The 69,231-nt window shown below is 39.2% G+C and overlaps 6 protein-coding genes across 6 annotated transcripts; all 6 read left to right on the plus strand.

Moving 5' to 3' along the window:
* The first annotated feature begins 49,730 nt into the window (after window positions 1-49,730).
* Window positions 49,731-50,489, plus strand: LOC135752551 (histone H1-like). The gene has a single exon (XM_065271051.2). The coding sequence runs from the start codon at window positions 49,866-49,868 to the stop codon at window positions 50,487-50,489; it is 624 nt and encodes a 207-aa protein (XP_065127123.2). The 5' UTR covers window positions 49,731-49,865.
* A 921-nt stretch (window positions 50,490-51,410) lies between these two features.
* LOC135752577 (histone H2A) lies at window positions 51,411-51,818 on the plus strand. Its single transcript, XM_065271075.2, has one exon. It carries the CDS (start codon window positions 51,432-51,434, stop codon window positions 51,816-51,818), a length of 387 nt encoding a protein of 128 aa, XP_065127147.2. The 5' UTR covers window positions 51,411-51,431.
* Window positions 51,819-52,602: 784 nt separating this feature from the next.
* LOC135752615 (histone H3) lies at window positions 52,603-53,248 on the plus strand. The gene has a single exon (XM_065271112.2). It carries the CDS (start codon window positions 52,624-52,626, stop codon window positions 53,032-53,034), a length of 411 nt encoding a protein of 136 aa, XP_065127184.1. The 5' UTR covers window positions 52,603-52,623; the 3' UTR covers window positions 53,035-53,248.
* Window positions 53,249-53,507: 259 nt separating this feature from the next.
* LOC135752600 (histone H4) lies at window positions 53,508-54,091 on the plus strand. The gene has a single exon (XM_065271096.2). It carries the CDS (start codon window positions 53,510-53,512, stop codon window positions 53,819-53,821), a length of 312 nt encoding a protein of 103 aa, XP_065127168.2. The 5' UTR covers window positions 53,508-53,509; the 3' UTR covers window positions 53,822-54,091.
* A 1,534-nt stretch (window positions 54,092-55,625) lies between these two features.
* On the plus strand, window positions 55,626-56,058 carry LOC135752496 (histone H2B-like). The gene has a single exon (XM_065270974.2). The coding sequence runs from the start codon at window positions 55,626-55,628 to the stop codon at window positions 55,983-55,985; it is 360 nt and encodes a 119-aa protein (XP_065127046.2). The 3' UTR covers window positions 55,986-56,058.
* An 8,768-nt stretch (window positions 56,059-64,826) lies between these two features.
* Window positions 64,827-68,039, plus strand: LOC135779266 (C-type mannose receptor 2-like). Its single transcript, XM_065290002.2, has 3 exons — window positions 64,827-65,186; window positions 66,970-67,314; window positions 67,443-68,039. Exons 1-3 carry the CDS (start codon window positions 64,868-64,870, stop codon window positions 67,805-67,807), a joined length of 1,029 nt encoding a protein of 342 aa, XP_065146074.1. The 5' UTR covers window positions 64,827-64,867; the 3' UTR covers window positions 67,808-68,039.
* Window positions 68,040-69,231: the final 1,192 nt, after the last annotated feature.

Raw genomic sequence — 69,231 nt, forward strand, 5'->3', positions numbered from 1 at the left:
ACCCCATATTGGCATCCAGTTTGGTGAATATCTTTGCTCCCGACAACATGCCTAGCGTCTGGTCCACAGATGGGAGGATCAACTTTTCTCTGCACACGGCTTCATTTAGGGGAGATAGATCTACACAGATACGGATCTCATCCTTCGATTTCTTTGGTGCGACCACCATGCCAGAGCACCACTCTGTCGGCTGTTCGATCCTGCTGATGACCCCTAGCTGCTCCATGCGCTGGAGTTCCTGCTTTACTTTTCCCATTAAGGGCAGTGGGACACGGCGAGGCACCTTTAAGGACACTGGCTTAGCATCTGGTCTGAGTTTAATTGTGTACTGATGCTGTACTAAACCCAACCCGCCACACAGCTTTGGATATTGTTGTTTAACAGAGTCCAAGTCAATGCTATCTACTCTGGCTACAAGTCTGAGGCTAACTGAGGCGGGTCTACTTAGTAGAGCTGTGTTCAGATGTTTCACAACATAAATGTCCTCGGTGGTGCGTTTATCACCACATTCCAGAATTTCTCTGGCTACGCCCACTACAGAGAGAGGTACACGGCCTGGCCCAAACAGTGTTTTGTTGCTTGGAGTGAGGCTGTATGCGGTGCCACTGCATATCCGTCTATACACCTGCTCTGGTATGACAGACACATCCGCTCCAGTATCAATTTTGAATCTCACTTTTGCGTTCCTTATGTGTAAGTCTACAGTCCATGCATGATCTCCAGCATCAACAGTTCCCAGAAATATATCATCGTCTTCAGAAACAGCACTCACACTTTTTGTGGACTTGCACACTTTACTGTAATGTCCTCTCTTACCACAATTGTGGCAGTCTGCATTCTTTGCTGGACACTGGAATTTAGCGTGTGACTTACCACATTTTGGGCATGACTAATGCTCTGCTCCTGAATGTGTTTCATGTTTGTCTTTGTGCTGTTTCACTGGATGTCTTTTATTTTTCCAGGCTGGCTGTTTTCCTTTCCTAGTGTGTACTGCATCCACTGTCATTTTAATAGCATGTGCTGCATCTCCTCTCAGATTCGTTTGTTGCCGTTTAATATCCTCCGCTTGTCTGACCATATTAATGGCTTTAGCCAGATCCAGCCTGCTCTCCATTTGCATTTTCTGTGAAAGCACCGTGTCTCTAATGCCGACTATGATCCTGTCTCTCAACAGTTCATCACGCAGTGCCCCATATTCGCAGTCTTCCGCCAGTGCATATAAAGCAGTTGTGAACGAGTCTGCAGATTCGGACGGCCCCTGAGCTCGCTGGTTAAACTTAGCTCTTTGGTATATCACATTTTTCTTCGGCACGAAAAAGTTTGTGAAGCCGTCTCGGACGGAACTATATATCAGTTTCTGTTCCGCGGTCAGTGTTAAGCCTTTAAGCACATCATCTGCCTCGTCCCCCATGCAGTAAATAAGCGTGTTCACCTGATTCGCGTCAGACGACTTATCCAGGTCGCTAGCCACTCTGAAGCGCTCAAACCTTCTTATCCACTTTTCCCAGTCTTGTGGCTTTGAAAAATCGAAGGATTCCGGCGGATTTATTGAGAACGTTGCAGATGCTTTAGCAGGAAGCAGTGGAGGATCGTTCTGTTCAGCTTGCTGTCCTCGTGGTGCTTGCGACATGCTTGCTAAGTTTACTTTACTGTCTCCCTCTTCTCATATAATATCCGCTATCCTTTCGCTCAATGAAGCACCACTTCTGACACCATGTCGTGTTTGGGTTCTTTGTATATCTTATAAAGAAGCAGCAGCGCACAACGACATGGCATACACACTTTTTTATTCACACTCCCTCTTCCCTATAGTCCTAGGAAGCTCCTCTACTGCCCCCTAGTGTACAGGCATACAACATTATTCTTGATCACACCACAAATGTAAGTGCAGCTTTTTTCAAAACAGCCAGCAGCTGTCCATTTTTTCCGCACTGTGGTCTAAAATATTCAACTCTGGATGAAAAGCTCAGCTTGTCAATGTAAGTTCTCACACAGCCGTCCAATCACAGTGGGTGAAAGGGCGGGACTAATATCACAACAACCAACCGGCCCACAGCTTAAGTATCACAGCAACCAAAGCGCTTGGCTGAAAAAACAGCTGGCATTTGGCGTCCTCCAGGCGTTTTCAGCCGCGTTTAAAAGCTTTGGTGCACGCTAAGCCAAGTTACCTTGATGCCATGCAGGCAGCACAATGTTTCAAGGGGAAATTTATAAAACAACTTAAATAACCAACCAGCTTGTCTACAGTATATGGGCAGGTGGGGCTGTGCCTGTTTTACAGTCTATGAGCAGTGCCCCACCAAATTATTAATCCACTTGAAAACACAGAACTCAATATAAACTGAATTAGTAACGGAATTAGTTTTTACGTTATTTACGTTGCGTGAACGTAGATCCGAACAATGTCATTCCTCCTCAGCAAAATGCATGACGTGAAAGCGTCATAGGCTACGACAGATTCAACAGGTAGTGATTTTACTAAAGAACTTGTTCGAAAGATTGTTATTTAATGAGACAATGGCCATCAAACAACATGGCGCAATACAAAATTGCATGTGTTGTCATTTAAGTGTAAATATTCCAACAACATTAAATCATACAGCCTATGACACGATCACAGTATGCCCCCCAAATAGTTGATTGGAGTAATTCTCTAAACTGTAAATAATAATGACACCACTATAAACATTAAGAAAATGTCTAAACTCACCATTACATGTCAGTCTGAGACGGGGCTTCTGGTTCATAATAACAAAGTCCAATATCTTTGATCATAATGTCCATTCACGCGAAGAAAAGCAGAAATACATTTCTCAGACGAGCATTTATCATCGATGAGCGTAACGTTATAGGTTTTTTATACAATATGTGGTGAAGAACAGTCTTTCAACACAGCATGAAGTCATTATCAAAGTAATAAGTGCTCGTTTTATTTTGTTGACGTTTTAAAAGATGTCCTCAGGAATCCAACTTTTCCATGAGTGATGTAATAGTCTCCGTCTCCAAAAGTAAACAGGTATAAGCAGATGTCATCGTGCAAAGGCTGTTAAACGCGATGATTTGCGACTCGCTGTTTTCAAATTCAGTTCAATCGCGCGTAGGCGGAACTAACAATGACTGACGAATCATATTCAACGTTTCATGTTGACAAGCGTGTGCACCAATAGGGTAAAAGAAAACTGCGAAACTGACTGAACATGCAAACTTGCACTTAAATTGTATATTTTAATTATATTTATAATTGTATTACATATATGAAATTATAGTGTGATAAGACGTATATTCGTAGTACTAGTATTTATTTTTGTTAAATTATTTACACATTTCTCTGGAAAATGGCCTTCTGATTGGGTGGGCCACAACTCAAAGTGGGCGGGCCCAGGCCCGGCCAGGCCCACCCGTAGCTTCGCCACTGGAACGATGAACTTGAAAATCAACCATTCTGATGACTGGCGTCCCCATCCGAGTCACCACCTCAGACAACAACAGTAATAAACTCACAACTCAGTAATGGGCTTAATAAAGAAAGACTTAACTATGATTTTATCTGTGTTAACCTATGATATCAGTTATTGATGTATTTTAAATATTTACGTATTACTAGGCTTATCATACATGCATTGAAGTTTTAAAATGTATCTAATATAATACTTGAATTAAATTGAATGTTTTGGATACCACCATTAAATTATTTTGTGCATGTAAAACACAAGTAGCAATGTTTTTATTGAATTCAATTTTGAATTAAATTGAATGTTTTGCATACCACCATTAAATTATTTTGTGAATGTTAAACACAAGTAAATGTTTAATTTATTGGAGATAAAATGGCTGTTTAATTAATATAATACAATACTTCTGTTTGTTAGGCACTAACAAGTGAAAATAGTTAGGTTTAAGTACATTTATTAAAACTCGATAGCTGTAATGCTTCTGTGCAGAAGGAAGCCCGTGAGCCACGAAGGTAAGTTTGCGAGCAGATTCATTTCCACTTATTAGAAAGCAGTCCGCTTATCGTGTTTTGTATTGCATCACTTATAGATCGTAAACCTTTAAAATCGAGTTTAGTAAGATGTATACTACAGTCAGCTTTGGTTAACTATTGAAGCATCGTCTTTAAGGCTCAATGTGACCGCAGTATTTGTTGAACACTGCTGGCAGCGGCGACGTCTGTGTCCGTACCATTTTTATCAATGAGAGCATAAGCTCGTATCTCTCTGCTCCCGAGTCATAAAGCTGGTCTTTAATGAAACAATGTTTAATAACTTAAAAAATACGGCGTTTTTTTAATTTCCTGAAAAATAATGGTTTTGGAGATACGGGGATTCCGCCCGGCGAAATTGTAGATGGGACATTTGTAAAAAAAAAAAAATTCCCCCTCTGTCTGGGCCCCATCCCGCCAATCGGGCCCTAGGCACGTGCCTAGTTTGCCTTTGCATTAATCCGGCTCTGCTCACAAGTATCGCACACCGCATGTGCATGTTAAATAGCATGAGCTTAGTCAGAGTCTATTTTAAGATACAGAATATGCGTTAGCAGCCTATGTTAAAGCAACACTAAAGACTTATTGCTCTTTGCTCCCCCTACAGGTTAGAAGCGTAATTGTTCATTTCCACTGTCGTAAATACTGCAGCATAGCTGGCTCTGATTGGATTGTAGGTCTGCCATAAAGCAAGTTTTTTGTAGTTTTCACTCAAACTACAGGACCACTACCCGACGGTTGGAAACTTCTTTAGTACGGTTTTAGCCGATAGAGGGCTGCAAAGCGAATGTGAAAGTGCCATTCACCCTGTTTTGAGTGGATGAACCACTGAAACTTTTTTGGAAACGTTATTTTAAGGTAAAAAAAAACTCTTTGGTGTTGCTTTAATCGTTAACGATTTGGGACAAATATGATGTTATTTAATGTTAAACTATGTGAGTGGCGCGGCAGGGATTTCAGCAGTGTCCTCCATGCTGCTCTTTGTTTTGATGGGTGTTTTTCCACTACACATTTAGGCTTGTTTACAGTGTGTTTTAGCCGGGTTTTCGCCTGGAAGACTCTATAGAAATCTGGCACCCTATTAAACGACGTTAAACTGAGAGAGCATGCCATTCACAAACACCAGAATGAACGAGTTCAGGCACAACACTGGATACCACTTGCGGTAAATCACTTAGAACCTCTGCATCCTGTTCAGAGATGGGGGGTTCCACAGGTCGTTACGCAGGCGCCATATTGTGCCCCTTCCCTGATAAAGAAGATTCTTACTCAGTGGAATCTTCCCGGGGGGGGGGGGGGGGGTGTCATGTCAATCAGCTGAACCAGGGGTGGAGTCAGCATGTCTGCTGCTACGTTGAGTGACCCTGGAATGTGAACAGCACAAAGGGACCTCAGATTCTTCTGACTCCAAAGAAAAGGGTGACAGGCGCGATGTGACAGGTGATGAGAACAGAACCCTCCTTGGTGGTTGATATACACAACAGTCACGGTGCTGTTGGTGTAAACTAATGTATCCTTGCCTTGAAGCTCATCGATAAGGTGATCGAGTGCAAGATATAGAACCCACAACTCGAGGCAGTTGATGTGCCAGTGCAGCTGGGGTGCCGTCCACACCCCTGAGACTGCAAGCCCATTATACGTGGCCCCGCACCACATGGGGGAGGCGTCTGTGCACACTATGGCATGCCTGAAGACCTGTTTCAGGGGTACACAAGCCCAGAGAAATGATGGGTCTTGACCACGGAGTGAAAATGCGACGACACGCTGGTGCAATGGTAACACGGTGCAGGAGCCTCTGAAATAGTTTCAGTGGGATCGCTGTCTTGAGCTTACTCTTCTTCCACACTCGCTTCTGTTAGACGTGCTGTTAGATAGATGTAACTAACAGTTACATACAGAGAAAATAGATTTTCTGAATGGGGCAGAGCTTACTCTTCTCCCAGTTGACCTGAAAACCCAAAATGAGCGAGGTGCCTGAGCAGTAAGTCGCTGTGTTTGCAAAGCATCTGCCGAGATAGAGCTATTATAAGCCAGTCATTAAGATACGCTAGGATGTGAACACCGCTCCCTCTCAGGGGTGCAAGAGCCCCCTCAGCAACTTTCGTGAAGACACATGGAGAGAGAGACAGCAAGAATCGTAAGACTTTTTAATATGCCCGCACCTCGAATGCAAAGTGGAGAAATGGCTTGTGTTGGGGGAGTATCGAGACATGAAAGTATGCATCTTTCTGGTCAATGGCTGGAAACCAATCCTGGGGACGGATGCATTGAAAAATGCTTTTGTTTGTCAACATCTTGAATGGCAACTTGTGAAGTGCATGGTTCACTTCCCAAACAAACAGTGCTCTGAGGAAGGTTGGACTAATAATGGTATGACATGTGGCCTTCACAGGTCATTCTGTGCCTAAACTTGGACTTCTCGCTGTCATACTGTTACTCTTGCTCTATACTGGACCTCCAAGTGTGGAATTGTAAGTTTATCTATAGCTCAAACAATCAGAACCATGAAGTTTGATATTATGACATAGTTTTATTATCTCTGTAAGAGTACAAGTACCTCTGTGTTGTATATGTAGATTGGCCTACGAACTCCTTGTTGAATGTTGAAGCTGACTTCTGCCGAGTAAACTGCAAAGATTTCTCTTCGATAAAATTTCTTCTATAAATTTGATCTCTGACTTCTGGTCTTCATTCATCATCACTGATCAAAGGGTTTTAACTTGTACGTATTTCTGAAGGAGGGACTTCATAGAACAAGGAAAGACATCAGCCCGTGTTAAGGACAGTGGTATAGGCCTGCGGTTGCGGTGTGGTTGGACCACACTTGATATTCATAAGCAAATAAACACGCAGCAAACTGCATCGGCCATGCAGCCTATATTCTTGTGCATGCCCTACACTTGTGGTATGAGTGGTATCAGAGTGGAACCGGAGCGAGACAGAGTGATCGATCCAGCCTTTGAATAAAAACCCGCTCTGACAATATTTCACGTTCCACTCCTCGTTTACTCCTCGCTAGACTCCACTCACATGCTCTGATGCACACACTCAACTTAAGTTCAAAAACTAAGAGAAAATAAAGAGGTGGAAATCCGCGAGCCTCCACAGCGTACTTCCGAGCAGAAAAGAGAGCTTCTCGATAGCAGTTGACTCCTGGCTTTCGAAGCGAAAAAGCTGATTTGGTATTGCATCAGCAGATGCAAATACCTGCATGCAGGGGTGGTTCTAGGGTCAGTGGATATCCAGGGCTTAGCTCAGAGACATCCACGCACATGTCAAAATTACACTTTTAATAAAACATAATAAAAAAATTCTAAGTGGTATAATTTTTGCTCATTTTTAATTGTGTTTATTAAAATAACAATGTTCAACTGAGTTAAACTGAGAACACTTTACACTGAAATTAATCTTAACCGGCACTGGACCCTAGGTGTTTCTGTACTTTGTTTAGCATCAAATATTTAATCAACAATCACAAACTTTGCATTATTTGAAAGCTAAAACACTCAAGATTTATGTTCTGAGCTTGTTTTTGCAATCAGTACGTTGGAGTGAAAATTATTAAATGAAATGCAGACACACCTCATATTAACTCTTTCCCCGCCATTGACGAGATTTCTCGTCAATTAAGAGAAAACGCTTCCCCGCCAATGACGAGATATTCCGTCTTTCCGCAATACCGCTATTATCCACCAGGTGGCGCCCTTCCGCAACTTTTTAAAACCGGAAGTATTTCCCTATGCCAAGCTGCTGCATGTCCGTGTCTGTTTTAAAGATCGCTCTGAATGGATGTCTATGAAAAGTCCGTCATAAAAATGGAATTATTTCTGCTTTTTGCTCAAAATATGGTGTTTTTGCAAAAACCTACCCATATTCAAAAGCTGATTGCAAAAGAACCACTAAAGGTAGGATGAAACGGTTTTTTTTTGTTTGAAAGCAGAGGGTCTGCTCTTTCATTTGGTATATTGTATGTTTATATATTTAAAGAAGAACATTTTCTGGAAGGCATTAAACTTTGGTGAAAATCATGAAAAACGCTGGCGCTGGCTGGCAACTTTTTTTAAAAACGCTGGCGGTGAAAGAGTTAATATGACTGTCGGTACTTAGGCTACAAGTCATATGGTTCTGAACATTTCAGATGAATCCAAGAAACTTCAGCATATTGTAATCCAAAACAACGAAATGTCACAGGAGTGACGATCTTTTAGGCGGAACCAAAAATTTGGAAAGTTTTGGTTCCGCCCGGATGTTTCCGCCCGGACCGGGAAGAGAAAACACCGGACATCCGGTAGCACCGCGAGGGCTGTAATCAGCCAAACTACGGACAGCTGTGAGTTATTAACAAGAGCGCCGGGTGATTGGACGAAGGCAACACCCAGGCACATACTTAAGAGCAGTTTAAACCACAGTTGTGGTTGTTGTTAGGACCAGTGTTGGTGTGTGCTGCAGCGCTGAGTTAAACTCACCGGGTACGCCAGTCGGATTGCTGGACTCGCTCTCTCTCTCTTTGTGCATCGTGGGATTTCGGCTGATGCAGATATTGAAGACCTTACGGGTTGGAAAGTAAACGGAGACCGACCTTGTAGGAATGAAGTGAAAGAAGACGGAACGTGCTATCGTGAGTACCCATCTGTGTAATGGTGGTATTGACGACTGGAGAAAACGTTATCTGTGTAGCTGGAATCATCATACGGAGGAGTTAACCTAAGGAAACGTGAGATAACCGAAGCACCACAGTTGTGAGTAAACGAATTCATTCATTGAGTGTACCTTGTATATACTTGACCTGGATATCTTTTAAGCGCTTTCCAGCAAGAGTGGGTGGCCCTGCCCCTGAGTCAGCGTGGTGGGTGAGCCACCGGATCTTTGTGTGAGACAGCCACAGTGACGGAAAACAACTGCTAGGCCGTGTTACCATCTCCACATTCTTGCCCAGAGCGAGGCGAAGGAAGACGGGCGTCTATTGTGTGCACTGAGCATGGTGGGTGAGTCTTGGATGTAGAAATTTCACTTTGAAGTGGTGCTGTGTATATTGCAGTGAGATTGCTGTGTCGTGTCTGACGTACCCCGCCTCCAGTCACTCGCTAGGGGCGCTGAAGAGGAAAACGGATCCTAGAATAAACCTGTGTACGATTATGCTGTGAGTGTGTTTCAGCCTTAGAAACCACGGAGTAGTTCCTGAAGTACTTTCGTAGCCAGACGCTTGGCGGACTTGTGTTAGGAGTGGCGGTGAAGACCTGTACGACAGGCGGTGTGAGTATTACCAGTTTCATTGCTACTTTACCCGTGTGCCGTTTATCATCACAGAGTCAGAGGCGAAGGAGATCCGCTGCCCCGAGGTCTCTACAAAGGGGCGCCCCGGTCCGGTGTTCGATTGCCAACGGGCGTCGAGGAAAGGGCAGCGCTCGACCCGGTGTGACGGCGTGACACTCCCGCCCCTCTGGGGAACCAACGAGTCAGCCGAGAGGGTTTGGTCCCCGGCGCTATCTTGGAAACCACTGCCGGTCGATGCAGTACGCCTAGCCGTTATCGTAAGTCCGCCACCCCGAGAAGTAGAGCATAACCTGTTCAGTCTGTCCATCAATAGGGAAGAAAGCTGTTGTCTGTGGAGGAAGAGAGAGAGAACCAGTGTGAGCTCCAAGGAGACCCGTTGTGAAGGAGAACCATACGTACCAGAAGCTGTAATCAGCGAAGAGGTGAGAGAACTAACTGAGAACGATTCACTGTATCTTTGTGTCCCAGCTGTTGTCTGTGGAGGAAGAGAGAGAGAACCAGTGTGAGCTCCAAGGAGACCCGTTGTGAAGGAGAACCATACGTACCAGAAGCTGTAATCAGCGAGGAGGTGAGAGAACTAACTGAGAACGATTCACTGTGCCTTTGTGTCCCAGCTGTTGTCTGTGGAGGAAGAGAGAGAGAACCAGCGTGAGCTCCAAGGAGACCCGTTGTGAAGGAGAACCATACGTACCAGAAGCTGTAATCAGCGAAGAGGTGAGAGAACTAACTGAGAACGATTCACTGTATCTTTGTGTCCCAGCTGTTGTCTGTGGAGGAAGAGAGAGAGAACCAGCGTGAGCTCCAAGGAGACCCGTTGTGAAGGAGAACCATACGTACCCGAAGAACCATACGTACCAGAAGCTGTAATCAGCGAAGAGGTGAGAGAACTAACTGAGAACGATTCACTGTATCTTTGTGTCCCAGCTGTTGTCTGTGGAGGAAGAGAGAGAGAACCAGCGTGAGCTCCAAGGAGACCCGTTGTGAAGGAGAACCATACGTACCAGAAGCTGTAATCAGCGACGAGCTGTCATCTGTGGGAGAAGAGAGAGTACAAGTGTGAGCACCAAAGTAACGAGTCGAGGAGGAAAATTCATACTTACCCAGCAGCTGTAGTCGGTAGAGAGGTGAGGAGACTCTCGGGAGAACGATCCACTGTGTCTTCGGGTCCCAGCGGTAGCCTGTGGAGAGAAAGAGGAACAGGAAAGGAGAGTGAGTCGACAACCAAGGAGCTGCGTGGGAAGACGGCGGAGTGCCGCGAACTACACGCAGGTACACGGACGGGAAACAGTACATGCCCATATTCATTGTGATTTTATTCTGCCTCCAGGAAGGAAGAGGAGCGCGCCACGGGCAGAGGGAACCAGAGGCGGGAGCCCGTTCCCCGACGCAACTTTCACCCCCCTGTCACTCACTTGCTCGTGGCCCCTCGGAGGACAGATCCAGACATTAGTTTTAATTTCCCTTTCCCCAAATCCCCAGAATCTTTTAAATATTTAAACAAATAAAGAATATTTTTTTATACTTACCTGTTCCTCGTTGTTGTTTGGTCATTGGGTTGGTTTTGGGGACCTCCTCGAGGTGGGAATTTAGAAGGGGCGTGGCTTAACCACTAGCAGCCAGCCCCTGGCTTGTGACAGATTTTGGCGTAGTCGGCAGGGCCCCACCTCGAGTTGAGTAACCAGACTAGCCCAATGACCGACAACGCGGGGCCCGCAGCCCAACCCCGTGCGGTGCCTGTCTTTATGGGTAGCCCTTGGGTCCAAAAGTATGGAGGGATAGAGTCGGGAATGCGACTAACGGAATGGAAGGCCCAGTTGGAGTATTTAGCCGACCTGCAAAGCCTTAGTGTAGCCCAGCGGCTCCAGTTCGTGTTAAACTCCTTAGAGGGGGAAGCGCGGCGAGAAGTACAGGCCGCCCCTGAAGCTGTCCGAGCCAGTGCCCAAACTATATTTCAGTTCCTTACCGAGCAATATGGTGACCACACCCCCGTAGCTGTCCTCCGTTCCCAATTCTTCAACAGTAAACAAGGCCCCCGACAACCCATTAGAGCTTTTGCCCTGAGACTGCGAGAACAGTTTACCCGGCTACAGGCCCGCCGCGACCATGGATTGGGAGATGGCGAGACTTTGCTGCGCGACCAATTCCTCCTGGGGATGAAAGAGGGCCCCGTGAGACAGAGTTTGAGGGTCCAGTTTCGCAGAGACCCCGACCTCACATTTGAAGATCTAAGGAAGGAGGCGTTAGCCTTAGAGGGCGACGAGGTCGAGGTGAGTGAGACCCCAGTATGTGCAGCGGTAAACGAGAGTGTGCCACCACCACCAGAACGCACGGATTGGAAGCAGGCTCTAAAAGTCGAACTGTTGAAGGATGTCCGGGAGCAGATGTCAGAATTATCCAAAACTCTTCTGGGAGAGCTGCGCCAAGGTAGGGCGCGGGAGGAGCCAAGGCCGGCACCCCGAGAGCGAGTATACTCGGAGAGGAGCCGAGAGCCGCCGGGACGCCCAAACCGTTATAATCGACCCCGTTTCGAATGGGATGACCAGGGACGACCAATTTGCAATCGTTGTGGGGAGCCTGGACATTACAGTCGTCAGTGTGGGCCTCGCAGGGCATCTGAAGGGGGTTTTTAGGACGACCGGCCACAGTGGGTCGTGTGGCCGGGACCCCCCGAGAAGACCCGGGAAGGAGGGACAGCTCTAGGCAGCAGATGATCGGGCATAGCCCGGTGGCAGAAGTAAAAGTGTGTGGCAAATGGATTCAGTGCCTGGTAGACACGGGCTCACAGGTAACGATGTTCGCAGAAAGCCTCTCCAAGGAGATATTCGGACAGGAAGGAACACGAGGAACAGAGGCCCCCTGGCTGACGTTGAAGGGCGCTAATGGCCTAGAAATCCCCTACATTGGCTATCGCCTGGCGGATCTTGAAGTGCATGGGGTGGTCGTCCCCCAGAAAGGTGTGATCATTGTTGAAGATAGGTGTTTGGGCGCCCACCGAGCCCTATTGGGCATGAATGTCCTCTCCGAATGCTGGGAGGAGATATTCCAGGCTAGGCCTGGTCCGAGGATTTCACCCACTGAGAGACCCAAGTGGGAGCGTGTAGTGGCCGACTGCCGTCGGGTCCAAATGAACCAGGTGCGTAGAAATCGGGAGGAAGTGGGAAGAGTAATGTGTCGTTTTGCTTTGTCTATTCCCCCTAGGAGTGAGGCTATCGTATGGGCGAGAGTGCCCCTTCGAGAAGCGAGCCCAGAGGAGTGGGTGTTGGTAGAGCCACATACAGACTGCCCACAAGTGGAGGTAGCACGGGGACTAGCGGCGGTCCACCGGGGGAGAATCCCGGTAAGGGTACGAAACGAGCACCCCTATGCAGTACAGCTACACCGGCATCAACGACTGGCCCGGCTGACGACGGTCACACCCCACCAGGTGAGGGAAGAGAGGGACGTCAGTTTTCGTCAGGTGTGCCCCACTGTGATCGAGGTGGCCCTGACCCAGTTGGATGCCCCGGCGAGTAGCCAGGAGGGAGGTGTGCCAAGACACCTAGCGGGTGAGTCACTGCAAGGGGACGACCTGGGACAGGTACAGACACAGAAACTGCAGGCACTCCTTCGAAAGTGGCAACATGTGTTTGCGAGGCACGATGAGGACTACGGGTGCACCAGGGTGGTGGAACACCACATCCCCACCGGGGATGCAGGGCCGAGTAGGGAGAGATATCGACCGATTCCACCTACCTTGTATGCGGAAGTACGTACACTCCTGCAGGGCATGTTGGGCCGGGGCATTGTCCGAGAGAGTAGCAGTCCCTGGGCGGCCCCCATCGTGCTCGTACAAAAGAAGACGGGAGCCTGGAGGTTCTGTGTGGACTATCGCAAGCTGAACCTGGTAACCAAGAAAGACGCCTTCCCCTTACCTCGAATCGAAGACTCCCTTGCTAGCCTCACGCAGTCAGCCTGGTACTCCACCTTAGATCTGGCCAGTGGATATTGGCAGGTGCAAGTAGCCGAGGCCGACCGGGAGAAGACCGCCTTCACGACCCCGTTCGGACTATTCGAATGGGACCGGATGCCCTTCGGACTCTGCAACGCTCCAGCCACCTTCCAACGCTTGATGCAACGCTGTCTTGGAGGTCAGTTGATGGAGTCAGTACTGGTGTATTTGGATGATGTGATTGTGTATTCCCCAGATTTCGATTCCCACCTCCAGCACCTAGAGGAAGTCTTCCGAGCCATGGAAAGGTACGGGCTGAAGCTGCAGCCGGACAAATGCCACCTGTTGCGGCGAGAAGTGAAGTTCCTGGGCCATGTGGTCAGCGCAGCGGGGGTGGCCGTGGACCCCGAGAAAGTCTCCGCAGTTAAGGATTGGGACGCGCCTAAGACTGTGAGGCAAGTACGATCCTTTCTGGGGTTCGTGGGATATTATAGGCGCTTTATTAAGGATTTTTCGAAGATTGCCAAGCCCCTTAACCAGTTGCTGGTTGGCACGGGACGAAGCCGGGGCCATGGATCGCCCTCTATTAACTGGGACAATGAGTGTGAGATGGCTTTTCAGAGGCTGAAGCAGGAGTTGTTACAGGCCCCCATCTTGGCGTATGCTGACTTTTCTGAACCTTTTGTCTTATATACAGACGCGAGCAACCTGGGATTGGGGGCAGTATTGGCCCAACGGCAAGAAGGAACAGAGCGGGTGATCGCTTATGCGAGCCGGAGTCTCCATCCGGCAGAGAGGAACGACGCAAATTACAGCTCCTTCAAGCTGGAACTGCTGGCCCTGAAGTGGGCCCTGAGCGAAAAGTTCAAGGACTACCTTTGGGGAGCTAAGGTAACAGTCATCACCGATAACAACCCTCTAGTACATTTACAGACGGCGAAGCTGGGGGCCGTGGAACAGCGATGGGTGGCTCAGCTGGCCAACTTTGATTATAAGCTGCAGTATCGGCCGGGACGAGAGCATACGAACGCGGACGTCCTCTCAAGACTACCTGAGGGAAAGAGCCCCAGACGCCAGGGGTATCAAAGGGAGGATAGCCGTGAGGAGGGCTACATGATCGGGGCCGTGGAGGCGCCAGGAGGTCAGCAGGAAGCTGCACCAGGGAATTGGGGGTGGGACCCCCGCCGCTGGATAGAGAGGCAGGCCCAGGACCGGGACGTGTGCCAGGTGAAAATGTGGGTAGAGCAGAGCAAACGGCCAACGTCGGCGGAAAGATTGGCCCAGACGGAGACTGGGAGAAGATTACTGGGGCAGTGGGAGAAGTTGGAGCTACAGGAAGGGGTGCTTTGTAGGAAGACCCGCGACCCGAAGTCGGGCGAGGAAGTGAGCCAGATCGTGGTACCCGCCGACCAGGTAAACGCATTAGTCACAGCCTATCATGACCAGTTGGGACACCAGGGACAGGAGAGGACCGTATCCCTACTACGGAGATTCTTTTACTGGCCTGGGCTGGAGGCGTCTGTGCATGACTCAATTCAAGCCTGCCCCCGGTGCACACTGTTTAAATCTAGACGAGAGGCCCGAGCGCCGATGGTACCCATCCATGCAAAGGCCCCCCTCCACATAATGGCAATGGATTTCCTGACGCTGGGTCGTCCCCAGGACCGTTATCAGAACATCCTGGTGATCACAGACCTGTTTACTAAGTACGCCTGGGCGGTCCCGACGCTTGATCAGACAGCCAACACCACCGCCACAGCTCTATGGCGCAATGTGCTCCAGACATTTGGATGTCCCGAGTTTCTGCACTCCGACCAAGGGACCAATTTCGAATCTAAAGTAATCTGTGAGTTATGCCAGTTGTATGGATGCACTAAAACCCATACGACATCATATCATCCCCAGGGAAATGGAAGCTGTGAGAGGTTTAATCAGACCCTATTGGGACTACTGGGGACGTTGGATCAACGACAGCAGAGCGACTGGGTGAGTGCTTTACCAAATCTTCTGCAAGCATACAATAACAGTGTTCATAGCACGACGGGGTATGCCCCCACTTACCTGATGTTCGGCAGACACGTCCGGATGCCCACTGACCTGGTCCTGGGAGTGGCCGCGGACCGGGAAGAAGTGAGTGTGACGGAGTGGGTGGGGCGCCACCACCAGCGTTTACATTTTGCATATGAGCAAGTGTCAAAGAAGATACAGACAGCGGGAGAAAGGAACAAACGGTTGTACGATCGGACTGCTCGAGATGCCCCCCTGTTACCAGGTGAGAGGGTCCTGGCGAGGGATAACCGGCGACAGGGAAAAGGAAAGCTGAGCGACCGCTGGGAGGCTATCCCGTATGTGGTCTGTAAGCAGCAGAGGCCGGGACAACCGGTGTATACCATCCGGCCCGAGGGAAAACCTGGCCCCGAGCGGGTGGTACATCGAAACATGCTTCGCCCCTGCCCGAACTACCCCGAGGCTGCGAAGGAAGGGCCCATGGAACCAGTACCGGCGGCCCCCTGGACGGAGGGATGGGCTGTGGTACCGGGTCGACCTGTGGTGGCGCTGCCCCCGGCGGCTCAGATGCAACCAGCGCTGGCACCCGAAACGGCTGAACCTCCAGCTGCCCAGATGCAGCCAGAGCTGGCGCCTGAACCGGCTGAACCTCCAGCTGCCCAGATGCAGCCAGAGCTGGCGCCTGAACCGGCCGAACCTCCAGCTGCCCAGAGGCAACCAGAGTTAGCACCCGAGCCCGTTGAACCCGATTCACCCGTGAGACGCTCCCAACGGGAGAACCGAGGACGCCCCCCGGCCCGGTACGGTGAGTGGACGACACCGAGGCATTCCAGGGACTAGAATGCATTGGCGGGGGAGGATGTCACAGGAGTGACGATCTTTTAGGCGGAACCAAAAATTTGGAAAGTTTTGGTTCCGCCCGGATGTTTCCGCCCGGACCGGGAAGAGAAAACACCGGACATCCGGTAGCACCGCGAGGGCTGTAATCAGCCAAACTACGGACAGCTGTGAGTTATTAACAAGAGCGCCGGGTGATTGGACGAAGGCAACACCCAGGCACATACTTAAGAGCAGTTTAAACCACAGTTGTGGTTGTTGTTAGGACCAGTGTTGGTGTGTGCTGCAGCGCTGAGTTAAACTCACCGGGTACGCCAGTCGGATTGCTGGACTCGCTCTCTCTCTCTTTGTGCATCGTGGGATTTCGGCTGATGCAGATATTGAAGACCTTACGGGTTGGAAAGTAAACGGAGACCGACCTTGTAGGAATGAAGTGAAAGAAGACGGAACGTGCTATCGTGAGTACCCATCTGTGTAATGGTGGTATTGACGACTGGAGAAAACGTTATCTGTGTAGCTGGAATCATCATACGGAGGAGTTAACCTAAGGAAACGTGAGATAACCGAAGCACCACAGTTGTGAGTAAACGAATTCATTCATTGAGTGTACCTTGTATATACTTGACCTGGATATCTTTTAAGCGCTTTCCAGCAAGAGTGGGTGGCCCTGCCCCTGAGTCAGCGTGGTGGGTGAGCCACCGGATCTTTGTGTGAGACAGCCACAGTGACGGAAAACAACTGCTAGGCCGTGTTACCATCTCCACATTCTTGCCCAGAGCGAGGCGAAGGAAGACGGGCGTCTATTGTGTGCACTGAGCATGGTGGGTGAGTCTTGGATGTAGAAATTTCACTTTGAAGTGGTGCTGTATATATTGCAGTGAGATTGCTGTGTCGTGTCTGACGTACCCCGCCTCCAGTCACTCGCTAGGGGCGCTGAAGAGGAAAACGGATCCTAGAATAAACCTGTGTACGATTATGCTGTGAGTGTGTTTCAGCCTTAGAAACCACGGAGTAGTTCCTGAAGTACTTTCGTAGCCAGACGCTTGGCGGACTTGTGTTAGGAGTGGCGGTGAAGACCTGTACGACAGGCGGTGTGAGTATTACCAGTTTCATTGCTACTTTACCCGTGTGCCGTTTATCATCACAGAGTCAGAGGCGAAGGAGATCCGCTGCCCCGAGGTCTCTACAAAGGGGCGCCCCGGTCCGGTGTTCGATTGCCAACGGGCGTCGAGGAAAGGGCAGCGCTCGACCCGGTGTGACGGCGTGACACTCCCGCCCCTCTGGGGAACCAACGAGTCAGCCGAGAGGGTTTGGTCCCCGGCGCTATCTTGGAAACCACTGCCGGTCGATGCAGTACGCCTAGCCGTTATCGTAAGTCCGCCACCCCGAGAAGTAGAGCATAACCTGTTCAGTCTGTCCATCAATAGGGAAGAAAGCTGTTGTCTGTGGAGGAAGAGAGAGAGAACCAGTGTGAGCTCCAAGGAGACCCGTTGTGAAGGAGAACCATACGTACCAGAAGCTGTAATCAGCGAAGAGGTGAGAGAACTAACTGAGAACGATTCACTGTATCTTTGTGTCCCAGCTGTTGTCTGTGGAGGAAGAGAGAGAGAACCAGTGTGAGCTCCAAGGAGACCCGTTGTGAAGGAGAACCATACGTACCAGAAGCTGTAATCAGCGAGGAGGTGAGAGAACTAACTGAGAACGATTCACTGTGCCTTTGTGTCCCAGCTGTTGTCTGTGGAGGAAGAGAGAGAGAACCAGCGTGAGCTCCAAGGAGACCCGTTGTGAAGGAGAACCATACGTACCAGAAGCTGTAATCAGCGAAGAGGTGAGAGAACTAACTGAGAACGATTCACTGTATCTTTGTGTCCCAGCTGTTGTCTGTGGAGGAAGAGAGAGAGAACCAGCGTGAGCTCCAAGGAGACCCGTTGTGAAGGAGAACCATACGTACCCGAAGAACCATACGTACCAGAAGCTGTAATCAGCGAAGAGGTGAGAGAACTAACTGAGAACGATTCACTGTATCTTTGTGTCCCAGCTGTTGTCTGTGGAGGAAGAGAGAGAGAACCAGCGTGAGCTCCAAGGAGACCCGTTGTGAAGGAGAACCATACGTACCAGAAGCTGTAATCAGCGACGAGCTGTCATCTGTGGGAGAAGAGAGAGTACAAGTGTGAGCACCAAAGTAACGAGTCGAGGAGGAAAATTCATACTTACCCAGCAGCTGTAGTCGGTAGAGAGGTGAGGAGACTCTCGGGAGAACGATCCACTGTGTCTTCGGGTCCCAGCGGTAGCCTGTGGAGAGAAAGAGGAACAGGAAAGGAGAGTGAGTCGACAACCAAGGAGCTGCGTGGGAAGACGGCGGAGTGCCGCGAACTACACGCAGGTACACGGACGGGAAACAGTACATGCCCATATTCATTGTGATTTTATTCTGCCTCCAGGAAGGAAGAGGAGCGCGCCACGGGCAGAGGGAACCAGAGGCGGGAGCCCGTTCCCCGACGCAACTTTCACCCCCCTGTCACTCACTTGCTCGTGGCCCCTCGGAGGACAGATCCAGACATTAGTTTTAATTTCCCTTTCCCCAAATCCCCAGAATCTTTTAAATATTTAAACAAATAAAGAATATTTTTTTATACTTACCTGTTCCTCGTTGTTGTTTGGTCATTGGGTTGGTTTTGGGGACCTCCTCGAGGTGGGAATTTAGAAGGGGCGTGGCTTAACCACTAGCAGCCAGCCCCTGGCTTGTGACAGATAGGGAAAAGTCCCGCTTGCGCACTTCCGGTTAGTATGATCAATCATGTTTATCTTCTATTAAATATTGATTTTTATCACTGAAAAGTTATGTCTTCCTGCTCCATAGACTCTTCCGATTAATATTCCTTCTTATTTTTCTGTTCAATCAAATAACGTTTGAGGACTTAAAATGTCCTGGAAGCGCACATTGGGTAAGCGAGGTGTCATTTTGCGCACGTTAGCTTTTGACTGGATTACGTCAAAATGAAGCCAGACATTGCCTATTCAGCAAAGTTTTGATTGATTGGGGTAGTAACGACTCACGAAATGATTACAAGGATTGAGTTGATGTCTGTAAAATGTGTCTGTAAAATGTGTAAAGATCTACTCATTTACATGCAACATGTGTGCACATCCAAATGTTTTGTTTTGTTAGCATAGCGGGCCGGCTAGCCTCTCATTAACATCTAAATTGTGGATTGTTGACTGCAGATGACATTTTTGTGTTGTGTTGTGTTTTGGAGAAGGTGATAAGAAGCAAGATCGAGGTGCAAAAAGACCAGACTGTATAAAAACAAAGACACGTCACATAGAGATGCATTAAGCAGTGAAGCTACATTGTTCCTGTTCATGTATATTACATCATAGTGTTTAATACAAATAGTTGTATGTCTCTAACTTTTGATTCAAACTAAAATCCTCTTTGTGTGTGTTTTCTTCTACTTGTGATGTAAAATAGGCCTACAGATGACGACTGGAATCTAGAGTCCATTCCTGGGCGACCACATTCAAAATAACAAGTGTTTTCTTATAATGTACAAATGTTTTTTTTAGAGTTTTTTCTATGTTTTTTGGTGGGCAGAGAAGTTCTGAATTGATTTACATCATGTGGTATGTAATGGTGACTCATTCTCATTTGGTTATCATTTAATTTGTTTATCATGTGTCTATTTGCTGTCTTCAGGTGCACTTTTTCTGAAAGCACGCCTGGACTTTTTTGAAATAAAAGCTCACAGAAACTACATTTTTTGTAGTATCATTCTCAAATTTGAATCACAACATGGTCAGACATTCAGTTTACCTATGTTTTCCCCATCTGTCTTACATGACCATTTCATACTTTTTTTGCTAAGTGAATGTTATATAAAAAATCGGAGGTAATTTCAGGAATACTTTACTTTGATTTATTTTGTTCCAAAATAAAAGTTGAATATTGGGCAACAATGTGACAAGTTTCTAGTTTCAAACAAAACCATTGGCTGTAAGAGCTGCAGAAGTTTTAGTTTGGGTTTGTCGTTTTTTCAAATGCTCAAAAATAGAAGTGCATAATAAGTATATATTATTTTAACAGTATTAAACCTTCTCTTAACCTAATCTTAAAGAACTTTATATTAAAACCTGGTACTAAACAAATTTATTCCAGAATATGAACTTATTTAATCTTTTGTTACATATAGGTACCCTGTTAATTCTGTTTGTTTATGCGGCACATAGTTGGTCATAATGTAAACCGTTACCATAAATACTATACAGAAACATTTAAAAATTAACTTTGTCTATGTCTATAATGTGCAACTTAAATGGATTATTCTGCACAACAAAATCCCCGGTGTTAAATGAGACCGGCTCTGTGTCTGTATGAGTCCACCATATAGACGGTTTCATCGGACGCACGTGATATTCGTCTAGATCCGAACCTTACTTCCGGTTTCGTTTTTTTAATGGTCTGACTAGTTGCTAAACTGATCTCTTGAACAAATGCCTCGTCGAAAATAACAAATGTTTTGGTTTCCTAGGTAATATATGTGTTGTTTTGTTTGCTTGTTATATAAATAAACTATTTAAAGAACTTTGTTGTTATTTATTATTAGCGGAGTTTACCGGAAGTTGCGTGCGGACCCTGACAGCGGCTTGTTTATGTTGTTACTGCTGAAACCGTCTATACAGAGTATTTAAAGTGACACAGTGCACTGACCTGAGAAAAGCAGAAAATGAATCAAACTTTCCATTGGTGATGGATTAACAGTATGCAGTGAATCCTAAATAATTAACAAAAAGAGTTTATTAAATCAAACACATTTATAAACTTTTACTGTAAATTCTAATTAACTGTATATCTACCATAAACTCTAATCTAACTGTATATAATTAAACTTTACTTAGTATCACGTCTCACTAGTTTTTATTAAGTTGCGTAAAATGCATAAAACTTTATTCAATTAGTGATGTTAACCTAAATACTAGAGAGGGAGACGCTCACATCCAAACAGTAGCAGGTGCCGGAATCCAAAAATACAACTAAATAAGACAAAAAACGGAATCCGCACACTGAACTCACCAAAAACTACATTGATTTATTTAATCACCGAAAGGTGATTAAATAAATGGTGATGTTAACCTAAAACAATCAAGCAAAATGTTAAAAAAAAGATTTGTTGACTGCTTAAACAAGTAATTTACCTCTTGTTAAAAACACCCTAACCATCTTCACTTTAATCTGATTTTATTTCATACATGCACAAACATTCTTAATAAGAATTAACAGAGGTTTAACTTTAGTTGAGATTATATTGAAAAGAAGTTTAGTCTGTATTAGTCAATATTATGGTGATCAATGTTTTAATAGTTGTGCGCTTGACTTTCATTAAAATAATCCTCTTTGAACATTTGCAATAACTTTGGTGAAAACATTTGTACATTGAAAAGTTTACATCTTTGTTTAGTTTGAATTATGCTTGATTTATTTAGGAGTTTAGCACTTTAGCAACATTTTAATTCATAAAAATACTTAACAGTGCAATAAACTTGAAAGTTTATACTACATAACTTAAATCATTCAAATCATTAATAAAGCAAGGCTATATCTAAAGAACTCCCTGCAGGTTTTTTTAGTTACTTGAACTTTTAAGTAAGGTTAACTCACTGGATTTTATAGTGTGCAAGTAAAAGTAAAAAACTATACACAAAACCTCTTTGAATTGTAATGAAAACCTTCATGTTTACCTGCAGGAACATTGAAGACTGAAGCTGAAGTGGTCTGTACTGTCTCTACATTTCAGGTTTGATTTCCTTTCGAATTGCTTAATTCATACACAAATAAATTTTATGTAAAACTGAAACTCATTTCCATTCAGATGTTCAGATTTTCCATTCAGATTTCTTTTCAGAAGAACACCAAGCTTAGAAAGGCAAGAAAGCACCACATTTTCGTAAACTCTGAGTTCATCTTCTGTTTTGTTTTAGCTATTGTTTATTGTTTTATAATTATTTATGACACCACGCAGGACTCGACAGTATGGAACCTGATGGCTCAGGACCAGTGTGAAAGTTGTTTTGAGGCCTTGCCAATTTTTTTATTTATTTTTTTTTTAACAAAATGTGCTGCAATTATTCTCATAATCAGTCATATCATTAAATATTAACCCAGCAGGCACCTTGATATCAATTTGACATTACATGTTAGTCAAGACTTGATCAGGCCACATCTCATTTGAAATGTGTTCCGGGGCAAATTGATGTTAAAAAGATGTGAGATTGACATCAAACATTGTCGTCAAAATAACGGTTCAAATATCCAAATCAAACTGATATCAACAACTTGATGTCCTTTCTAATGCCCAATCAATAGCAAAGCTTTCACTGTAGTGACGTGGCAGCCACTGCTTCAAAAGCATTGATGAACCATGAAATGGAAGTAGATTGGATCATTTGAAGTTGCTAAATGTTGCTTAATGCTAATCGCTGCAATCTTTTTTCAGACCCCACCCACCTGCCGTACCAGATGACCGGAAGTAAAGAGAGATCGTTTGGGGGAGGGGAGGAGATTTGCGTTTTTGATTAAAACACATAACAGTTTTTTAGATGCTAGGACACATTTCTCAATACTTAGGTCACTTTTGCAAAACTCTTCACACAGTGAGCAGAACAAAAGTCTACACTGTAAAAAAATTCCGTAGAAATTACAATGTTGTTGCAGCTGGGTTGCCGGTAATTTACCGTAGATTTTAATTTGTTATTTACTGGCAAGAGTTTGTTCAAAGTTAAATAAATTTTAAATATTAACAAGTCTTTATCTTTACAGAATAAAACTAAACAATAACAGCCTCATGCAAAGCATTCTGGGAATCAGAAATCATCATCAACCTTTTTCTGTTTTTTGCTTCAGATTTTGTTTCCCAGAATGTTTTGCTTGATGCTGTTTTTTTAGTTTTACTCTGTAAAGACAAAGACTTGTAAATGTTAAATGTTCATTTAACTTTGAACAAAATGTTACCAGTAAATAACATAAATTTAAATCTACGGTAAATTACCGGCAACCCAGCTGCAATTTCTACGGATTTTTTTACAGTGTATGTTGACTAAACTGAGGATCAATTATCATTGCTTTGGCACAAAATGCATTCAATAACTACATCTCTCAAATTTCATGAATTCTTTTGTCACTCAAAATTATTTGTACGTACAGGCCAATTTGCACATGCTTACATACTGTTTTCAAAACTGTTAAACTTATGTTCAAAACAATAACACAATACAAAACTGAATAAGACAGCAATTTGCTACATTTCTACAATATTTTTTATGAGATTTATTTTAAATCTTAAAATTAAATGCTAGAAAAACAATTGGCTAAATGGAGAAGACCAAGTAGATTACCATTACTGTTGTATCTGTATCAGTGGATGGTTTGTATACAAATTCTTGGATTTTGTAATTACAAAGTGCCAGAAAATTAAATACACTCTGATTCATTCCAGTAACATATATTGCAGTGAATTATAAACAGAGATGTGTCCTTTTTTTACACAATAAAACATTGTATAATGCTATATGTTGTTAGTGTTTTTAGGTCATCGTTTTGTGGGTGACAAAGTGTGTTTGTCCGCTGTCAACCTTTGCTGGTGTTCTGGAAGAATGAGTTGATTTAAGACCTGAATAAAGTGTTTTGGTAGTTGTAGTGTATTTTGAATGTGAAATGAACTGCTTTGCCAAGCTGAAAGTTGGTTATGAGAACTGTGTGAAGAGTTTTGCAAAAGTGACCTTAGTATTGAGAAATGTTTCCTAGCGTTTGTAAAAAAAACGGTAATAAAATAATAATAATGAAGCTCACAAATAAGTCAAGTTTAAAAAAAAAATACCACAATATTCCAAAACAAATTATTTTTTAATTTAATTGACTTTGGGTGCAGACATGATATTTCCCCCTTCGACAGGCACTTTAGGAAGGGGATGCCATATAAACTTTTAACAAGAACAATATTGTGCAATGATTATTTCTGGTACTTTTTAAACCCACGGCTGTACTGTGGTACAGAAAATGCCTCTGTACTTTGATTACATTTAGCCCTGTAGCGTTTATTTCAGGGTGTGTGTTATTTGATTGTTACTGTGGTTACCTGCCTGTAAGGCAAGGCAAGGCAAGGCAAGTTTATTTGTATCGCACATTTCATACACAGGTCATTCAAAGTGCTTTACATAGAAATGAGAAAACAAAAAATCAAAGATACATGAATTTAAAATATCAAATAAAAGAAATAAATGTGATTTTAATAAAAACAGTTTAAATGTGTGAAAAAGAGTAAAACAGGAATAATTGAGGTTGAGTGATCAAAATTGAATGATGATATCCTTAAAATGCTTACTTATGAAAGCAGCAACAGTAACACCAGTGACAAATCTGCAGACACAATGGCATATCTAAGATTGCGGCCACAGTAGCTCAAACCACACTTCTTAAATTGTAAATAAATCACTTAATCAAGCAATTTGAAAAATTATATTAATACAATTTCCTTTCCCCTTACTATAAACTATAGTAACACCAGTGACAAATCTTAAGTCCTCGCATGAAATTATCAAATTATTTATCAAATTGCTAAAAGATGAGGAGAGAGTGCACACTCACTATGTGCTTTTCAAAACAGCCATGCCTACAATGAATGTTTGACCCAGGAAGAAGTTGGCAAGGATGTTGATTTTTTTTAAAGTGGTGGTTTTTATAAATTGTAACACCGGTGACATGAAATTGGGGGACAGGTATTCCCCGAGGGGCAACCTTTCCATCGCTCTAATGAAGCCAATACAAAAGTGACTTAAACTGCAATTCATCGACTGGCCGCTAGAGGCAGGCTCCAAAAGGGAGTCAATTCCCATAAACTTTATTTTAGAAAATAATATGTTTACAGCCTGGGACAAAAAGTGCTTTTGGTCTATATAGCTAATTTTGCCCTTCAACTGTGAGGGGGGTAAATTTTTTTGTAACTCATCCGTTTAAATTATATTAAGCCTTAAACTTCTGCATAATTAAGGGCGTGGCCGCTTGAGTGACGGTTGAAAAGCCACTGCTGTCACTAGACTCACGCTAGGTGGGGGTGGTTTCACCTCAGCTTCACCCATGTCCCCCCTCTTTACCCATTTTTCGGTTTTCTGCGAGTGATTTGTGGTGACACGCGGCCAAGATGGCGATGGCAGGCAAAGCCTACTTTAAGCTTCAAAAGCGATCTTCACAAGCCAATGTGTGACGTCACGTACACTACGTCCATTTTTTTTTACGGTCTATGGTATTCCCTGTAAATTATTTATAATGTTTAGTTGATATTTTAGTTTTTTAAGTAGTCTACTAAATACTGTAACTGTACTACTTCCCTTTGTATTATGACATTTAAAGGGGGAGAATAATATATTTTTAACTCAAAATATGTCACTAAACCACGACTCCTGACCAGTGGCGGATGCAGAACGTGACATATGGGTGGTCATGGATTAAGTCCGGGTGGGCCTGAATCTATGGGTGTCACTTTTGAATAAGAAACTATAACAAGTCTATAAAATTCGTCAAAACTTCAGGAATCACAAGCGTATTGGTGAGAACACTAATTTAAACAGCATACACACACACACACGAACTGGACGTCACATTTTTGACATTATTGATATACTTTAAATTGTAATGCAACATGACATTAATTAAGCCTTTTTGGTAAAAACAAATTATTGGGCTGTCATAGCCTACAAAAACGAACCTGCACGCAGTGACAAGAAATATAAATGAACACAAAAAAACTAATACTTTTTAAAATAGCCTATTAAAACTGTTTAAATAAAAGCTACTAAATGCTTAAAATGAAGCTTCTAACATCATATTCTCTTCATGCAAATCACTAAAAATATATTTTCGTTCTCACATATTTAAGATAACTTACTAAAGAAAGAAAAAGGGGATTGCTAGAATAATGTTTGACTCTGAGGTAAACGAAATGACAAATAAATAAACATTTAATATACTTTTTGATGAGCATAAGAGCAAGCGGGTAGCCTACTCATGAAGAGCGGAGCCGAGGAGCGCGCATACAGATGTGGCCTTTAAAAACGCGCGTTTTCTCCCGCGGCATTCGCCAAATCGTCTCGCGGAGTCACGCAGAATTCTGCAAGTGTTTTCGGGGGGGCTACTTTCCCTTTTCCCTTAATGTGTTTCGCTTCACAGAAAGTCCACCAGGTGGCGCATAAAAAACTACATTTTTATATGCGTTGTCATTGCGGTTGTTTCCAGAAGTTAATAAGGGCATTGCTGAATATTTAATATTTCTATTAAAACAGCAAAGTGACGTCAACCCCTTCTTGCCAGCATAACAGCGCATACATATATTAAGATGACTGTACGTGCAATGGGCATTTATACTAAGTGCAACAAAGAATTTAGTGTGAGCCTAATACACTTAACTCTATTTACAATGAATATCTTAATTATTTGTGTTGTCGAATTTTGACACCGTTTCATTGTTTGTTTATAATATTAATAATTATGTCCGTTTTTCTAAAAGTATTAATATTTCAAAGAGATTCATGTGGTATAAAAATACATGTTTTAAAGTTAAAAATGTTGTAAAAATATATTAGTATTATTGTTCTTAATATATTAAGAACAATAATATGACACATGTATATTGCGCTAAAATGCTATACATATGGAAAGAGGAATTCTTCTCAACCACCACCAATAAAGTTAAAAAAATATTCTTTAGAAAAATAGCGTTTAAACCCACGCAGAGCGAACAAGAAAACATGGGCCTATGCTTACATACTGTACAGTGGGCATATGATATCTTTATTTAGTTTTACATATTTAAAACTTTAATAATACCTTTCTTGCGAATATAGGCAGTCAGTGTTATGATTTTTTTTTAATCCTTTCAGCCGTTATTCATAACAATAAAAATATTTTTCAGTGGCTTTGTAAATATATTACTAAAATAATGGATTAAAGTAACTTTATAAAATCTCTTAATGTCACTTATGTATTTTTTAGTTGGTCAAAACAAAATAAATGGCTAGAAATAGAACAGACATTTTAATTAAAAATGTACATATATTATAGGCGTATATTATCCTTGTTATTATTGTCCTTCCAGATATCTTATCTCAGACGTTCGCAGTCAACACTTTTAAAACTTTTTTATATAAAATCTAATTTATAAATTAAAAAACAAAGTTTTAAGTTAAGACAATAATAAATATGTTTATTTTTATTGAAAGAAAAACGTAGAAAATATTATTATGGGTATAGTTGATGCAAATAAAGTGTGCAGTATACAAAAAATGCAAACAAATTATTTCTAAAAGTGGCAAGATTTTAAAAAGATAAAGGTGGTATAAAGAAAGACATGAGAAAAGTAGAGGTATGCAAAAGAGCACAGTTTAGTTATTGTTAATTAAAGCGGTTTTATACACCTTTGTTTGAATTGACAAGCATTTTATTCGCCACTTTCAACACATTTTGTGATTCATTTACTGATTTATTACAGAAAATTGTTGTCAGAAGCAAAGCTATTGTACAAAGCATCTTTATATGTATGTTTTAAAGTTAAAAATGTTGTAAAAATATATTAGTATTCTTTAATTTAAGAATAAAAATATGATACATTTATATTGCGCTAAAATGCAATATACATTATTCTGCAAGCAATATAAATTATTCTCAACCACCACCAATAAAGTGTAAACATTATTCTTTAGAAAAAAAACGGCGTTTAAACCCGTGTTGCGTGGAGCGAACAAGAAAACATATGCTTACATGCTTATTCGGCATATGATATCTTTTTTATTTAGTTTTACAGTTTTAAAAGTGGCAAAAAAGTTCTTAAAATCTATATACTGGTTTTGTAAAATTTATATAACTGCAGATGCGTGCGTGGGATCCGGGCAGGTATCATTTTCCTCCAGACCTTGACGCATGGTCGCGGGAAGGCGAGAAATATATTTTTTTTTAAGTTAAAATATTTTGCACAATTGATATATTACTTATGAATATTTTAGGAAATTATTTTTGACACACGTAGGTTATTACGTGTATTTTGGATTTTAATTTCATTACTGTGCCTATCCGTGGCCTCATCCGAGCGCACTTTCTCCGCCTTGCATCTTTTGAAGACATTGTTATGCAGCACCATGACCCAGAAAAGACTCACACACCTTTCCCTGATGCATGCCCACACAGAAATACTGAACTCCCTGGATATTAGTCCTCTAGCTCATGAGAGACTTTGGAATCTCTATTATACAACCGGCGCAATTCGCGAGGCGAGTTTTTTCTGTTCGAGTAAAGAGCGCGTTGATAATATGCGTATTAACGGAATGACAACGCGGGTTTGTTTATTACATGGATGCGCAGCAGCACAAAAACGCTTTTTAATATGAAAAATTAAAGGATTAAAATGTAACAGATTATTATTGAGTCTCTTGGACATAAATGATGACCAATTATGAGACGTTAGAAGGCGCAAAGAGCTGCTTCATCTGTAGCTAAGTAAATAAATGCTTTGCTTTAAACAAATGCATCTACTTTTAAATGTTTTTTTTTTAAATGCTACCCAACGGATTTATTGTATATAATGACTCTGCACCTGTAGATATGGTGAGATGAGAAAACATTTTAAGTAATGCTTTTAAAAAAAACATTTCGCTGTCCAAGTGCTGAAATGGCTCTCCACACGTTTGTAAATTCTTTATCTTTTGTTTGTAACAAATAAAGTATTTTTACAGTACAAACCTTATATAAAGCCTATTCTAAAAATGTAATTATACACCATGTTTTTCTTTATAAAAGTATACAATATCAGAACTAAACCCATTATTATTTTTGTTCAAATTATGAATTATTTATATGTTTAAAAAAGACAGTAATAGTACTATTTAGTAAAAAAAGATCTATATAAAAATATACTAGGTATGTTAATGTGAGAATATTTTACATCTGTTAATCGACGTGTGATCTTAACTTAAAAACGAAAGTAAAATATGTTCGTCCGCATGGACATTGAAAACTGTGAAGTTTAATTAATATTATATGTTGTTATAATATTATATGTTGTATGTAAATTGTAACGAAAGTAATTCCCCCTGGGATAAGTATTTTTGCTTCTGATTAATAGCGCATATTCATCTGAGAACTGATGATGTCTGTGTGTTTCAGACCCTGGCTGTGTGCCCTGAAGTGTATATGACAATAAAGTAGTAAATCTCAATGTATTTATTTTTAAAATGTATTTTAAATAGGCCTATAGGCTCATAGGTTTTTTGGTTAAAAAAATTCACAGCACCCCCTGTTCAAAATGACTTCCAGCGGCCCTGCCTTGACGCTTTGTGTGTTCGACTTTAAATGGTGCGGCGCTGACTGGTCGGCGTATGACATCAGAGTACCGCGAGAGCAAAGGTAAAGTCGGACCATTTGTAACATTTCGACTTGCTCTCGCGGTACTTTGATGTCTTCGTTGCCGAACTGTCTGCGCAGCGCCACATAGAAACGCCCTTTGACTCTTTAAGGCAAAGTACCAGCAACATGAGAAGTGGTGGCACGCAAAAGAAAGTGAAGGTACGCAGTACGCTAAAATATAAAGTGTCTGTACTGCGAGCACTGGTTTAGTTATTTACATCGTGTGTTGCTCTTTCTTTTTAAAGTTTACACATTGTAAAAAGCGCTGTAATTATGCTCTTACATATACGTGCATACAATTGGAGGAATATAATAAAATGTTACATATAAAAATGTTTACAATTTAAAATAAATATTATTTTAAATACTGATTAGATTGTGGTCCCTAACTGTCTAGCAATGTGTGTTTATATGTAAACTAAAACCAACGTTTGTCTTTATAAAAGTTTGCATTTCATAAAGTTTATTGCTACCATTGTGCACCCGCGCACTCGCTCTGTAGTTTGTAGCTCGCGCTCCGGCTTCGATAAACAATGCCCGTTTCTCAATACCAAGTAGGTGAGTGGGGCAAAGTGAGCCAGTGGGTAAGTTGACCCACCCCCTTTATCTAGGCAACCATACAGATTTGTAGCCGTGTGACCACAAATACAGGTAGCAACCATAATTTATATTTGGCTATGTTAAAGAGAAGGACAAATTAAAGAGTTATGATTAAAGTATGATTTAAAAAAAAAAAAAAAGTTTTTATCCTATCTCACCCCATTTCGTCAATATTTGACGACACTTGACCATTCGTCATATGTTGACGTGAAGGGTATACCTTTCGCGTCATTTTTTGACGAACTGGGGACTTCAATACTATTACGTCCGTTGCATTCTCTTTCCTATTTTATTACCATTTGCGCGTCGGTTTAGGGTTAGATTTACATAATGACATCCCTACCCAAACCTAACTCTAACCCCAACGCCAGGTGACAACTGTTTCTAACCCCAACGCCAGGTGACAACTGTTTAATTTCGCGTACACTGTTTAATTTCGCGTACACTGTTTAATTTTGCGTAATCTAACCCTAAACCGACGCGCAAATGGTAATAAAATAGGAAAGAGAATGCAACGGACGTAATAGTATTGAAGTCCCCAGTTCGTCAAAAAATGACGCGAAAGGTATACCCTTCACGTCAACATATGACGAATGGTCAAGTGTCGTCAAATATTGACGAAATGGGGTGAGACTGTGTTAAGTAAAATGTATACATACCAGGTATAATGGCTGTTATGTCAAAGTAGATTTATCCAGGTCTAAATATTTATACCATAAATATTGGTGATAGGCTAATGTATAAAACCATGTGAATGATTTAGCTAAAGATTAGCCTGAATTACTAAGCTAGGCAGTTTCCCAAAACGGTGGCTGTGGGGCAAAGTGAACCAGATGGGGTAAACTGAACCAGGGGTTCAACCCCACCATGAGGCACTGTAACCATTGAACATGTTTCATAACAAAAAAAAATTCTGTGTAGTTTCGCACAACTGATTTGTTCATTTTTAAACATTTTAGAAAACATATCATGCTAAGACATTACAATATTAATTAATTTTTATGCATTTGGCGTTTTGCAGGTCCACACTGAAAAAACAAACATACCACTCAGAAACGTCCATTGACAATCTCCAAACAATAAGTTGTTCCTCAAAATCTGTATTTTCATCTGATACAGACTCAAACATGAGTGGATGACATCAGAGTACCGCGAGGGCGATTTAAAACCAACCTCCTCCGCTTTATTTCTCGTGGTACTCTGATGTCATCTGCTTGTCGGTTCTTGTGGCGCTGCGTAAAGTTGACCACACCTAAAAAATGTACTGCTAAACTCGACAGAAATGCTCTGTATACCAGCACCTCCTTTATTACTTGTATAGCAGGAAAAGTTCTATTTTACTTCTCAGCGTGATAAATAGCTTACAAGGTTTGGTGTGTGAGCGTGTGAACTGACAGAAATGCGTCTGTCTCATGGTGGGACTTGAGAGCCTAGGTTATATCAACATATGTCAAATTAAGTTACCTGATATCCACTTAATTTTATAAGTTATAAACATTCATTTAAAATAACATACAGCGTATGTATTAGGCCTATTTGCTTAAATTGCATTTTAACAAAGAAACTGCAAGGGTTGAAATTAAAACCCAACGCGCTGGTGAAAACTGGATAAACCGGTTTTCTTTTGATTCCCTGATGATGAGGTGATCGATTAGCATTGGGGGTTGGCAAAGAATTGGCAGACCTAGGGGTGGGTGGTTTTTAATTTCTTGACTCTTGTGTCACTGGTAGCTGCTAAAACAAGCAGCTAAACCATGTACAATTAATTACATTTTGGAATTAACTTCCTTCATGTCTTTTTATTACACTGTAAAAAATATTTTCTGAATTTTTAAGTAGTTAGCATTAAATATGTTTACAAACAATTGGTTTACAAACTCTGGGATGTTTGTGATTATCATCATTCAGAAAAGTGGTGCTTGTGTTTAGACTTGTGTTTTACGTGATTAAATCATGAAGATTACATTAGTTTCTTTTCAGTGTAGAACAGTTTGTAATCAAAATGCAAAAATATAGTATATTTATAAACATCGCTGAAACAAAGAGTGAATTAAAATTAAAAAAGTAATAAAGTTAAAGCTGCTGATAATTTTGTTTATATTTACTAGCCTTTTCTGAGTGAAAAATGTTTAGATTTTGTTAAGTAGTCTAATACTCCAATTTATTTCAGTGTGGGTTTCTCATTTTTATCAGCTTTCTTTTGCTTTTCAAAGGGCCGTCTACCTTTGCTACCGCCAGTGCTTTAATGTGGGCCGGTAGGCGCCAGTACTCAGTACCGCCACTTCCAAATATAGCTCTTGCGTACCACCACCTCTCCCTGCGCCCAGAACGTACTTCTAGCGTACCAAAACGCTCATTTGCACATCTGTTTAAATCAGAGGCTTAATTTAATCCTTTGGCTGCGCTGCCGCTTTTCAAAGCGCCCTTCACAATGCAAGCTACCTAATTCGTCCCACCGAGAGCAGAGACTACATTACCCATACACCTTTGAGTTTTACAAGTTAAAAGCGCATGCGTAGCTTTTGCTGCTGTCAATAGGCTTGTTCGACTTCATGCGGCGCCCCGAGAATCGACAGCCGGAAGACGTCACAGTATCGCGAGAGCGAGGCGAAATATGATTTCTTGAATCATTCTCGCGGTACTCTGACGTCATCCGGCTGTCGGTTCTTGTGGCGCCGCATGAAGTCGAACAAGCATAGTGTTAACAACGTGGTTTGGAGAGGTGTGTGAAACGCGCAACCATAGCTGCTCTGTTAAAATGAAAATACAATGAATACTTAATATGCCCTCCTGGTTTTAGACTCTGAGGAGTAAAAGAACAAGGTCAGAATCAGAGGACTCTCGCTGGCTGACATCCCACCAAGCCAGAATGATATCGCTGCAGGTACCCTTTTGTAGGTAGGCTACGTGACAATCTCTGCTGTCGCGGCTGTCAGCTTGGTTCCCCTCGACGCAACTTCGGATTTCCTCAGACGATGTGCAGTGTAAAAACATTATTGAAATTGTATTATACATACTTGCTAAACTACAAGTGAACAAAATTTCAATGAATTTGAACGACGCGCACAGGAGTTTTATCACCCGCAAAATGGAAAACAATGGGACAAAATAAAGTGATGACTTTCGAGTTTCAAATGGCCAATATTTTGTTATTCTTGAACATGGTCTTGGTGTCCAGAGAGTATCTTTGCCCGACAGCGACAATATGTTATTAAAAAATAAATTACATCATTATGGATAAATGAGTGCTTGCAGAATATATATATTTGAGAATGCTTATCAGTACTTTTTTGTTTCTTTAACTTTAAAGAGGAATATTCTTCTTTAGAGATGGGCAATTTTCAGCAATAGCACATCTATTGCTGAAAATTGCCCATCTCTAAAGAAGAATATTCATTTTGAGCTCATAAAAAAGATTGTTCGCTTATTTAAATGATTTTTTTTATGTTTTTATGCACGTTTAGTTTTGGTGCAATTTCATCAAAAGCTTATAATTAGGAAATACACACAACACGCTTAACGTATATTTTCTATATGTTAAAAATGTTGTAAAAATTGCGTATTCTTATATAATAAGAATAACAATATGATACATTTATATTGCGCTCAAAATGATTTAGAAATGGAAAAAGGAATTCTTCTCAACTGAGTGCTTGCAGAATATATATATTTGAGAATGCTTATCAGTACTTTTTTGTTTCTTCAACTTTAAAGATGAATATTCTCCTTTAGAGATGGGCAATTTTCAGCAATAGCACATTATATTCAACATTTTGAGCTCATAAAAAAGATTTTTCGCTTATTTAAATTACTTTTTTATGTTTTTATGCACGTTTAGTTTTGGTGCAATTTCATCAAAAGCTTGTAATTAGGAAATTCACACAACATGCTTAACGTATATTTTCCATATGTTAAAAATGTTGTAAAAATTGCGTATTCTTATATAATAAGAATAAAAATATGATATATTTATATTGCGCTCAAAATGATTTAGAAATGGAAAAAGGAATTCTTCTCAACTACCACCAATAAAGTTTTAAAATTCTTCTTTAGAAAAACGGCATTTAAACCCACGTGCACCGAACAAGAAAACGTATGCTTACATACAGTCCGTGTATGATATATTTTTTATTTAGTTTTACATATTTTTATTTATATGCATTTAATAATAGTCTACCGTAAGGTCATAATGTACACACTGTTAAAAATGATTCAGTGGCTTTGTAAATATCTCTAAAATACATGATTAAAGTAACTTAATAAAATCTCTTAATGCAGTTATGCGATTTTTTTAGTTGGAAAATAAATTACTTAAAATAGAACAGATATTTTGTGTAAAATGTACATATATTATTTGATGTATACGCCTTAATAATATAAGTATTACATTTACAGATTATTTTAGTCAATATATTTAAAAAGGTCAGAGTAATATATTTAAGTTTTTTAAACTGTAATAATTGCATATTTCAAATTATTATTATTTCTATTTGACATCAAAAATGTGTAAGTTTTACGCCTAACTTGAAGTATGAATTACTTATATTTTCACATTGATATTATTTGAGTAAATGTAGGCAAAAAATAAATTAATAATAAGTAGAAAAAATGTCAATTTTAAACAATCATATAGCCAACGGTTTTTAATCATCAACAAAGAAACTGCACATTTTGCCGATGACAAACACCTCAGAAACTCCTCCAATTTATGAATATTTACACTCACAATATGATTTTATTTCCTTAGTACAAAAGTATAACATATTATACAAATTCTCAGTGAAATGTATTAAACACCATTGCATACTTTTTATCGTGTTTCATACCATGTAAAGGGAAACATGATAATATAAAAAGTAGCCTACTGTTCAGTAATGCAGAAAAGTGCAACACAACCATGTTAAAGCTATTAAAACGTTCAGATGCAAAAATGAACTAAATGTAAAATTAGATAAACTAGTTAATGATATTGCGTAAATGCGCTCGGTCTCTTCAAAGGTCTTCGCGAATTATTTTGTTATAAGACTCGATTATCATACATCACGTCTGTTCTACTGTAAGTACACGGAAAAAATAAGACAAATGATGCGCGTTTGAGTCCGATTTTTATGAAGAATACAGTATGTGACTGTTTATGTAACTGGCAAAAGAAAACTTCGCCAACAAAATGTTTGCCAAAAAGCATGCATTTGTATGACATCAAAGTCTATCGCCTAAACATTGATAATCCGTGTCATGTTACTTCAATATCATACAGTATACGCTAAGCATGAAGTCGAGCACACACATTGTCGTCAGTATGGCCTACATGAAACACGCCTGCCCTCTACAGGTTTTTATATTTCCTGCGTCCCCAACCGAACTCCCCTTCTGCGGGATCTCGCAGAATTTCGGAAGTCTCCGCGGCATTCTGCTCTCAGAGACGCGCATTTTTAAAGGCCACATCTTGTATCAGATGTGAACACAAAAGGAATAATGGGTTTAATTATGCTTTCACTTCATTTCCTGACAGTTTCACTTGTTAGTGGGGATAGCAAAGACTAACAAGATAACACCGAATTACATACAATATAATTACCTTACTAAATCTAAGAGAATGCAAACACATTACAATATTTTTTCCTCCGCCCGACGGCAGGGCGCAGATACACTTTTGTAGCCCGACAGGAATTCGCCATAGCCCCGGGACGTCGGGGTAGAGATTTTGCGAGCCCTGCATAGGTTTGTTTTGTAAACGACTTTCTTTAAAGTGAATTTCGTTTTGTATAAATTGTATCTTAATATGAATCAATGTTTAATCAAACAATTGCCTTGATTTAATAAATAAGAAGCAAACCAAGAATGTCTGTGGTGTGGATTGAAGTGAACCCACTATATTTCCGCAGCCTACGTCTTTCTGCTTTTAATGCATTTCTTAAATTAATGTCTCAATTACACAGTAGGCTTATAAGTAGTTATGATAGGCTATTTGTTGCTTAAAAGCAATAGGCTATATTGTATAAAGTGTAGCAATAAATGTGGCGTGACTTATAGTGCTGAGTTAGAGAGCTGGTAGGCTATATCAAACAACATCACTGTGATCAGATGTTTTCTTTCTATTTTTAAACCCCGCTGTCATATTTGTTGTGTGTTTATTTTATTGAGAGGAAAGCGCGCAGCACATATTGATAACGTGTTGTTATTCAAAATACGTTTTCCACTTGCTTGCAAAAAAAGTTCTCAGTGATTATTGCTGATAGCTGCTCGGGAATATTTTTCTCATAAGAACCATAATGTAACGCAACATTCAACTTCTTTATAATAGTTTTTTAATAGTTATCAGGCTTACTTATAATTTTACTGTTTTTAACATAACATGCAATAGATAAAATACACCATATGAAGTAGTATCCATGTCTAACTATACAGAGTAGTATGTTTTTTACATTTCTGATTGGGCGGGCCAGCTGTCAATCTGGGTGGGCCCAGGCCCGTCCAGGCCCGTCCAGGCCCGCCCATAGCCCAATTTCATGGTACTGACCGTGTTCTACAATATATATATAAAATGGTTTGCAATTTAACTGTCTTACATATAATAATAATAATAATAAATTTTATTTATAACGCGCCTTTCTCAAACTCAAAGCGCTACAACATACATACAAAATAATCAAACAATAAAGCATTACAGTAAAAAGGATAAAACAAATACATAAGTTTATGCATTAAAAGCATGACTAAAAAGATGTGTCTTAAGAAGTTTCTTAAAACAGTCCATAGAAGCAGCATCCCTGATAGACGCAGGTAATGCATTCCATAGCTTTGGTGCCTTATAGAAGAAGGCCCTGCCCCCCATGGTTTTTAATTTACAATGAGGCTGCAACAGAGAAAGAGAGCCAGCAGAGCGGAGAGAGCGAGCAGGAATGGATGGAGTAATTAACTCACAGATGTAATCTGGAGCCAACCCATGTACTGCTTTATAGGTTAAAATCAAAATTTTAAAAACAATACGCGACTGAACTGGAAGCCAGTGAAGTTGTTGGAGTACAGGTGTTATGTGATGGCGTGATGATGTGTGGGTCAAAACACGTGCAGCAGAGTTCTGTATATATTGCAACTTCTTAATGGAGTTAGCTGGTAGACCAGCAAAAAGAGAATTACAATAATCAAGCCTTGACGTGATGAAAGCATGAATGAGCCTCTCTGCGTCAGGCCTAGAGAGAAACGGTCTGATGCGCGCAATATTCCTCAGATGGAAAAAAGCAACCTTTGTTATATTTTTAAAATGTGAATTAAAAGTTAGCTGGGCATCAAAAATCACGCCCAAGTTGCGAACCTGGCCAGAAGGGGACAATTGAGTATTGTCTACTGTAATCTTAAAATCCTCACATTTACTAACATTCAAAGGAGTGCCAATTAATAATACTTCAGTTTTGGAGCAATTCAGTCTTAGGAAATTGAGTTTCATCCACCCTTTAATTTCCAGCAAACAGTCAGACAGTTTAGAGGAGGAAGAATTAAAATCAGGCTGAGAGCTTATATAAATCTGGGTGTCGTCTGCGTAGCAGTGATAGCTCAGGCCATGCTTCCGAATAATCTGCCCAAGGGGCAACATATAAACACTAAATAAAATAGGACCCAAAACTGACCCCTGAGGGACACCCTGACACAGTGGAGCAGTCTGAGATCTATTTGAACCCAGATAGACAAATTGGGAGCGTTCTGAGAGGTAAGATTTAAACCAAGTTAACACAGTTCCAGACAGACCGGTCCACTTATGCAATCTGTCCAATAATATACTGTGACAAATGGTATCAAATGCAGCAGTAAGGTCTAACATGACCAAAATACCACAAGCCCCAGAGTCAGCTATAACAAGGAGATCATTGAGAACTCTGACCAATGCAGTCTCTGTAGGGGAGAGCGGGGTAAGTTGTCACACGGGTAAGTTGTCACACTGTTCATAACTCCAACACTACAGGCTCTATCTTAAAAATCAAATAGCCACTTTATGTGACTTCTTCTTCTATAGTCAACTTCCTGTTCACATGTGGTCAAGATCACTGTAATCTGAGGTTAGCACAATTTTCTTATTTTTCTGCTTAAAAAGTAAAAAAAAATCACTTTACATTTTATGCAATACAACTTTGTTAGGTGTGAATGTTTAAAATGATTATTTTGCACAAAATAGAGGAGACCGTAAAGTGTCTTTTGATACTTTAGCTAAAGTGATATGATGAGCTAAACTTGAGATTTAGACAACATTAGCACACAAGTAAGTATGGGGCAAGTTGTCTCAATGACTTTGGGGCAAGTCGTCACATGTGACTACTTGCCCCTGTACAAACAAACACATCGAACATGCTCAGAAAACATGATAAATTGTGATATTGTAATTTCTTTCTAATTGCAATAAGTTGTTTGAAGGAAGGAAGGAAGGAAGGAAGAAAAATCATGCAAGAGTCATCATCAGATGATGAAGAGTGCTTCTGCCTCGTCTGTGTAGAGCCATTTTCAAAGAGTCGTCCAAAGGAGACCTGGGTAAAATGTGTAAAATGCAACAATTGGGCCCATGATGCTTGCACCTCAGGCAAGGCAATTTATGTGTGTCAGAATTGTGATTCTGGAGATGAGTCCTATTAGTCATACAGGGCATCTGTTTTGTTCAGAGGTTAAACATGTTAAGTTAAGCAAGTTATCTGCAGCGTTCCATTCAGTTATCTGGTTTTATGTGAAAGCCATAGAACATTTGAACCAAAGTTCAAAGTAAAGTGGTCTTGCCACTTAATTGAAATGTGCATTATTTGGATTGAAATAATTGTTTTTCCAGATTCTCCAGGCACGGATGTTTATATTTCCAGTTTGGTTTGAGTTTAAAAATTAAAATCAATATTCACAATTAAGTAGTTGTGTTCTTATTTTTAGATAATCTAGTGTGACAACTTACCCGCCCTAGTGTGACAACTTACCCTCCGATGGGGCAAATTGTCACAAGTGCACAGTCACTATTCAACAGTCTACAACTCTGTAATGAGATAAGATATAAAGATGTTATGAATACAACATATGTGCCCAAGACTTCCTTCTTTCATTTGGTATGAGATTTATACCATTTTGATGTATGGTGCTCAGTAAATGTTAGACAGTGTGAAAAGTGTGACAACATACCCCGCTCTCCCCTACTGTGTCCAGATCTAAACCCAGATTGAAATCTTTCTAATAGGCTATTAGTACGGAGGTGAGTATGGAGTTGGCCAACAACCACACGCTCGAGCACTTTTGCCAGAAAAGGTAAATTAGAAATGGGTCGATAATTTGCCAGATCAGTTAAATCACTCCCATTTTTTTAAGAACTGGCGTACTGCGGCCATTTTTAAAGCAGAAAAGACATTCCCTGAATTAAGTGAAGCATTTACAATAGTAGTAATGTGAGGTAAAATGACAGGCAGACAACTTTTTAAAACAGTCGTAGGGAGTGGATCCAGTATGCAAGTAGTAGAGTTCATGGACAAAACAAGTTTAGAAATAAGATCAGAGTTAACAACACTAAAACTTGAAAAAGCAATCCCAGAGAGATTGGGAGGATGCACCTCAACAAGCTCAGGAGCATCTTCACAAGCAATCACATTATAAATATTCTCAATGTTTGTTGAAAAATTATTGAGAAATGCATTACACTGCTCAGTGGTAGAGCAGTTCAAATCACTGGGAGGTTTAATTAAATTGTTAACTGTTCTAAACAAAACACGGGGATTATGGATTTCATTAGCAATGATATTGGAATAATATGCCCCTTTTGCAGCTTTAAGAGCATTTTGGTACTCAATCTGATGCTGATCAAACATTAATCTGTGAACAGTTAGACCAGTTTTTTTGTATTTCCGCTCCAACTGTCTGCCTAGCGCCTTTAATTTACGTAACTCAGATGTATACCAAGGAGATGATCTCTTAAAAGACACAACACGTTTTTTCAGAGGGGCAAATTCATCCAAAATAGATGAAAAAGCAGCGTTATACTCGTCAACGGAAGCCGTAATTGGCAAGTCACCCACAGTACGATGTAAAAGATCAAAATCAATATCGCCGATTTTCCTAAAACAGACAACACGTTCTTTCCAGAGATGTATAAAGTACTAGCGACCCAGACTTGAGTAAAAGTACAAGTGCTCTATCAAAAAAGTGACTTGAGTAGAAGTTGAAGTGCTCTTTAAGCACAGCACTTAAGTGGAAGTACTAAAGTATTAAACATGCTTTGTACTTAAGTATTGCAAGTAGTTTATTTTAAAATATACTACTCAAGTACTGAAAGTAAAAGTACAAGTATTGTGTAATGTAGTTATTAAAGAAAATAGTCAAAAGTTTGAATATAATATTGTTTATATTATTTCAAATGTTTAAGCTAAAGGACACTTACAATTCCTTTGGCTGTAGCAGGAGTACAAGGACATGAATGTTCAGATAATTCAGATTAATTTAACTGATATGGCGATAGAGAATTCAGAATTAATGAAATATTAGTCGATAAAATGGTAATAGGTAAAGGTACAAGGTGTTTCATTGAATTTAGGTTTCCTTCTTTCGCGCACACTCGCCCTTTCTTGCGCATTCTCTCTCTCTCTGTCTTTCTCGCGCACTTTGGTTCTCTCTTCGCTTCACATTTGTCAACAACCCTGGCTCATATTTGTGAGTGAGAGGTTGGGAGGGGTCGCCCTTTACTATCTCCAATTGGTTCAGACCACCATGTGACCATGATTCGTAACATTTGAGAGTAACTATGCAGCACATAAAAAATGTATTGGAGTAAAAGTATTAAACTCAAAGAAAAAATGTACTGAAGTAAAAGTGGAAGTAGGAGAAAAAAATAATACTTCAGTAGAGTACAGATACTGTCTTTTAGTACTTAAGTACAGTAGTGAAGTAGTTCTACTTCGTTACTATACATCTCTGGTTCTTTCACAGTCTGCAAAGAAGGAGGGGTCAAATTGAACGTAATGAGCTTATGATCACTTATACATACATCAGTACACTCTAGTTGTTCAATAGCTACTCCTGAAGTGCAGACCAGATCCAATGTATGTCCATGTTTGTGTGTCGGAAAGTTAACATGCTGAGTGAAATTAAAACATTCTAATGCATCCATGAGGCACACAGCATTATTGCAAGCCAAATTGTCAACATGAATATTTAGATCGCCAGTTAAAAGAATAACTGGACAGAGCGCACTAGCAAGTGTCAAATACTCAGTAAATTCAGATAAAAATGCAGAGTTAGGTTTTGGAGGACGATACAGGTTTAACACAAGAACAGATGAGAGACCAGTCAGCTTGAAAGCCAGGCATTCAAATGATGAGAAACACGGTAGTGTAACCTCCGTTACTCCAACATCAGCTCTATAAATGACAGCAAGACCGCCACCACGGCCCGTGAGTCGCGGACGGTCAAAATAAGTGTAACCAGGCAAAGCACACATATTTAGATTGAGATAGTCATTGGGCTGATGCCATGTTTCACAAAGACAGAAAATTTTTTTTTCTTTTTTTCTTTTTTTCTTGTTCTTTTTCTTTCTTTATTAATAATAAAACACTTCAATTAAAACAAAAAACATATATTTTGTGTCATTATCTGACAATTTTAAGTGTTTTTCCTGGTGGTTGGGGCTGGGACAGGAAAGCCACCATTTTCATAGAATGCATTGCATTGAAAGACAGATTTTGTTATTGTGATTTAGTTATCTGTTGTTTATTTTCATAATATTTAATTAATGTTAGAGTTCCCTCTTACACCATTCATCCCAGGGATTCCCCAGGGTCTTAAAGCTCGTAGGCTGCGCAAATGCGCAGTTTCAAATGCAGTGCTTTAATTCTGTTTACAAACTTAAAGACGTAAAAGAAAATTTGTATATATTTAGAATGATGGATATAGAATGTACAATATGTTTTTTGCTCATTTTGTTTAAAAGCATGATCAACGTAGGTCTACATATAATAATAACAAGGAAATATGCTTCTAACGACAGGCGAAGAGCTCTCATTCAACCCACACAAGTTTGCGATGCAGCTTGCAAATTTTCATTTGAACTATATTTTCGGGAAACACCAAATCGTTGAACTTAATCAGTAACGACAAAACTTACGACAGTAGTTGGCTAACGATGCTTTCGGAAAACGCACCCCTGAAACGGCTCTGTCTAAGTTAAGCTGCTGTCCAATCAAAACACACCAAACAAGCTACACAATCACAACACACCACACAAGCTACACAATCAGAACTCAATACGTACTTCTGAAGGAGGGACTTTATAGAACAAGAACAAGGAAGACATCAGCCCATTTTGAGGACAGTGAAAACAATTTACTTACAGATAAGTAAATTGTGTGAAAAAATAATGTTCGGTTTTACACACTAAACATGACCACATGTTATATTGTGCAGTGTAAACACAAACAAAGCTTCAAAAACACAGGTAAACTGGAGATTTAAATAATCCGGTGCCAGTAATTTTACAAATCCTGATTGTTCTGTTATATACGGAGCCCTTCTCATGACATGGTAAAACTTTTTTTTTAAATCGTGGCCACGAATTAGCAATTCGTTACCACGAATTAGTAAATCGTGTGCACGTTTTAGTAATTCGTTCCCTCATTTAAGCTAAATCGTGCGCACGATTTAGTAATTTGTTCCCTCGTTTAAGCTAAATCGTGTGCACGTTTTAGTAATTTGTTCCCTCGATTAAATTAAATCGTGCCCACATTTTATTAACTCGTTCCCTCGATTAAGTTAAATCGTGCCCACGTTTTATGAATAAGTGCCCAGAATTTCATTTAAACCATCGGAATAGTGACGCTTATCGCAGCTCAATGCATTAATACATTGCTATTAAGTATAAAATTTAGGGGTGACCCCGAATAGTCGAAGATTCGATGCATCGATAGAAGCCTGATTCGACTACCAATCTCACAGTCCAATCGTGGCAGATGTGTTATGAAATGAGGATCATTCAATTTTAGCCGTATATGGGTTCACACATTATCTGATTTCACATATAACAGCTTTCTCACAATATATTAATATACAGCATATTATTATAATGCTGCAAATAATATGTGAAGTAACAGCTTTCAATAAATATTTTTAAAATGCGTTAATAAATCCAACATCCCCTGTGACCGGGCTACACGGAGGTTTCTTAGTTAATAAAACATTGCCTCTTTGTTTCTACATTTAAAAGACAAAGCTGGCAATTATATTATGGCTATAGATTTCTATTCTTTCAATAATTTATTTTATTTTATTTATAAATCACTCTGGGTTATCTGATTTGATTTAACTATTTGGCTTGTGTTTTGTTTCTGTGCACTTGAGGCATTTTGAATATTTGTTCTGCACCTTGTTACTTCTGATGACCTTATTTTATTTAAAAAATGTATCTATTATAAAACGTAAATTCTGATCTAATTTAAGTCTGTAAATTTTGGATAGCTTTTCGTTGTATCAATGTTGCGCTACTGCGTGGTGGCCATGCTTGCGCATGTAATTTAGCCGAACAGGCTAGGTGCTCTGCCTCTCATATTTAGGAGTTCATCAAGCTAAACATTAAAAAACGGATGTTTTTCGACGGGTATAAGTTTTTAAAATGTATTTATCATACATTTTGGTTATCTTGTCAAAAGTTAAACTACAAAACAGGTAAGCCGTTATTTAAAATTTCGGTGATGAAACGGAAACTATCTGCACCGAACCTATTTCTGCCTGACTTTTCTTGTGATTTAATATTATGGTTGGTGTTCACTTTTAAATGATAGCAAAGAGATTCCTGAAATAAATAATATCATCAGGTCTTTCTGTATCTAAAGTGAATACAGAGAGGATCAAAGTCAGAGCAAGCAAACAGGTAGCTATTTCTGTGCTAAATAATAACGCATAGTGTCTATAAAATCATTAATTTCAGTGTTTTTCTTGTTATAAATTAAAGTTTAATAAATTGTAAATAAAGATTAGTTTTTATCATTTACAGTCACAATCACAAATTATTTGTCATTTCTCATTTGTCGGGTTTTTTTTTTTGGTCATGACTGCTTTGACGCGCTATATCTCCAAATTAAATAAAAACACTGAATTAGCCGAGGTTTCCAAGGCAGAATCACCTTTGTTATTTTTTTAGGTTTAGTTATCAAAATTTATTTTTGTGTGATGTTCTGTAGATCTTGGCTTTAAAATGTTATGAGGAATAAATAAACAAATGTTGCCTTATATATTTTACCTTAAAAAAATAAATATATAAATGCATCGTCAGTTTTGTCTTCGTTCATCACTTGAAAGACAGTTTTGGTCACTTTAACAGAAAGTTGTTTATGTGTGCTGCTTGTGAAAGAAAATAAAAGTTAACAATTTGTACCTGGTCTGGCCCCCTCCCAACCCATGCAGACAAACATAGATATGATTCGACTATCGGTCGACTATGGAAAGATTCGACAATTCTGATTCAAATACGTAAATCCTTAGTCGAGGACACCCCTAAAAGATGCACACATTATTCATGAACACGTTCATCTCTGGCCTGGCTCTGTTATGTAATAGCTGATTGACAGGTGCGCAACTCCGTCTTTCGAACAGGTATAATTTTGTATAGTTACTCATTTAGGAAAATTATCCATGATTTAATGATTTTATTATTATTATGAAAATGTTTTTTTTTTTGCAGATTGATTACGATTTGTATACCCTAGTTTAAATACAAGACCTTTTTTTTTTTTACCACGGAGGGCCGGTGGTATACGGAATTTCCCGATAGATTTTTTGGTCCCACTCCGCCCCTGACTGTATTAATGCGTTAGGCGTCACATTAATGTCCCTACTTTTTAATGGCCTACTGTGCACGAATTAATAAAACCGTATAAGACCCAAGGTGTATGAATTTGATCCTTACATAGCACTGTATCATGAGCCAGTTAATGTCCCAATATGTTTTTTAATTCTGTGCAGGAATAAATAAAACGAACTATGTGACTTATTAATAAAGTGATTTTGCATTAAGCGTCATGTTAATGTCGGTTGTGTTAAGTTTTTTTTAATTCTGCACAGGAATTAATAAAACTGTATATGAAGTTTGGCTCATTAATAAGGTATATAGATCAATCTTGATCTTTACATACTGTATTTATGCGTTAAGCGTCATGTTAATGCCCCGATGGTTTATTTTTTATTATTCCGAGCAGGAATTAATAAAACTGTTTAAGACCCAAGATGTATGAATTTGATTCTTATATAGCACTGTATCGATGCGTTAGCTCACGTTATGTCCCAATATTTTTTATGTAATTCTGGGAAGGAGTTAATAAAACTGTATATATACACGAGCCTAAGGTGTATGAATTTTATTAGGGGTGTCCTCGACTAAGGATTTACGTATTTGAATCAGAATTGTCGAATCTTTCCATAGTCGACCGATAGTCGAATCATATCTATGTTTGTCTGCATGGGTTGGGAGGGGGCCAGACCAGGTACAAATTGTTAACTTTTATTTTCTTTCACAAGCAGCACACATAAACAACTATCTGTTAAAGGGACCAAAACTGTCTTTCAAGTGATGAACGAAGACAAAACTGACGATGCATTTATATATTTATTTTTTTTAAGGTAAAATACATAAGGCAACATTTGTTTATTTATTCCTCATAACATTTTAAAGCCAAGATCTACAGAACATCACACAAAAATACATTTTGATAACTAAACCTAAAAAAATAACAAAGGTGATTCTGCCTTGGAAACCTCGGCTAATTCAGTGTTTTTATTTAATTTGGAGATATAGCGCGTCAAAGCAGTCATGACCAAAAAAAAAACCCGACAAATGAGAAATGACAAATAATTTGTGATTGTGACTGTAAATGATAAAAACTAATCTTTATTTACAATTCATTAAACGTTAATTTATAACATGAAAAACACTGAAATTAATGATTTTATAGACACTATGCGTTATTATTTAGCACAGAAATACCTGTTTGCTTGCTCTGACTTTGATCCTCTCTGTATTCACTTTAGATACAGAAAGACCTGATGATATTATTTATTTCAGGAATCTCTTTGCTATCATTTAAAAGTGAACACCAACCATAATATTAAATCACAAGAAAAGTCAGGCAGAAATAGGTTCGGTGCAGATAGTTTCCGTTTCATCACCGAAATTTTAAATAACGGCTTACCTGTTTTGTAGTTTACCTTTTGACAAGATAACCAAAATGTATGATAAATACATTTTAAAAACTTATTCCCGTCGAAAAACATCCGTTTTTTAATGTTTAGCTTGATGAACTCCTAAATATGAGAGGCAGAGCACCTAGCCTGTTCGGCTAAATTACATGCGCAAGCATGGCCACCACGCAGTAGCGCAACATTGATACAACGAAAAGCTATCCAAAATTTACAGACTTAAATTAGATCAGAATTTACGTTTTATAATAGATACATTTTTTAAATAAAATAAGGTCATCAGAAGTAACAAGGTGCAGAACAAATATTCAAAATGCCTCAAGTGCACAGAAACAAAACACAAGCCAAATAGTTAAATCAAATCAGATAACCCAGAGTGATTTATAAATAAAATAAAATAAATTATTGAAAGAATAGAAATCTATAGCCATAATATAATTGCCAGCTTTGTCTTTTAAATGTAGAAACAAAGAGGCAATGTTTTATTAACTAAGAAACCTCCGTGTAGCCCGGTCACAGGGGATGTTGGATTTATTAACGCATTTTAAAAATATTTATTGAAAGCTGTTACTTCACATATTATTTGCAGCATTATAATAATATGCTGTATATTAATATATTGTGAGAAAGCTGTTATATGTGAAATCAGATAATGTGTGAACCCATATACGGCTAAAATTGAATGATCCTCATTTCATAACACATCTGCGACGATTGGACTGTGAGATTGGTAGTCGAATCAGGCTTCTCCTATCGATGCATCGAATCTTCGACTATTCGGGGTCACCCCTAAATTTTATACTTAATAGCAATGTATTAATGCATTGAGCTGCGATAAGCGTCACTATTCCGATGGTTTAAATGAAATTCTGGGCACTTATTCATAAAACGTGGGCACGATTTAACTTAATCGAGGGAACGAGTTAATAAAATGTGGGCACGATTTAATTTAATCGAGGGAACAAATTACTAAAACGTGCACACGATTTAGCTTAAACGAGGGAACAAATTACTAAATCGTGCGCACGATTTAGCTTAAATGAGGGAACGAATTACTAAAACGTGCGCACGATTTACTAATTCGTGGTAACGAATTGCTAATTCGTGGCCACGATTTAAAAAAAAAGTTTTACCATGTCATGAGAAGGGCTCCGTAGTTATAAGCATTTTTCTCCCCCTGCTGGTTGTTTTAAACTTTGCATTTCCCACTTATTTTTTTTTTTATTTATTTTTTTTGACAGTTGTACACATTTTACTCTGCAAATCATCTGATCTTTATCTTTCTGGTGTCAAGCCCTGGTAACAGAAGCAAGGCGTGGATCCCTCACAACACCTCACCAAACACACAAGACTTTATTTTCATTATTAATATTAATTTTATTTTCATAAAGCACAGAGGGTCAAAAACAATAGCAGTATGTTAATATCATTTTAATATCATAAATATAGACTTGACCTTCATATAGACTTTGAATCAAGCAATCAAAGAAAAAAAAAAACACAGACTGCTAAATAAACTTCAAATTTTAGTTGCTAAATCATTGACACAAACAAACACACTTATTTTAACTATTTAACATTACTTATTTGAAAATAAAAACTACATAGATGAATTAGTAACACTAATAATTAATGTAATTGAATGATTGCTTCATTAAAATGTTCAATTAATCAATCAATGCTTTATAAAGAAAGTAATAAAATGAAGAACAAATGACATCTGTGAACTTGTCGGTAAAATCCAGAGGAGCATCAAAGTTTGATTTCTTATTAATTTCAATCTTTGTCATGATCTTACTCAGTTAATATTAAAGATATCAAGGTTATATTTTCACACAATGTTCTTTACATTATGTAGGTGTCACGGTGAAATCCGTGTCATGTTTTGTGTCTGTCCTGATTACGTCACCTGGACAATTCATTGATTCCTCATCACACCTGCACATCATTAGTCTGTCTGTATTTATACCCCTGTTTGTGTTGTACTCACTTGCCGGATGATTGTCGCTGATGTCATGTTTGTTTCCAGTGTTGTAGTCATTGTTCGTACCTGCCCGTGTTGTTCCTCTTGTTTCATTTCATGTTTTTTATATTAAATGTTACCCTTTCGTGTGAACCCTGCGTTTGTGTCCTTACTCGTGTTCCCGAACGTGACAGTAGGATGATTGTTTATGTGCATTTGTTTCCAGCAATATATAAAGACACATGACAAAACAATAAAGAAGCAATTAAATTAATCTATACAACCAATAAGATTTGTCATACTTTTACAACGTAAATCCATTTTGCTCGAAAAGTTAATCCAGTTACAATTAACAGAAAAAATAAAGATATAAAAGGTAATTGCTTTCTTAACATGCCTTTCTAGTTTCTTGAGTAGTATGGCATGATTAGCTATATATATATATATATATATATATATATATATATATATATATATATATATATATATATATATATATATACAGAACCATCATATCCCCTAAACTCATGAACTTTGAAAATGTAAATCATAAGACCTGTATTTGTTTATGTATCTGCATCCGGAGAGGGAATCAAGCCAGAAGATCTCTCTTTTTTGGCTTCACAATCTAAACAGTGTACGTCAACTAAAGTGCTAATACTTTTTAAATTTCCAATGCATGAAATAACAAAGACAAACATTTAAACATTATCTGATTGTTTTAAGATTGAAGATAACTATTTTGAAACCTACACAGCTCATTTCTGGAACAGACAGGCAGCTAAATTATGTCATAATTGAACTCCAGTGTTGTCCTTAAAAAAATAAATATTATTTAGAATAATGGAATATCAATGTTTTAAATGGTCACATGAGTTACAAAACCTTACAATGATACTCACAGGAACATTAGGGTGCAACAAAGTTCTTGTCACAAATGAATTAAAGACATAGACCATTCCCTGTTAGTCATTTTATATTCTGGTTCTTTCTAAACTTGTGTTTTAATAATTACATAATTTAATATAAACGTGTTATGATCAATCAATATTATTTGTTAGAAATTTACTTTTTTTTTCAATTCATTCCTTATAAAAAAAAAACCCTGGGGAAGACCCTTATAGTCATAGATATTGTGTCCTGTATGATCAAACACTACTTGGAAACAAGGGCACAGATGTGTTATAACGAAGGAATAAATAAACTAAACTAAAAAACGATTCTAAATATTATTAAAGACACATAATCAAATAATTATCTAGATTACAACATCATTGCAAAACCACAAATCACATGAAATCCGTCCACTGCTTTTTCCAGAGACTGATGCTCGGCGTGCATTTGATCTGATTGTGCCAAAATAAAGAATTTACTGTCGTGTAGTTTGGTCTCAAAATAAAGCTCTGAATCTCAGCTCTGTGTTCTCGCTGTTTTTACCTCGCTAAACTTATAAAACACCACGGTTTTTATTCGATATTTCAGAGGAGAAAACACAGTTGGTGGCGACTCGAGAAGGCGCGCAGTCACAGACAGATTGAGTCTATAAGGTTCTCATGTGTTGTATAAGTGCGCGGCGCCTCTCGGCAGTCCAGCATTACTGATCGAGTTCAGTTCTTGTGACAGTTCAGATCTATTTAGAAGAATGGCAGAAACCGCTCCAGCTCCAGCTGCTCCACCGGCCAAAGCGCCCAAGAAGAAAACTGCAGCCAAGGCGAAGAAAACGGGTCCGAGCGTGAGCGAGCTCGTCGTCAAAGCTGTGACAGCCTCCAAAGAGAGAAGTGGCGTGTCCCTCGCTGCCCTGAAGAAAGCGCTCGCCGCCGCCGGCTACGACGTGGAGAAGAACAACTCCCGCGTCAAGATCGCCATCAAGGGTTTGGTGACTAAAGGCACCTTGGTTCAGACTAAAGGCACCGGCGCGTCTGGCTCATTCAAGCTGAACAAGAAGCAAGCAGAGACCAAGAAGGCCGCTCCTAAAGCAAAGAAACCCGCAGCCAAGAAACCCGCAGCTGCCAAGAAGCCCAAGGCTGCAGCAGCAAAGAAGACCGCCGCAAAGAAATCTCAGAAGAAGGCAAAGAAGCCCGCTGCCACAGCCGCTAAGAAGGCGACAAAGAGCCCTAAGAAGGCAACCAAGAGCCCCAAAAAAGCAAAGAAGCCTGCCGCTCCCAAGAAAGCAGCAAAGAGCCCCAAAAAGGCGAAGGTTGCGAAGCCCAAGACGGCAAAGCCTAAAGCGGCCAAGCCTAAAAAGGCCGCACCCAAAAAGAAGTAAAGTCACCAGCTGAGGTGTTTTGCTCTGGAAACAAACGGCTCTTTTAAGAGCCACCCACCACCTCACAAAAGGGTTTCATATCTGCATTTATTGATGTGTTTATATACACTATAACGTACTTTAATTTGAACAGTTAAATGAACCTGTGCTTGAGCGGCAGAGTTAAGCACTTAGCTGGCTGTTTCTTATCATCAAGTGGTGAATAACCAGACAGAGTTTAGATTAATGCAGAACTAGGCCTTAGTTATATTAGGACATTTATGCAGTTTTACAAACAAACCTTACAAAAACAATACTGGTGTGGATCTTGAGACAGAACATAATATATATATATATATATATATATATATATATATATATATATATATATATATTTATATATATATATATATTATGTACTGTCAGTTGTTCCCAAGATCCCATTTTAATCTGGGACTGGTAGCAGCACTTACGTGAATTTAGGGCTAACAACTGGTTAAAGAAGGGCATGCAATCCGATTTTCTCATCTTGAATTTAACTATAGCTATAGCAATTTATTAATAAATTAAAAATTAAAAATAGGTTTGTTGGCATGGTTAAAATGGATCTTTGCATTGCCAAAAAGAAACAAACATTAAATATATTTACAAACAAAACAGAAAAGATAAATATTATATCTATGGGTCCGTAGAATAAAAATACTAAAACGACAATGCAGTACAAAATCCTGTTATTTTGTTTAACACTGGTAATTACCATAAAATGTTTTATTTCTGTTAACTGAAAATGCCAGTAAGACTGAGAGGGTGGGGTTAAAGTTTGGAGGGAAGTTGACTGATTGGTTTACAGGTTTAACAGAATCCAACCAATAGGCGACAGGCAGACGGGTTTAAATACGAGAGGCTCCAGCTGCAGGACTTACATTTCTCTTCTGAGTTTGTGTTTGATAGATCAGAACTAAAATGAGCGGCAGAGGTAAAACCGGCGGTAAGGCGAGAGCGAAGGCCAAGACTCGCTCATCCAGAGCTGGACTGCAGTTCCCCGTCGGTCGTGTTCACAGACTTCTCCGTAAAGGCAACTATGCTGAGCGTGTCGGTGCCGGTGCTCCCGTCTATCTGGCCGCAGTGCTCGAGTATCTGACCGCTGAGATCCTGGAGTTGGCCGGAAACGCCGCTCGTGACAACAAGAAGACTCGCATCATTCCCCGTCATCTGCAGCTGGCGGTACGCAATGACGAGGAGCTAAACAAACTTTTGGGCGGTGTTACCATCGCTCAGGGCGGCGTGCTGCCCAACATCCAGGCTGTGCTGTTGCCCAAGAAGACCGAGAAGCCCGCCAAGTCCAAATAAACGAACACAAGTTCACTTCAACACAAAGGCTCTTTTAAGAGCCACCCACTTAAACTACGAGAGAGTTTGTTTCTATAAATATATCTGTTTGATGGACCACGTAAAGCGCACACACACTTCAAATATTTATATAAGGAATATTAAATAATGGTTTATCAAATGATTTGTTTTCTGAAGACCATTACTTTTAAGTGGTCTCCTCTATGGTAGTAAAGCACACTAACTTTAATTTCTTTAATTATACCAGAGTAGTGCCTCTAATCGCTGTAAGGTCCCCATGTTTAGACCCAAGCTCTCCCGCTAGATTTATAAAAAATAAGACACTGTATGAATAGTGATGTTCATTCTTTTCCCAGTGTATTAGTTACGTAGTTTTCTTACCATATCGTTTTATTTAAAAATTGGTACATTTGTTCTGTGAAACGGACATCTTCAAAATAATTTAATAAAATAGATAATTAGTTTATCGTGTATTAAAAAAACTGTATACACTGAGGGCTGTAATGTTTTGTGATTCCTCTGCTGTTGCTTGGATAAAAGTGTTTGTTAAATGTAAATATAAAAGTGTAATATGTGTAGGAGCAAATAAAACAAACGGCTTTTAGCGGGAAACCACTCGTTCTCGTTTGAAAACAGGAGACGCACAGCCATTGGCCAGCCGTCATACTCAGATGTCACACAGTAGCCAATCGCGTAACCGTACTCGCCCGTACTGGGCTTTAAAAGAGAACCGCCTGCGAAGAAACCGCCTGCGAAGAGATCAGTACAGTTTCTTCGTTGAATCCAGAAGAGGTTAGACGCAGCAATGGCAAGAACCAAGCAGACCGCTCGTAAATCTACTGGAGGCAAAGCCCCAAGGAAGCAGCTCGCTACTAAAGCCGCCCGTAAGAGCGCCCCGGCCACCGGTGGAGTGAAGAAGCCTCATCGTTACAGGCCCGGCACCGTGGCTTTGAGAGAGATCCGCCGTTACCAGAAATCAACCGAGCTGTTGATTCGCAAACTTCCCTTCCAGCGTCTGGTGAGAGAAATCGCTCAGGACTTCAAGACGGATCTGCGCTTCCAGAGCTCTGCTGTCATGGCCCTGCAGGAGTCCAGTGAGGCTTACTTGGTCGGTCTGTTCGAGGACACCAACCTGTGCGCCATCCACGCCAAGAGAGTCACCATCATGCCCAAAGACATCCAGCTGGCCCGCCGTATCCGCGGAGAGCGCGCATAAACCTGTGATCACAACAACACCCAAAGGCTCTTTTAAGAGCCACCCAAATACCCTAAACGAGACAATTTCTATTTGTGTTTAGCATGAATAAAGTACAACTGGTTTCTTTAAATGCGTTGGGCCTTTATTTGCCATACCAGGCATTTAAAAACGTCGTTTTAAAGCACATGTTGCAAGAACATGACACACTAGGCAGAATACATTAAAGCAATCTACTGAAAAATCATTCTGTTGTCAAGTTCTTTGTTGCACATTTGAAAAATTCTTGGAACTTGTGAATGAGATTATACATTTTGATTTATAAAATATAACTTAAAGTGACCGAAAATAAAAACGTGTATCTTTAAATGAAATAAAGGGGGGTCTGTTTTCAGCGTAGTCAGCTGTTTTCAACGCATGGTGTCTCCACCAGGTCCTGTAGGAGACTATAAAAGTCCTGTGCTGCAACACCGCGGTATGCATTTTAGCTGCAGTCATGTCCGGAAGAGGCAAAGGCGGTAAAGGACTCGGAAAAGGAGGCGCTAAGCGTCATCGTAAGGTTCTGCGTGATAACATCCAGGGTATCACCAAACCCGCCATCCGTCGTCTCGCTCGCCGTGGTGGTGTCAAGCGTATCTCCGGTCTGATCTACGAAGAGACCCGCGGTGTGTTGAAGGTGTTTCTGGAGAATGTTATCCGTGACGCCGTCACCTACACCGAGCACGCCAAGAGAAAGACCGTCACCGCTATGGATGTCGTGTACGTGCTGAAGAGACAGGGACGCACACTGTACGGTTTCGGAGGTTAAACGAGTAAAAGGAAAAAACAAAACCCAACGGCTCTTTTAAGAGCCACCCAAACTTTCATCTAAAGAGCTGAACCTTAAAGTGACATTTCTTAATTTTAAATGTTTAATGTGGTTCATTGAGATGCGTTTTTCATAAAACGTACACTTTCTGACACTGATAATTTTTGATGTTTGTGGTAAACTGTTTTTTTTTAAAAACTGTGTGTTTGGTATCATTGAGCACAAATACGTAATGTTATTGTTTCTTTATTCCTCTTTGCGATTGTTTTGACGAAGGTTAAGAGGCTGTTCAACTCCGCGTCCAGATTTTATTTTGTGGTCCAGATAATCGCAATACGAGGACATAAAGAGGATCTGAGCAAAACTATAGCAAAGGCGAAATCGCAGGTAAATTCGTTTATAATATAAAAATGTTTATTGTTTTTAGTAATGAATTAGTCAAGAGCTTTTGGAAAGAAATTAATTTTCAACAAAGAAACACACTGGCATGGCTGTTATACTCTACAATATTCGTTTTATAATTAATTATGAGATTGTGCACATTATTGGGTAGAACCAAATTAGAAGAATATCAGTAGAAGAATATATACAAAAATAAAAGAGAAATGAGTTAAAGAGCGGGAAATGAGAACAAAGAAAAATGAAGAGGATGGGGGAAGGGCGTTCAAATGTAAGACTGGATGTAAGTCCGCTTTCATTGGCTCTCTTTCTGACCCGTCAAACTCTGACCTGACCAATAGAAACATTTAAAGATTGGGCTAACAAAGACATCCAATCAGAGCACGGTCTCTGTTTGCTGAACATTTACATAGAGCTGGGTATAAATAACCCTGCACGTTACCTCAAGATTATTCCGTTTCGTTTGAAATCTGAAGCGTCATCATGCCTGAGCCAGCAAAGCCCGCGCCCAAGAAGGGTTCAAAGAAAGCCGTCACCAAGAGCGCCGCTAAGAGTGGAAAAAAGGAGCCTGGGTGCCAGCCGATCTTAGCCCCGCCCACAACATTTTGAGGAACGGGAAGATCGGTCTGGAGTTTCACCGTTGAGGAGCTACTATGCTCGACCGAGAGCTGGTCGACCAATCAAATTGTCAGGGCGGGCTTTATACGATGATGGACAGATGATCAGTAACGTCAATCAACCACGTCACCAAAGAGCGCGTGTGTTGAATCTGTTGTTTACAACGAAATGGCTGCCGCGGTAGAAATCAGACGTGTGGACTCTGACATTGAGTCTGTTCTAAAAGATATCGACAGAGCATTGATTTTAAAAGAGGAACAGAGAAACGCGAGCAAGGCATTTGTTGATGTTTTTGCCATCCTACGGGATTTGACAAGAGTTGTCGCACTTATGAAGGATCAAGTTAAAAAAGCAACTGAAATGGTTATCACGGCGATGCAACTCTGTGTGCACGACGAGATGGATATTATAAGCGGTCGTTGCCAGCTTCTTTTCGGAAGCTCGGAATCGTGGAGGGATATGCTAGGCTCCGATATTTTTCAAGCAAACGTAATGGGTATCGTCGTGGATGAAGTTCAACTAATGTACAAATGGTAAGAGATAGTCTTACTGTATGACTTAATGTGATATGAATGAAATGTTGTAAAATTAGTATGTGTTGATGTACGTTCGCAAACTCAGACTTGTAGTGTGGGTCATTGTAGCGAAATAACTAGCAGTTCGGTCAAGCTGCAAATACGTCATTTCAACATAAGTCACACACCCCGTTGCTCTGATTGGTCGTAGGTCTATCCAATTGAGTGCAGAGGCATTTTTCGGTTGAGACACGCCTCATAATTATAGCTCAATGGAGCGGTATCAGACTCAAATTCTGACTAGAGTTGAGTATGACAACGTCAGGCTAGGAAAGAAGCGCAAGAGGTCCAGGAAGGAGAGCTACGCCATCTACGTGTACAAAGTCCTGAAGCAGGTTCATCCCGACACCGGCATTTCTTCAAAGGCGATGGGCATCATGAACTCTTTCGTCAACGACATCTTTGAGCGCATCGCCGGTGAGTCTTCTCGTCTCGCTCACTACAACAAGCGCTCCACCATCACCTCGAGAGAGATCCAGACCGCCGTGCGTCTCCTGCTGCCCGGTGAACTCGCCAAACACGCCGTGTCTGAGGGAACAAAGGCCGTCACCAAATACACGAGCTCCAAGTAAAGCCGAGAGTACCCAATCTGAACCCAAAGGCTCGTTTAAGAGCCACCCACCGTTTCCAGAAAAGAGCTTCTAATGTTGAGTTTATGCATACGGTAATAAACTCCTAATTGTGAAATAATTTGCTATGTACCATTTCAACATAATCCGAGTATTTGCTGTGTTAGGTTTGGTGTTGAATGTCACGTTTGATTTCAATAAACACTTAAAGTGTGAATTCATCCCAAAGTTACAGTTTGATCATAAATCACTTACCCCGGTTGTCTTCATAAACCATTTTTAGGTATTTTGATGAAAAGTTGTGATTGTCCCTTAAACTGCAGTTAGATTTTTTTCCAATCAAGCCCTGTAAAGAATGAAAGACATCGCCAAAACGTTTATGTGCCATTAACAGTTCAATTATAATATTATGAAGTGACAAGAACACTTTGGTGTTAGCCTGGGTGCCAGCCGATCTTAGCCCCGCCCACAACATTTTGAGGAACGGGAAGATCGGTCTGGAGTTTCACCGTTGAGTTGCTACTATGCTCGACCCAAAGCTGGTCGACCAATCAAATTGTCAGGGCGGGCTTTATATGATGATGGACAGATGATCAGTAACGTAAATCAACCACGTCACCAAAGAGCGCGTGTGTTGAATCTGTTGTTTACAACGAAATGGCTGCCGCGGTAGAAATCAGATGTGTGGACTCTGACATTGAGTCTGTTCTAAAAGATATCGACAGAGCATTGATTTTAAAAGAGGAACAGAGAAACGCGAGCAAGGCATTTGTTGATGTTTTTGCCGTCCTACGGGATTCGACAAAAGTTGTCGCACTTATGAAAGATCAAGTTAAAGAAGCAACTGAAATGGGTATCACGGCGATGCAACTCGGTGTGCACGACGAGATGGATATAACAAGCAAACGTAATGGGTATCGTCGTGGATGAAGTTCAACTAATGTACAAATGGTAAGAGATAGTCTTACTGTATGACTTAATGTGATATAAATGAAATGTTGTAAACATAGTAGGTGTTGATGTACGTTCGCAAACTCAGACTTGTAGTGTGTGTCGTAGCGAAATAACTAGCAGTTCGGTCAAGCTGCAAATACGTCATTTCAACATACGTCTCACACCCCGTTGCTCTGATTGGTCGTAGGTCTATCCAATTGAGTGCAGAGGCATTTTTCGGTTGAGACACGCCTCATAATTATAGCTCAATGGAGCGGTATCAGACTCAAATTCTGACTAGAATTGAGTATGACAACGTCAGGCTACTTTGGTGTGCAAACAGTTTATTCTTCTCCTTGGTCCTTCACAACACGTTCATGAGCAGACTTCAGCGCCCGGTGATGATGTAGTCAGCATACAGACACAGAATACACTGGCAGATTATTTGTGCATGTATACGGCTGTTTGAGTAATGTTTACAATGTTTGCATAATTAAATACAATAAAGAGGGAAAAAGGATGGCAACTACGTCAGCAGTTCATGGTGCATGCGGTGTAGTCTGCTCGTAAATTGAGACATTTGCTGAGTTGCTAAGTTGAAATACAGTCCTGCAGCAATGCAAGAGGCACTTTTAAAAATGTTTAATTTAATCCTACAAACTGGACACTTTCCTGAAACCTGGAGTACAGGTTTAATACACCCGCTATATAAGAACGGAGACAAATTTGACCCCAATAACTACAGAGGCATTTGTGTAAATAGTAATCTAGGGAAGACTTTCTGTACTATCTTAAATGCTTGGATTCAGGCCTTCCTTACCAAACACAACGTCTTAAGTAAAAGTCAGATTGGATTTTTACCAAACCACCGCACCACAGACCACATTTACACACTACAGACGCTAGTCAATCAACACGTTCATCATAAAAACAAAGGCAAAGTTTATGCATGTTTTGTTGACTTTAAAAAAGCATTCGACTCGATATGGCACGACGGCTTATATTATAAAATTCTACAATCAGGCATAGGAGGAAAAGTATATGACATCATTAAATCCATGTACTCAGAAAACAAGTGCGGAGTTAAAATCGGTGACAAAAGAACAGAATTTTTCAGTCAAGGGCGTGGGGTGAGACAGGGCTGTAACTTGAGTCCAACTCTATTTAACTTATATATTAATGAGTTAGCAGTGTTACTGGAACAATCCAGCACACCCGGCCTCATCCTACAATAACTCTGAGATTAAAGCTCTTCTGTATGCAGATGATCTGGTACTATTGTCAGACACTGCACAAGGTTTACAGCAACACCTGGACCTGCTGGAGAAATACTGTCAAAACTGGGCCCTGACGGTCAATCTGAAAAAAACTAAAATTATGATTTTCCAGAAAAAAGCCAGATTACAGGATAACAGATACACATTTACTTTAGGAAACACTGCACTAGAACACACGTTACACTACGACTATCTTGGGTTAAAAATCAGCGCATCAGGCGGTTTTGGCCTCGCGGTAAATGCACTTAAAGAGAAAGCTAGACGAGCATTCTATGCCATCAAAGGCAAATTTAAACAAACAGACATTCCTGCTACAGTTTGGTGTAAAATATTTGATAGTGTAATAATGCCCATAGCTCTATATGGTTGTGAGGTTTGGGGTCCACAATGCCTAACAGATTACTCCAAATGGGACAAACATCCAATGGAATCCCTGCATGCTGAATTCTGTAGAAATATTTTAAGAGTTCAGAGAAGAACACCTACTAATGCATGCAGGGCTGAATTAGGCAGATACCCCCTAATAATACACATCCAAAAACGCTCCCTTAAATTCTGGTCACACTTAAACTCAAGTCCCCCGAACACACTTCAATATGAAGCCCTTAAAACTCAAGAGAAGAGACCTAAAACCAGTCCCATCTGTCAACTGGCTCTAAAACTCCAGACCAGCACTAACGAACGCAAACAAACCACGATAAACCAAATCATTAAAGAAAGTCAAACTTTATATTTGGATCATTGGGATAATGAAAGTAAAAACCAAAGCAAACTAGAATGTTATCGGGCACTAAACAGAAAATACAGTCTGTCAGAATATCTCTCCACTGTTAGAGATGTAAAGCAGAGACGAATCCTCACTAAATACAGACTCAGTGATCACAGTCTGGCAATAGAGAAAGGCCGACATAGACAAACATGGCTCCCAAAAGAAGAGCGAATCTGTGTCCATTGTGACAGTGGTGAGATCGAAACAGAGACACACTTTCTCCTTTACTGTGGTAAATATAAAGAGCTTAGAGAAAAACACTTTGACAAAATCTCAAAGCTCATACCAGAGTTTCATAGCTCTTCAGATTCAGATCAAATGAAGATGTTACTGGGGGAAGACAGACACCCATCAGTTGCTGCTAAATTCATTTATCAGTTACACACCATCAGAAATAATCCACAGCCCTGATCTTGTACAGTATTTTTATTTTACCTCTCATGTGCCTCCATAAATGTACATTTGTATACTTCAAATGTTTATATTTCAAAGTCTACTTAATATTGTAAATATCTTCTGATTCTATTTTATTTTATTCTATTTACAGTAGTACTTCATCCATCACCCAGCACCTTACCTTAATTGCACCTTAATGTTTGTTAATATTGTGTTATTGTATGTTTCTTGTTTTATGTATAATGCTTTGGCAATATTGTAAGTGACACAATCATGCCAATAAAGTTCTTTAAATTGAAATTAAATTGACAGGGGTAGCTGCAGCTTGGAGTAATAGGCGTGGCAAGAGGTAGGGGCGTGGTAAGAGGTTTCTCATTGGTCAAATGAGCTGTCTTCTGGCAACTGCGTTGGCCAATCAGCAATAACCATAGTTACACGTCATTTCCTTTAGACGGAAAGAAGGCGGCGGAGTAATACATATGTAATATAATTTGTTGGTCTCTTGCTTGACATCTGTCAGCTTTGGTAATTATTTAATTGTTGTTGACACATGTTACTGCATTTGCATCGAAGACATCAAGAGTCGGAGATTTATATCAATGTCCGTTCTGTGCTCTCAGTGTTTTATACTTTGTGAATATCAGAAGATACACAGTCATTTGCAAAGCTACAGACTTCGCGCGGTTCGTTATGAAAGGTCTTCACTGCGCGTTATAGAGATAGAGAGTTTGATGGTTTCTGTTCTATGGATTACTACTACAGTATGAATCGGCGAAGGAATGAATTTTGACTTAGAACACAAGCCTTTGAGGACAAATTCAATTGACGTTTAAAAAAATTAATTGTAAAAATGACTACTGAATAAATGTTTTTTTTTTTTTTTGTGGATAAAATGGTGTTTGTTTTGCTTAATTGATTAATGTCATCTAAAATAAGTTTATTAAACCGTTTTTACTGTATTTTGTAATTATATAGTCAGTGTTTGATCAAACACGTGTTTATATGTATGACTTTATACAGCAAAAACATTTGCTGTACCATTATTATAAAATAACATTATTTTTAGTTTGTATGTACTTTAAATGAAAGTACAACATTTTTTAACTTTAAAAGTGTCAGGAGACATTTTTATCTTTAAAATAATAATTTGTTTTTTAATTATTTTTTATTTAATTATTAAGTTTAAGTATACAGACAATTCAAGTGTAATGCAATAAAAAACGATGAATACAAAGCTCAAAATGTGTAAATCAGAGAATAACAAGTATAAAATGAACAATACAAATTAAATACAAAAATAAAAGTTTAAGAATCAGGGTGTTATAGATATTTCAAAATCTTTTTCTTTTGTGATCTCATGTTTGAAAGGGTTTCAAAAGTATACTGTGAGATCAGTCTTATAAAAGGTAATATTTAAAAGGGTTTCTTTTATTTGTCTTATGCATATAAAATAAACTTCGCCAAAATAATTTAATTATATAATTTTGTTTTTCAGAAAAATATGAGTTTTGGAAACAAAGTAAAATGTGAGGTTCTAAATTCTAATTCTAGGAGTTTAAATTGTAGGAATATCTATTTTAAAGTCAGTCCAAAATTAAATAGAAAAGGGGCAATACAAAATAAATGTTTAATATCTTTTAGTGATGTGTTACAAAAAGTTAATTTATCACAAACAGTATGAATGTTTTTTTAATGATTGATCCTAAAAAAAAGTCGCGGCGGCGATGACGTCATGTAACCCGCGTCATACAGAAGGTTTCGAAGGTAAGGTACTTTTAAATGTATTCTATCATTATTGCTATTTTTACAGTGAACAAAATATATTTTGTCTTTTATAATTATTTGTGTAATTATAGTGATTAAGTTTATGGCTCGCTTTTATGTGGATCAGCAAGCTTTCGCGTCCAATTGAAAAGACCTTACGGCACGCCCCATTTCTATCCGACCTCATGGCACGCCCATTGCTCCAGGCTGCAGTTACATCTACTTGCGTAAATTCACACTGAATTAAATCACGAGTTTTTGTTTTCTTTGCACCCAAAAGTGTTCTCGTTGCTTCATAATATTATAATTAAACTACTGCACATGGACCTTTTTGGTGATGTCTTTCATTCTTTTCTGAGCTGAATAACATCGCTAATAACGTCACAGTCAGTGTTTATTACCCAACGTAATAATTCACTGCTGCACATCGGATCCTAATCACACTGCTGGGTCTTATTTCTGTGATAATAACCCACGTTATACTTTACTTAACCTGACACTGCTTAGGAAATAATGTTGTGAAAATAAACTGAAATGTGTCTCCTCAAGTGAAATAATAACCCAAATAACAAAATAGCTGTATGTGTTCTCTATGCACTTCTCAAATCACATAAAAAACAACTTGCTCATTCTTTATGTTTTTCAACATTTTAGGATATAATCAATCTCGGTAAACTATAGGATAACAACACACATGTAACTGTGTGAATTATGTTTAGACTAAAAACATCTGTATTTAATCATTCAGTCTAGTCACTCTTTAGGCTATGTTTACATTAATGCGTTTATGCTTTAAAACGCATTACTTTTGCTACGTTTACGCCTTTCATCTACACTACATCACCGTTTTCGACCCTCATAAACGGATTCGTTCGCAAACGCTGAAGACCCTGTTTTAGTTTGAGAACTCAAACGTTGCTCTGAGTGTAAATGAACGTAGACGGAGTCTTATGTAAACGAACAGCTGATGTTAACCTGACAGCGCATCATTTTCAAAGTAAAAATTATTTTATTCATGTAAATTTTGGTTTGCAACAGAGGTTTTGCCAAAAATAGTAAACATCTACCAACCAGCTATTATAAACGCTATATCGGATTGTTTTAACATGTATCCTTATAGATAATGTCTCTTTTATATTAATGTTTGAGTATTGTTGGGTTTAATGTGTTTATGTTTTGTTTAAATTTAGTTAGCTTACGAAAGCTAGACTGTAATTTTAAACGCCATATAGGCGTTGCAAAGGCCAATATGAAGGGAGAATTGTAATGGGTCAGACATTATTTTCCAGTTTAATGTAAGTTTTGTTTGCTACTTTAAAATGAATTTCGTTTCGGATAATTAGTCTCTTAATTTTAATCGATGTTTTGTTGATAAGTTTTGTGAATATAAATTAATAAAAACAATAAACTCAACGTCATTAATATTTAATGCTCGTTTAGTCGCTTGGCTTTTAGCTATTTGTGTGTTGCTAGTGGAGGATGTGCACGGACCTCGCACACTTTTAAAAATTAATGCAATAAGCATTTCTGGTAGGCTAAAGCAATACTTCACTTCATACTATGTTTGATTGAAGTTTGCATTTGCTGAAATTTATTTTTGCTTCAAGTTCGCTACTGTTTAGTACTGTTCACTTGAATGCTTTCTTTTTAAATCATAAAGACCTTTCTGTTTAGTTATAAAATCAAAATTAACCTATTAATCATATTAATATGTTGTAGGGGGGAGCTAGAACAATATAAGACTTTCCCAAACACATTTTTATAGGTTCAAAAATAGTGTCTGTTATAGTTGCCAGCAAAGGACCCATGTATGACTTTTTGTCAATATCGCACACCCCTAGGCTGCATAAACGTGCAAAGGTAAGCTATTATTAGAGTAATAAGTTATTTTACACTTTTATGCGCATGCCCAGTTACGTGATTGGTCATGTTTCATGCGTTTATGGTGGTGTATAGTGTGGATGAAGATTCTTTTTTAAATGCCAGTATAAACGAGGATCGTTTTCATTTTAAAATGCCGTTTTAAAACGCAAATGCTCTAATGTAAACATGGCCTTAGTGTGCAAAAATGTTCTTGTGTCAACTCAACCAGACGTCCTCAGCTGATTTTTCATCTGGAGAAAGAAATTACCTTAACAATCGTTGTTGCTACATTATATGTCAATTGTGACCGTTTAAATATGAGAAAAAGCACTTGCTGTGATATTTTTCATGTTTGCATGCATGTAATTCAATCGGCAAAGGTCCTCGAGCTGGGATTCAAACGCAGGTCGCCAGAAGTGCGTCTGCACCATATACTGTAGATTTAAAATGGCTTTATTGGCATGGTAAAGAAGGATCTTTACATTGCCAAAGCATAGAAACATAAAAAAAAGGAAGGATAAAGGGATAGATTATATCCATGAGTCTGTTGTATGCTAAGGTGATAAAGTCATGTCTTTTGTGCAGTGTTATTCAGTGTTTTGTTTTTTTTCCCAGTCGTGGTTCTGCTCCACTTGTTGTCATTTTTCCATGACAGGACCTGACAGACAGGTTTGGGCTTATTGAGTTTCCTTCCAGTATGTATGGTAATTTGTCCTTTTGATGAATAATAACTTTGCATAAAGCTGATTCTTATCTTATAGACGAATGTCAGAATGCAGATCTTTATGGTGTATTACAGTTTTTGTTGGAATAAAAGCATTTTACTGTAGAATTTGGCTGTTTTTTCACAGCAATAGTTTACAGTCCTGCCTCCCCAGCTTAAATGTCAAACTACACATAAAGGTTATAGGGTACAGATGGGGTGAATGTTAAATGAAGAGAAAAACCTGAAGAGAAAGACTTTTAATTTATTTGTATAGCAAAGTTTAACATCAGTGTCTAAAGCAGCTTTATTAAGAAAACAACTCCAGAGAAGTGACTTTAGTGAGAAAATCTCTGCTTTTATAGACAAGCCTGAAATACATCAGTATATGATTGTTATTTTAAATATATTTACTAAATAAATACATCACACCAACCTAAGACGTATATTTTAATATATTTTATTTACCGTGTTGTTGTGACACTGACTGTTCATATGCAAATGAAAGCACTTGCACCTTATTTTAGATTTCTGTTTGTACTTTTCTTGAAACACAGCAGGAAGTTATCTGGATGAATACACAAATAAACAGGAAATGAATTATGAAAATGAGTCTTTATAATTAAATAATCAAATGATGGGAGGTGTTGAAGATGAGATATAATAATAATAACATCTAAACACACAGACAGAGAAACAGAAGATTCAGGAGAGAAACACACAAACTCAGAAGTAAGAACTTTATTTACTTTAAAATAATATTTATGATATCACAGTGTTTTATAAGGATTGTGTATTAATGTTTAATGATTATTAATGAAACTTTATAAAGAATTGATGAAGAGTTACTGAAGAGTTAACTTTTAGCTTCAGTGACTTTAATATCAGATTCTCATCTTTATTTACTACACATTAAAATAGTTTAGACATTTAAATGAATGAATTTATTGTGATGATCAGAATTATGATCAAACAGAATAAATCAACATCTGATGTTTTCAATGTGTTTGTTTTTCAGAAATGGCTCAAACTTTATATTTCAGCGTTCTTCTCATCGGTGAGTTTGTGTTTGTGGTTTTATGTTTGTTTTATAATCTCATGAGATTTGACTCAAACTCTTTCTTTCATAGCTCTCTGTTCATTATCTGAATGCATTCAGCGCCGCTATCACCACATAAACATGATGAAGACCTGCACTGAAGCTCAGAGATACTGCAGAGAAAACTACACAGATCTGGCCACAGTCAACAACATGAATGACATGAATCAACTGATGAAGAGTATAGATTACAGTCTGATTAACAGTGAGTATACTGGTGTCTGGATTGGACTGAATAGGTCAAGGGTTTATAAATGGAAGTGGTCTCTGGGTGATCCTGTGAAATATACAAACTGGTCTAATGGAGACTCAAATGGTTCAGATAATTGTGTTTATATGAGAGATGGATCATGGCATCATCAGGACTGCAAAGTGAACATGAGATTCATCTGCTACAATGGTGAGTGAAGCTTCATAAAATAACATCAAACCTTCATTTAACAAAACATCGTCAGATGTAACCTCCAACAGGTGAAAAATTTACATCTGACGATGTTTTCAATATTTTGGATGTAAATGTTAATTAAATCATGACAAACAATATCATTGGAAAGGTCTAAGCCTCTAGAATACAGATATCATCAAAAAAATAAATTATGTAGGGAGAGTAATTGATTCATTTATGATAAGAGTGTGCCTCAAAACATTGATAATCCGGCTAAATGTCACTGTCCCACCAGCGGGACGACTACAATTATTCTGTGTTTTGCATATAATTTCTTATCTAATCATGTCAAACTATATATCATTGGAAAACGGTAAGAATGTTGTTTTCATTTGTCATCATATTTTGGGAAAAGACTGACATAATGCGAGTCATTTTTTAAAAGGTCACAGGCCCTCAAAGGGGGCCCACATTGTTTTTATATATTTATTTGAATAATACCCTATTCTAAACCTAAAAAACCCTGACAGACTATATATAATTAGAAAGCTTAAATAGTGTAGTTTTAATATATCATCACCATTTTGGGAATAAAATGGTGTTGTGAGAGTCATTTTGTAAAAGGTCATGGGCCCACAGCTGGGGGCCAATTTGTTTATACATATTTATAACGGTAAACCACTACTCTAAACCTAAAATCATGACAAACTATATATCACTGGAAAGCTCTCAGAATGTAGTTTTCATATTTCAAGGTAATCTGATGATAGAAATAATGTAGTGAAAGTTTTTTGTTACATGACCCCCCCACATACCCCATAGGAATGCATATTAATTATTATATATTCATAAAACTATATCCTATTATAAATCTTCAATTTTTTTACAAACTATATATTGTTGGAAAGCTCTAAGAATGTAGTTTTCATATTTAAAAACCTTTTTGCATTAATAATAGTGTGGTGACAGTAATTTATTAATTTGTGACAAGAGTATGCAGCAAACTGTTGACAACTAGTGGCCATTGTTGGTACAACCAATAAAAAGTGTGACACAAACCTCATTTTTGAGATTTTAACTTGAATTTTTGATCACAACCACTTGAGACTTATTGCTTCGTGTTTACATCATTTCATTTACATTTTTATGTCATTGCGTTATTTTTTATTATTAAAATTAATTTAAACTGCCATAACAATTTTTAGAAACTTCAGTGAAAAACCTTGTCTTCTTTAAACTTCTGTGTGACGCAAATTAACTTTGTGAAATGTACCATTAACTTAGTTATATCACTCTTACTGTGGGTTTACATCAGATGCGAGTTCAACGAGTTCAACGATTTGGGCGAGTAGATTACATACAAAGTTAATGCAAAGACGCGATCAGTTAAAAATATTGGACTCCAGCGAAAAATTCGCATGACACAAAGTTAAATCCCGCAAGTAATCTAGAGCGAGTAACGTGATGCCCCACATTTGGTGTGTACATTGCTTTATGCAGGGTTTACACCAGACGCGGTAGACAGTGTACAAAATGCAAATGGTAGTCAGGTTGTGCCAAAAAAGTTAAATATATGATATCCACTAAATATACTGCCTGTTTTGTGTTAAAAGCAAAGGTATTAAAATTCAGAAATGCCCATGAATGCATTCAAACAGGTAAAGAGAGAAGCATACACACTGCAGTAACTAAAGAGTTTAATAAGTAAAGAGTAAAGAGATGTGAAGATTCACATCTATACTGTAAGTGTAGTAAGATTCAAAGGAAATCCTGAAACAATCTTTATTTTCTTAAACAGAGAGCAGTAAAGGATTCGTCATTGAAACATCTAATAAAATATGGAGAGAAGCTCAGAGGTTCTGTAGACAGCATCATACTGATCTGACCAGTGTGAGGAATCAGATTGATAATCAACAGATTCAGAAGATCATGAATGACACAAACATATCTCAAGTCTGGATTGGTCTGTTCAGTGACTCATTTGAGTGGTCAGATGAGAGTGAATCTGGATTCAGAAACTGGGGTTCTGATCAACCTGATAATCGTGGTGGTTCTGAGTATTGTACAGCAGTCAGTGTGACAGATCAGGATAAATGGCATGATGTGCCTTGCAGTTTCTCTTATACCTTTGTGTGTCATGAAGGTGAGTAATAAAAGTCAATGTGTGTTTGATGACAGAAGTTTCTTCATTATTAAAATGATCTCAGTTCAGTGTTTGTGGTGTATGTTTGTTTTGATCTGATGTGTAGTTTGTGTTTGTTGTGTGTTCAGATAATCTGATATTGATCCAGATGAATCTGAGCTGGTCTGAAGCTCTGAGATACTGCAGAGAGAATCATGTGGATCTGGTTTCAGTTGATTCAGAGAAGATTCAGTTCATGGTGACTAAAGTGATTCATGAGTCCTCTACTGACGCCGTGTGGATGGGGTTACACTATTATTGCCAAATGAACCTCTGGATCTGGATACGAGGAGAGGCCGTGTGCTATCAGAATTGGGCTCCAGGGAACGAAACAAAACTGATGGACTGCAACACTGAACACAGAGCTGGAGCAGTTCAGTCTGGAGGAGATCATCGCTGGATCAGCCTTCCTCAATCTCACAAACTCAACTTCATTTGCATCAGAAAAAGATAAAGAATAAAATCATTTGTGTCTATCACTTCATTTTTGTTCTTTGTTATTTTTTTGTTTTGTTCTTTAGCATTTGAGTCATAACATATTACAGATTAAATACAACATTATGCCTTAGTTCAGAATCATTCATGTATAATAGACAAAAATATTTTCTATGTTAATCTCCTGACACAAATATTTTCTTATGTTTCTTTAATAACTGTTGAATTATATAAAATGAATGTGTTAGTTATATTTTGTGGGTTAAAGTTTATGATATTTACTCATCAGATGTCACTTCTGTTTTGTTTTATGTGTGATTAATAAAGATTATGAGCTCATATCACAGTTTAATGAGATTTATTTCTGGATCTTAAGTGATTCATAGTTCTGAGAGTTCATCTGATTATTTTATCTCTGACACAGAATTTCCTGTTTGTGTAATTAAATATAGCTAAGACTGAGTTTCATTCATGTGTTGATTAATAATACTTGATAATACCAGCACTCATCTACAACACTAAAGGCAGAGAGTTCAACTAAAGCAAATACTGTTCACCATAATGATGACTTAAAATGACAAAACAGCAACATCTAAACCTCTGTTCATTCTTAATAACAGCACTGTAAAAAAAAACGTTTTTTTACAGGTAATATTCTGTATATTTTTACAGAATTTTCCAATTTTTTCATTAAACAGTAAAATGCTTTTGTTTTACAGATATTTTCTGTTATTTAAAGATTTACCATTAAAATGACAGTATTTCCTTGTAATTAACAATCACATCAAAATTATGTTTTTTAAAGGCAATTCATACTATTTTTACAGATCAAAAATGTATTTTCACAGACATTTGCCGTTAATTTTCACAAACATTTGCCGTTAATTTTCACAGACATTTGCCGTTAATTTTCAGACATTTGCCGTTAATTTCCACAGAAATTTGCCGTTAATTTCCACAGACATTTGCCGTTAATTTTTACAGACATTTGCCGTTAATATTCAGACATTTGCCGTTAATTTCCACAGACATTTGCCGTTAATTTTCACAGAAATTTGCCGTTAATTTCCAGACATTTGCCGTTAATTTCCACAGACATTTGCCGTTAATTTCCACAGACATTTGCCGTTAATTTTTACAGACATTTGCCGTTAATTTTCAGACATTTGCCGTTAATTTCCACAGACATTTGCCGTTAATTTTCACAGAAATTTGCCGTTCATTTTTACAGATTAAAAAATTATTTTTACAGAAAATTTCTGTAAATGTTTTATTGGTATATTTTTCTGTAGAAATGTAAGTAAAATTACATAAATCAGTAAATTTATAGTGTTTTAAATGTATCCCTCTTCAGCATTGAAACTTTTAGGGTTTTGCTCTTGCTGCAAAGTAAGACCACGTCCACTGTTAACTCACATTCCACCTCAATCTCTAACTGGTGAA

The sequence above is a fragment of the Paramisgurnus dabryanus genome, chromosome 1, assembly GCF_030506205.2.
Source record: "Paramisgurnus dabryanus chromosome 1, PD_genome_1.1, whole genome shotgun sequence".
NCBI classification, from domain to species: Eukaryota; Metazoa; Chordata; class Actinopteri; order Cypriniformes; family Cobitidae; genus Paramisgurnus; species Paramisgurnus dabryanus.

Bases quoted from the DNA above. Each gene is read 5' to 3' on its own strand.
- LOC135752551 (XM_065271051.2), top strand. From the start codon at position 49,866: ATGGCAGAAACCGCTCCAGCTCCAGCTGCTCCACCGGCCAAAGCGCCC.
- LOC135752577 (XM_065271075.2), top strand. From the start codon at position 51,432: ATGAGCGGCAGAGGTAAAACCGGCGGTAAGGCGAGAGCGAAGGCCAAG.
- LOC135752615 (XM_065271112.2), top strand. From the start codon at position 52,624: ATGGCAAGAACCAAGCAGACCGCTCGTAAATCTACTGGAGGCAAAGCC.
- LOC135752600 (XM_065271096.2), top strand. From the start codon at position 53,510: ATGTCCGGAAGAGGCAAAGGCGGTAAAGGACTCGGAAAAGGAGGCGCT.
- LOC135752496 (XM_065270974.2), top strand. From the start codon at position 55,626: ATGGAGCGGTATCAGACTCAAATTCTGACTAGAGTTGAGTATGACAAC.
- LOC135779266 (XM_065290002.2), top strand. From the start codon at position 64,868: ATGATGAAGACCTGCACTGAAGCTCAGAGATACTGCAGAGAAAACTAC. The intron at 65,187-66,969 runs GTGAGTGAAGCT...TTTCTTAAACAG, and splicing joins GAGATTCATCTGCTACAATG to AGAGCAGTAAAGGATTCGTC. The intron at 67,315-67,442 runs GTGAGTAATAAA...TTGTGTGTTCAG, and splicing joins TACCTTTGTGTGTCATGAAG to ATAATCTGATATTGATCCAG.